The sequence below is a fragment of the Diospyros lotus genome, chromosome 13 (genome assembly GCF_014633365.1).
Source record: "Diospyros lotus cultivar Yz01 chromosome 13, ASM1463336v1, whole genome shotgun sequence".
NCBI lineage: Eukaryota > Viridiplantae > Streptophyta > Magnoliopsida > Ericales > Ebenaceae > Diospyros > Diospyros lotus.
Genome location: NC_068350.1, coordinates 838,097 through 899,044, shown reverse-complemented (window position 1 = coordinate 899,044; position 60,948 = coordinate 838,097). Strand labels below are relative to the sequence as shown.

Sequence of the window (60,948 nt, the reverse complement as noted above, 5' to 3'; positions counted from 1 at the left end):
ATTATTCTAATTGAGGAATCTAAAGCATACTTGCTTTGTTAATCCCCCTTTTCATTTGTTAAATCCAATTTCTCTTCACACCTTTTTGATCTTGTAGGGATCACCAAAGATCTGTCAACCCTTAATTAATTAACAAAATATTTAAAAAAATTACATTTTTTAAGTTACTCGTATATATAAAAAGATCAAAATTCGTTGATAATGCATCTTAATTTTACTAAATGAAATCAATTGTATGAATTATAAACTTTTAATTTATCCAAAATTTAATTTTCTAACACAACCCTTCTCTTTTATTTAAATTTAATAAAGAACATCTCCTGTTTAAGATAAGAAATTTTCTACTATTTATGTTAGATGTTAGTAAATATAATTTGCTAATGGGTGGCATCATCATTCATTTCTGGCTCAGTGTTGGATCCACTTTAGCAAAGAGAAAAGGACATCATGATCTACATAAGAAATTTCAGAAAGATATATATATATACACACACATATATATGTCATAAATAACAATACAAATATATAATTTGTGTTAAATTTGGATGATCTATACATTAAAAAAGAAAAAAAAAAAAAAAAAACTTCACTGTTGGAATGAAAAGGGTAGCTATGAAGATGAGAAATCATAATTCATCCCCCTTTCATGCCATTGTTAGACCATTGGAATCATTTTGTCCACTTTGTTGGGAAGCCCTGGCGCTCCCACCCTCATAGCACAAAAGGAAATGAAGGGGTCATTCTCAAGGTGAGTAGCCCTTTTGGAAGACATTTGTCAAACAAAGACAAAAAGTAGAGCGTAAATAGGATTAATGGAGACCCATTTACATCTATACTCTACGTACCGTCTTAAACTTTAAGCCAAACCTTACCGCCCTCTTCACGAAACGACAAAAAAAGGTCTGGATCAAATTCTAGAACCAATGTACTCACAACTATGTACAATATTCACCCTAGAACATTCTGGAACCTAGAAAGGACTAGAACAATCCAGAACCACCCCTGGGCATGCCTGACAAACAGCTATGATAAAAGCTTGGCATACATTTAGAGCTAGCTCCTTGCTGCTGGATCCTTCCAAATTTAGTACCCTTCAACCACACATTCATCATACAAACATTTTGCAGAAACAGCATACATGCTGCATATACAATCCTAACAATGAAGCTCAGAGGGTCCTCTTTAGCTCTTTATCACCTAGAATCAATAGAACCATTGCAGACTCAGTAGTCAATACAAGACAGTTCAGAATGCCGTTGGGAATGAGAGCTAAAGAGGACCCTCTTCCAGGAGGATTAAGCTCGGTCCTTATTTTCGTGCTCCTCGACATCAGACATCAAACAGGAAACTGGTTTTCGCCATCGTAGAGGTTAACCATAGCAGTCAGCCTCCACCTATCATGCTTGGACCTCAAACTCAAAGCAGTAAAGCACCATAAACATTTTGCTAATATAGGTACAAACGTTAAGGAATTGTGATCAAACAGCTTGAGGTCCAGTTATTTCGCTACCGACCACCAGCAGTAACAGACCAGTCCGCGGCTGAGATGAAAAACGGTGGCTCCGTGACACGTGTTCCTTAAAACTGAGCCAATTGCATCTAAGACCACATTTTGTAAATAGATAAAACTATTTATATCTCCAGTGCCACAATTTTACAGGCCATGCTTGCTACATTTTATCAAAAAGTTGCAGTTTTGGTAACTACATGAAGATAGTTCAAAGCCAACAAAATTCCAACTTACTGATTATTGCGCAACAAAGGATCAGTGCTCCATCTGCCCAAACCAACTTTACGCTCTGCTCTCTTTCTTTTGGATTTGGGAAAATGGATCTCTGAAGCTAAGCATGACGTTAGACTTGATGGATTCAGAGGTGTCTCAGTTTTGGCACCGAGGTCAGGCTCTATATCTGGGACAGAACGATTGCCGCTTTCTTGCATGCATTCCTCTTGTTCCTGGAGCTTCCCTGTGGTGTTCTTTTGTGTACTTCTGGAAGTGTGCCTCTCTACTTCAGCTGCTTGATCATATGCTAGGACATTATCCATACTCTGTAGATGTCATTATTGCCAAAACAAATAAATAAATCGATAAAAATGATTCTTATGGTTCCATCTACATCAATAAAACAAAGCATCCTTCAAGAACCAAATCATTGCAAAGTGAAAAAATCTCTATTTGTACCATTTACAATATAGGAATGTGTACATATGTGAAAATTGTATGCATGCATCCGTGTATTTACGATAATGAGCTAAATAATTATGTTCAAGTGCAGTCCTAACAACAAAAGAGGCCAAGTTGGACCAATATGAGAGCCTTTTATAATAACCTATTTATCTAAAAGCAAAATAAGAAGTGACCAAAAAATGCTCTTTTTTGTGACAAGGTCACAGGTTTAAGTTGTGGAAACAGCTGCTTTGCCAAAAAGTAAGGGGATGGCTGTATATGAGTACAACCCTCACCAACCATCACAAAGCAGGGAGCCTTGTGCACTAGGGATGCCCTTTTAGCAGGTAAAACAAATGCGTCCAAAACTGGAGATAGTCTACAATACATGTCAGATTTCCTCCGCTAGTGTCCCTGGATGTGTTTTGACTGATCAGTCAGAAAATTACACACTGCAGTGATCACTTTCTCTAAGTTCTAGCCTGGAATCACACAAAAAAGCTGTGTTTATACCAATATGCAAAAGAGTAAGAATTCAGGGAAAACACTTAACAAACAGAGGAGTTTGGGGAAAAAAATGATTTGCATGAAAAAAGAAATAGGTTCTATGATTTGCATTAGAAAATTAGAGTTCAGATAAACATTAATATAGAAAGTGCATTTAATGGAAAAGAAATTTATATTAATACAGAAAACATTCTGTTTGCAGTTGTGCAAATCTTACATGTACTTGAACTCCTTTGATTACCAAGCCAAAGAAATTTTAAACTCCTTTGATTTTATGAGTGAAAATGGCACTAAAGATACAAAAAGGAGCTCATTTATGCCTGATAAGCTAATTCCATAAAACCAAAACCAAGGTTTTCTTGCACTTTTCAATATGCCAAACTTCCTGCGGATTTATAGTTACTTTCGGTACACAAAATTTAACTGTGATCACTAGATTGAAGCTTAACAAATTGAGTTCTAACTAATTTATTTGATAAAGAAAACTTACAGCTTCACCAAAGTCTCCAATCTGTGGCTGATTCATGGTGACATCAGCTGAGGACAACGGACTAACTGTACTTTCAATAATATCCGGAACAGAAACAGCTTCTTTATAGCTTTGAGCCATGAATTCAGGAATAATAAAATCCGCAATATCATGCAGATTGGCAACATCAAATCCGACTAATTCCATGTCCTCATGGCCAGCAGAAAAAGTAGGACTGTGATTAGAACTGGCCTGTCCATCATAGGGCACAAGAACAGGCAGATCCCCAAAGGAAAAGAACTGCATGTCATTTTCAGCGAACACCTCCACAAGTCGAGACTTAAGTTTCTCAACATGTGTCTGTGCTCTTTCAATCTTCCAAAGCATCTGCTCTAATGAGTCATTTTCATCATTGTAGTCATGAAATACACAGTCATCTCCAAAGTCAAACTCATCATGATCGTCGGCATTTTGCTGTGCGGAGACTAATTACAACAAAGAAATACAAAGACAAAAGTTCAGAGTTCAGTGTCATTGCTTGAAAGTACAACCACCAAGATGTTTATTATGATGTACCTGTGTGAAAACCGTGAAAACACATGAAAACAATCCAGGAATGTTTGCGCAACATCATTTGCTTCTCTTTTTTGCATATTTAAATAGCTATATCAATATGAATGGTTTCAAATTATGCATTGTGGCAGCAGCAGCAGCAATAGCAATGGTGTTAGTGGAAGGTGTAAGAACTGCCCAGGTAGTTCGCAGTTTCCTTTTTAACAAAATAAGTCTGCGTGGGACTGATTTATATCAAATCCAGTGCCTAAAAACGTAATAAAAATAAAAAAAATCCCAAATCAAGTGCCTCTTCTAAAAACATGATTCCAGGCCACAATTTCATGCTAAATTGCAGTAGAGAACCACAAGTTCCTTCTGTCTGAGATTAAAATTCTTGATCAAATGAATTGGTTCAAGCGAACAACACCTGAAAGTTATTGGTTGACGTGTTGCCCCCCAAGGAAACAACCCTTTCATATTCCCAAAAGTTTGCAGCAATAGAGGGCTTTGATAAAATTGGTTCAAATAGGACAGATTTTGCTTTGAAAAAAAAAAATCCACAATTTCCACAGCTGAGGTGGTTGCACAATTACTTAAAAGATATAATAGACAAAGCTGCTGGTTATTTAAAAGGATCACTACATATGTGGTTGTCCATGTATGAAAATGGCAAACTTATGAACTTATCCTAATTGTATTCATCTGAGCCACTACTACTACAATCCCAAGCCTGAAAACATGAACCACATAATTATATTCCCAATACCCATGACAATCCTAACAGGTACATGCAATCATTAAGTAGTGTGCACACAAAAGCACTCCAATACCAGGGAGGCTAGGTGCTCACATACTAGACAGGCATTGGCACGCAGGAAATGCCCACCACAACCAGGCAGACAACCCAAAGCCTGTCAGGCCTTGCGGCTAGGGTATATAGGGTATTGTACATAGGCACATATGTCCCACATTAATTGTTCAGCAGCATGCTAAGGGGCCAATGCCTATAAATAAACATTGGCCCCATCCAGTTGTAACCAATCTATGTCTACCACCACATAAAAGATAAAACAACTATATTCCAACCAACTTTTATGTATGCACCCGTGAACAAAGGATTGAAAATTTTGTTACAAAATTCTATGAAATTCAAGCCTAACCCGTTTCTCAAATTAACCCAAGAATTAGCAATCAGAACAAGTCCCAACTACACAAAGAACACTGGGCCAAACTGGCAGTTTAGGGCCAAGAATATGTGGTGACCCAGTTAATGACAAAGGCATCCCTAGTTTATCTCAGTGGTGAGCACTAGTGTTGTTTGTGAAGAAGAATGGTGGCAAGTTCAAGGATGTGCAATTAAGGATGCAGATAGCAATTTTGCATATACAACGTGAAGGTTAAGTATTCAGCAAAGAAATGGAAGGTTAAGTCTATCCAGTCTTAACCAACTCCCCTGTCCCCCCCCCCCCCCCCCCCCCCCCCCAAAAAAAAAAAAAAAAAAAAAAAAAAACATTTAGCTTTATTTTCTTTCATAATAGAATTAAAGCATAACATAAATTTTTACCTGGATTACCAATATCTTCTACCATAGAAGTGCCATCTGGATCAGACCTCTTATCTGCTGCAATACATCAATTGCTAGAGTGTCACAATAGTTAGAGAAGAAAGACCAGAAACGACATTATTCTACAGAAAAATTACAGAGAAGAAAACTTTTACCAAAATAGGAGAAAAGGTTATGTTGGGACATATAAGATGCTATATCAGTTGTATCTTCCACCCTCTTTCTCCTCCTCCTCTCCATCACCTTTTTTCCAGGACTTTGGAAAGAAAATGGCAACAACTTTGAGCAAAAACTTTCTAGTGTACACTGATCTCTTTCCAACTGTTTTCTCTGATCATATGCGGCAAGTTCTCTGGCATACTTGGAAACCAGTGACTGAAATTCCTTAATTCTCAGTTCTGTCCATCTGCATCGCCACATCAATGGACGTATGAAGCTCCTCCAGTGGGTGGTCAACTTCTTCCTGGAAATTGTGAAGCACAGGTAGTTAGAATTTTTAATGTGAATCATGTATAAATTCATGGATGTTTAAATGACCTGTATCAAGTCAAATACACAACTGCCTCATCTGTCTTTGCAAAAGGAAGGGATAAACTTCTGGTATTTGTCTTTAACCATTTGACCTTTATTCACCTAGAAAAAGACAGAACTATTCCAGAACGATTCATAAATAGGATTGTACCACTATATTTCTAATTTTATATCCTCTGAAATTATAAGTATGCAAGATCACATATTTCCCTAGTTGAAACCACAATTGCCTTCAGAAAATGGCCTCAGAGACTTTTACGGTCCAGGATGTAAAGATATCCAAGGACTGACACATCATTCTTACGAGAAGCCAGCAATGATTATTGCAGTCATGCAATAAGGCAAGAGTTAAATCTACAACAAAATCAACCTACTCATCTCACCAAGTAGATGTGACTGACATTATGAGGAGTAGGTTACACCAGAAGTATGGGGCATCCTTGGCATTGCCTCAGGCCAGGGGGTCAACTCATCCTGCCCTGCCTCTTGAGGACTTTGGCCCACCTACATAACAACCCACCCAACTCCCCATCCTTAAAAAAAAAGAAAAAGAAACCAATAGCTCTCAATTCCAAAGATGTAACCTCTTCTTGCAAAAATGAAAACATGTCTCAGCCGCTTTACAGGCCCAAGGATCATCAAAGCACACAAGCTAAAAAACACTTACATAATGAGGAAATGCAGCCAATATGTAAGACTCCAAAATTGAAGCAGATGTCCTAGAATCTGACATCAACTTCAGAAAGTAGTTTCCTCGAGCAACTTCTTATAATATCATAACTTATCATAACTTCACTGAATAATGATAAGACTCTCACGTCCAAGCATTATGATTGACAGATTATCCCAAAAGCATTAGCTTTTGATAAAAATGGATAAACATAAAATTGACTCATGGAAAACTGTTTATATGGTACTTCAGAGAGGAAATAAAACCGAATTTGGAAAGCACATCTAATGTTTAGAACCCTTCTTGGTATCTTATTTATCAGTTACATTGCACTACTTCTGACACAGATGAGAAGACTTTTAATCCTCCTTGATATGCTTAGTTCACCTTGAATTCCACCTTCATTGAGAAGCCAGTGAAGAAATGAATAACTAGACTAAATGAAGCCTTAGTTCTTTGCTCTTTTCTCTGTTCTAAAAAGGGTGATTCCAGTTCTCTCCCCTTTCCCTACTTAAATTTTGTTGATGTTAACTTCAAAGCCCTCATCAAACATATAGCCTTTTAGAGCATTGCAAATAAGATAACATTTTGTCACTTTACATATGTAAGAATTGCCATATAGAAACTTAATGTATAATGAAAGGAGACAAAAGAGTAGGATTTGAGCAAAACAAAACAAACAAAGACAAAAAAACAGGCAAAAAAATAGAAAGACAGACACATAGTAACTAAAACACTTATGCCAAGAAGGTTGGGAAAGATAAGGGTCCATTGGTCAAATACTCTTGCCTTGATGAGCTTGACCTTAAAAGAAAAAAATTATTAGAACTTTGTTCTCTTAGAAAAGAGAAAAACTTAAGCTGCATTGTATTTTAATTTTTTAGGAAGAAAAAACAATATAAAAAGATAGGGGAAATTGATGAATCATATATACCCCCTTTTTATTTTCATAATTTAAGTAAAAGGTGGAAAAGAAAAAACAGGAAGAAAGATATTTAATCTAATACAGGATAATTTCTTAGTTTTAAGGAGTTTTTCTATCCCAAGAGGCTAGTTTTATGAAGATAACATGAAAAGGTGGGGGGGGGGGGGGGGGGGTGTGAGAGAGAGAGAGAGAGAGAGTATTATTTCTGAATTGTATATCAGCCAATTAAGGAAAACATTGAATGACAAAAGTCACAAAACCTTCAGTTGTAACATTATTTCCAAACATTGAGGCTAAGACTAATTTTTATGCTCATAATCAACTTTAATAGAAATAGAGGCATCTTTCTCGAGAGGCTTAGTCAAAAAATGATCCAACCATCTGACAGGAGAAATTCTCAGCCTATTGAGAATGAATTAGGCAGGAAAATGAGGGAAGAAGGTGTAGAATTAGAGAATTGAGAGGGAAGATTCGAGAGAGAAAAAGAAAGAGAGAGAGAGAGAGAGAGAATTGAGGAGGGAATTTGAATTTCTTTGATTGATTTTTCCTGTCTTTGCAATGGCTGGGTCAGACCTTTTTATACTGATCCTCAGCAACAGATTGGGCGCCAAAACGGTAACCAATCTAATACAAGTTGTACTACTTGCCATGCTGGAACACTCCTCCAGCTATGCAATCTACTTGTTATTCATAAAGGCGTAATAGCCTAAGTACGTGACAAACCACTACAAAATCCCAAGCAAACTGTAACTGGATAAAAAATCAGGGAATCAAAAATGGAAAAACATCTTGCCAGCCATATGGGAAGAAGTAGCATAAGCCTGGGGAGCAGAAGCTTTTACGGAAGGACTATGTGTACAAGTTGCTTTATCAAAATATATTCGTAGCAAATAATACGACAAGGTAGCTTAGTTTTCAAGCAGGAAGAAATGATCTTTGGAGAACACTGTATGCCACATGTGTAGGCACTGACTTCCATGCCAAAGGTAGTAGAATGCTTGGGGCTTAAATCAGAATGTTATTCCCACTTAACCTAATTGTTTTAGAGACATAACTGGGTGATTCAAATTATCACCTGTTCAAATATGTAATTAATTAGAATTTCTATTAGGTTCATGCAAATTTTGATGTAATTTTGCTGATCTGTGTGGAGATGTGAACTACTTTTGAGGTTCATGTAAACTTGAGCATTATGTAGAAGCACAGAGATGATTTTACGAACTACTGTTTCTGCAAATACACCCAAGTGAACTACCATCCAACAGCCAGAAGCTCATAAACATCAAAGTTTTATGTTAGAACTAAGGAGATGGAAAATAGTGAAATTAACTCTTGAGACATTGAGGCGTATAAATGCTCCTTGAAGATAGTCAGAGCTCCCAATGTGCAAGGGATCTAGTATTTAATGACAATAACGACTACATTCCAATGTGTAAATTATTGGGCACATGTACGAGAATAATGACTAAATGCATACGTGATGACTCATCAAGATGCATGAAGGCTAACTATGCAATGAATGCATGCTTCAACAAAATCAAGGTCAGGAGTCACGAATGCATACTGATTCATGATTGTTGCTTTAATGCTTAAAACAGGTTCAAGTAATCTTAATATCAATAATTTCCAACAGTTTATGTCGGTGATAAATAAAAAATCTTATGCACATTAATGAGAAAACATACCTTATTGGAAAGATGCTATTAAAGCCATCATATGCGAAACCATTGTCATCATAAAAGCATGATTCAACTTCAGCATCGCTCAATCCAGAACCATTCTCTGTCCCAGACATTGTGCCCTCAAATGAGCTTGAATAATCAGTTGCATCTGGGTCCTCTTTCGCAGCCACCCTATGGTTACCAACACACTCTGGACTCTTAATTTCCTCATCAAATTGACCTTCCACTTCAATGATAGAGTCCTCAGAGTTATGTATGTGTGACAAACTCTTGGTCACCATACCACTGTTTGCAGCATGTGCTGCAGCTTCTGTAAAGGAATGCACTTTATTTTGAAGATCATTTTCCACTTTTGGTTGAGCAGGAAGCATGATGCAATGTCTTAAGAATTTGGCTCACTTTTTCAATGTCCTCTGATAAAAAATAAAGCTCCCTTCATAACAAACCTAAAGCCACATTCAACCAATTCATGTTACTGATTGGATGGAGCAAATTATGTAAGCAGTAAACAAATGACTGTCCAAGGTGACTCTAACAGCAAAGCAGACACAGTACACATTGCAGATGTGAGAATCTCTTTGGTTGTGGTCATCTTGTCCTATTTTATTTTTGGCTCTGGGAGGGGATTGGATATCATCAGTTTTAATAGTTTCCTAAAGATTAGATGAGGGGAAAACCTAAAAAACGACAAAACAAAAATAAAAAAGGGGCAGCTTTTATTAAATAGGTCCTTGTGCTAAGAAGAGTATATCCAAATACATGACATCAGATGAGAGGGAAATCTAAAAACAACAAAACAAAAATAAAAAGGGGCAGCTTTTATTAAATTGTTCCTTGTGCTAAGAAAAGTATATTCAAATACATGGCGTAAGTTCAACCAAGCCTAGAATATGCATAATCATTTATGAAGCTATCTGCAATACAATTTTATGGAACTTATGGATGTTCTTGCAAAATTGACACAATTAGGGAAAGAGAAAAATAGAAGACGAGAAGAAAGAAGGAACAAAATAGAAGAACTATTCCACAGTCCACGAGGCATCTAATTCACCCTTAGACAATTACAGGATGCCAAATTATCTCCTCATAGTGATAACCGATGGGAATTAAGAATACAACTGAAACAAACCCCAATTTAACCAGATTTTAGGGCAAATCATCATCCACAAGTTCACAGACAATCAAATACACAAACATAAAACAATTTTTTTCTTTTGTCCATCAAGAAGAGATAATTTCTTCTGGAAGTAATTATCCTCAGTGATCAAAGAGAATCCAAGTAAATGTCAAAACAAGTACTGGGAAACAACAGTCTAAATTTAAAATCCATTGGTTTTTTATATATACAGAAGAGAGATTGCGTGCCTCTTACTATGCCTATATGTGCAGATACATGCATACCTACAGATATACAATTTAGCAGTGTACATAAACACACATATAGATATATTTTTACATACACACTAATCTAATACAGAAACCAAAAAAAATACCCAATAAATATGTCGACAACAGGTTTGCAAAAAAACAAGCAGGAACGAACCACATGCAGGATAATTAAGCAGCATATATACAGTTATATATGCCCACATATCCAGCACATTGTAAAAAGAAGAGAAGGAAAGAACAGCATTAGCATCCAAACAATTTAAGCAAGAGAACGAAGAGTAAAAATTCCCAACAAACAAACACAAATTCTGGAAACAAACAGAAACCCACGATTCAGCATGCAACAGTGTAGCCACAGCGACAGAGCCCGGAAAAAAGAACAGAAAAGGAAGCAAACATTGATATGCCCAGAAATGAGCGAGTTGAGATGAAGCAAGTTCAGTGGGAATTTTAGATAGAGAGACTGAGGCGGCGGCGGCGGCGGACCCGCGCCGATACCTTAGAAGAAGAGCCCAGAAAGCAGGCAGGGCGGCGAGTTGAGGGATGCCGCGAGAGAACGAGAGCGTGCGCTTAGTGTAGAGAGAATGGGGAAGTTAAACGTTATATATATATATAAATATATATATATACACACAAACATGTGTGTGTATATATAACCTAGAAATAAAGAACTCCCCTTCAATACTGTCTTTTTCTTTTTTATTTTATTTTTATTTTTTTATCTTTCCCTACGTATTCTTTTAAATTTAGATTTAAAAATTTCTTATCTCAAATTAGTTTAACGTCTACATAGTTTGACTCTTATCCATTTTCTACGTCTCTCTTTATCGACCTAAGATCTAAAGTTCCGTTTAGAGTTAGATTTGAATGTCATTCGATTAATTAAACACATCATATATGTAGATTGAAACTTGATCTATTTATTATATTTTATATGACTGACATAATTAACTTGTTTAATAAAATAAAACATATTAATTTTAAACAGATTTATTTATGAAAAATATAAATTATTAAATCTAACTGCATGTTTAATAAATATAATTAAGGAATTACAAAACATTAAAAATTATAAATGTAATATAATAATATTCCCTCAAATGAAAAATATTTTTAAAGTATTAATACCTTTTATAATACTTTTTAATTATTTAATTTATTTTCAACACGAGTTACTTGGGTCAATTTTGTGCTAGTTATATAAACTCAAAATAAGACGTGGCTAATTTTACAAATTATGTTGCATTAACTTATTTATCATTACTGAATTAAATTTTTTAAAATGATAAAATACCTTAATTTTTCTACTTTTTACATATTTATATTTTTCTCACATTTTCTCTCATATCCTCTTGTGATAGTAGAGGCGACACATGCGGTAAAGATGATTTCCTCCTTTTTGTTTCTCTCTTTCTTTTTCTCAGTCACTATCTCCATAAAATATAATATATCAAAAGTATCAAGTATTGTTTAAAATATAATAAGGGGACTCAAATTAATAACTTGGACATGGAGGATTAGATAGACTAGATTCTATAATTAAAATCATGTAAAAAAATATCGAATTTTATTACCTTTTAGACGACAGAGCTCAAGAATGAAAACAACACTCCAAACGATACAAAAAAATTAGAGTTGCATAAGAAATTAAAGAATAAAGGTTTAGGTTTTAATGAGTAAATTTAGGATTTCGAGATTTGACACACAACTGAGAACATAAAAACTAAATCTCAAATTATGTCAAGAATTCTATAGGTTAAAACTAGAACCCAACAAAAGGTTATTTTATGGAAACCAAATTCCAAAAAGAAAAGTATTATCGTCTTTAATAATTGAAACATGGACAATCTAGAAGCATGCCCTTGCCTCCTTTCCAAATAAATAATAAAGGATCCTGAAAATACCAAGTATTGTCCAAAACAGTTTAGAGGAATTCAAAATTCAAAATCTCGATTTCAACGATCAAATAGGCTAGATCATATAGTTAAAATAATATAAAAAGAATGTAGATGTATAAAGTAGCACCCTAATCAACACCAAAAAATCAAAGTTGATAGAGAAATTGAGAAAAAAATGTGTTCACACGTATATGTGTAGTATATGTGCTTAATTTGTCTTTTTTGATGGAGATATAATTATTAAATACAAGAAAAATTCATATTATACACGTACAAATAAAAAAAAAAAGCGAATAAAGGCTAACTTATTAACTTGTTTACATCTTTAGTACTAAAGTAATGGGTTTGATTTACTAAACATAAGAAAAAATAAAAGAAAAACATAGATTTGTTACCTTTTAAAAGATGGAAAGCTCAAGGATAAAAGTAGCACCCAAATTGACACTAATCCACACTAAGCAACGGAAGATGATAACGACATTGAGAAAACAGGTATAGATATATATATATATATTTATGCTCGATATGTCTTATTTTTTATTTTTTTATAACATAAAGTATTCAAATCTTCATCTCAACTAATTTTCATAATCCCATGGAAACACTCAGCCCACATGAGCTAAACAAAGTTTCATCATGTGGCGTATAAATAAAGTGTATTTATTATATCTTAGTTTTAGCATTAAAACAATTTGATTGATTGATTAAACGTTTCAAAATATAGTATTTATCATTAATCAATCATATTGTTTAAATACTAAAAATAAGAAGGTATAATAATAAAAAATACATATTATTTGAAAATAATATACACTTATTATCACTTAGCCATTGAGCTTATGGCCTTCATGTGAGAGTGATAAAAGGAGAGAGAGAGAGAGAGAGAGAGAGAGAGATGGCAAATGTGATAAAGATAACCCAAACTCAATGAAGATAACTTAGATTCAATAAAGTTAAATATGAATATGATGAAATAAAACAAACGCAATAAAAAACAACACACTTAAGTTGAAAATAGAACAAGGAAAGCCCACTTTTTGCTTGCCTTCCCTGAACAACACACTAATAGCACGTGAGTGAAGTTCAATCGATCAACATTCTGAGAGCCCTGTAGCAATAGTAGAGCTGCCAGAAAGCCATGTGTTGACAATATGGGGGGGGGGGGGGGGGGGGGGGGGGGGAACTCTACTATAACAACCCATCGTTTTATCAGTTCTTGATGGTAAAATGAGAATCTCGTGTACTTAAAATGTTCCTTACAGAATGTATGAGCAATGTAGCCCATCTTTCGTGTATGGTAACCAAACTACAGACAGCACCAAATTGAGAAATGAACCCCACCAGTTTGGACACCCAACTGATTGAAATGATGCGAGTCATTTCGAACCAAAAAACTAGCATCTAAGTTGAGGTTAACAATATCCTCCTCCTCCTCCTCTACCCTTCTTTTTCCTTCTACTTAGTCTGTACAACGTACTACTATACATACATACATACATACACACACACACATACAGGACAAAAGAACGTTTATAGACTAGTAAAAATGATACAGAGCTTCACACACGTACGAGACATCGTGCATTGCTTCTCTAAGTTTCCAGTCACGTCGAATTTCCCACCATCAGGATCCTGCTTGGCTGTTCCCCGGCACAGGGTGCAAGATACGTAATTTTCCTCCTGGGATTGATGGATGCAATAACACGTAAAATGATTGCCGTATAAGCAATGGCTATCGCTACAGGTAAACTCTTTAAGAGCTCAATCTATGTCGATGATATGGATGAATCCAACAAATATTACTGCGCCGAGCTTTATTCAGTGGTTACCGGGTCTTGAAAATTGAGCAAAGCGCGCTCGCCGCGCATTCTAAATGCGGCCCGGTCATAAGCCAGCGCTGCCTCCTCAGCTGTCTCATAGGTCCCAAGCCACACTCTACAGCCTTTCTTGCCGGGCTCCCGTATCTCTGCCGCAAACTTCCCCCACGGCCGCCTCCTCACACCCCTAAACCGCCGCCAGTACTCCTGCCCGTCATTACCACCACGTGTATCCAGAGATTCCTTTGTTCCACCCCCAAGTCCAGTCTTAAGGAGTGAATCCAGTGGCCCATCAGCGTTGGAAGACATTTTCTGGGAGCTCTCAGCTGCAAAAAAGAAGCCGTTAATGGCTGCGAGAATGTCTGAATCATAAAAAACATGGAGCTTGATTGATTCAAGAACAGCCTGATCAAGCTTAGCATGTTGTTATTAGGGAAAATAATAGTGCTTAGGAGAAACTTCATAAAACATATTAATTCTTTATTTTTCTTCTTTATTACACAAATAATAAGACTTCATAAAAGTCAATAAATATTAGATGCTAAAAAATAAAAGGTTTTAAACAATTAATGAGGCAAATAAGCTCCTAGAAAGTATTAGATTCAAGCAAGTAGGAACGGAGAAACAGAATGCACCCATTAATAGTATTAAAGAAGACATTTATAGTATCAAAGCAAGAACATAATTTCACAAGTGTGTTAGCTCTACAACACCTTGCCTTGTTATCTCTCATTTGAAATAAACTAACTTTAGATTTCATTTCTTATTCTAATATTTTCTTTTTATAGAAAAGGTCAACATCATCATACCAATTTTTTATCCCACTACATGGGGTTGGATACATAAATTCTAGTTTATCATTCACTTCTATTTATAGAAAAGGTAAAGAGAAATAAATGATGTTAAATATCCAAGACTTGTGAAACAACTCATTGTCTGGAATGTTCAAGTAGAGTATCATGAATTTCACCAAGTTCCATTGTGCTTCCCTAGAAATATTGGAATTTAGAGTATCATGAATTTCACCAAGTTCCATTGTGTTTCTCCAGAAATATTGGAATTTGTTTTTTCACTACTGTTTTGTGTCAATCTCTAAGTAATGGACATGTTTGGTAATTTGTGGGAGAAGCAGGTTTAAGTTACATAGAATCGCTGGTCACATGAGCAATTCTACGTTCAATACTTAAAAAAAAAAGAAAAAGATTTTAAAGAACAAAAAAATCTTCGAACACGGGATGCAGGTTGAACCGCTTCCATCTTCCACATTGAGAAAACCCAAAAGAGAAACACAAGAGAAACAAAATGCAACCAAGTATAGCACTCACTATCTATGTTAAAGATTAGTGGCTTCCAGCGGGGTATATAAACACTAGAGCTTTAGATAGATAGATAGAGAGAGAGAGAGAGAGAGAGAGAGAGAGAGAGAGAGGCACACAGAGAGTGGGAAGAAAGGACAGGAAACCCCACAGCTTTACAGGTGAGTTACTAACTGCTACTAAGTGGAGCTCAAGAGCCACACGCCAGTCACACCAGCGGCTCATAAAATCCTAACAGTTTTTAATATTTTTTTAAAGTGCTGGATAGAACTGATTGTCACGCAATTGGTCCTATGTCCACTTAAAACCACTCGTGACAAGTAGTTTTTTATGCCCAACAACCTACATCTGTCCTGGTAGGAAAAGTGGAATTTCCATAATCATTTTGCAAGTAGTGGTGGTGTTGTCACTTTTTAAAATGGAAAATTAGTAAAGAATTCCATGTTCTGACCATTTGAACAGAAAATAAATTATAGGGTAAATTATATGAAATCTCCGTGCACTTAGGGTCATGTGCAACTTACCCCCTTGTGTTTTCGATTGCATCAAAAAACCCCCCTTACACTTTTCAAAATGTTGTAATTAGCCACAATTTGTTGTTATTTTACATAATTTTGTATAATAATCAACATACAAAATACATAATTCTACATACATAATTTCAATACATCAAAAAAATACAAAATTTTGCATTAATTAACTAGTAAATTGCATAAAATTATGTAAAATAACAACAAAATGTGACTGATTGCAACATTTTGAAAGTGTAAGGGGTTTTTTTAATGCAATCGAAAGCACAGAGGGATAAGTTGCACATGACCCTAAGTGTAGGGGGGGTTTCATATAATTTACCCTAAATTATATTCATTCCTTAATTACTGTTTGCTGGAAATAATGGCCTTTCTTAACAAATAGTCTTGAAATTATGTTTTTCATATCTAAGCAAGCCCTTAAGCTTTACTGTCCATTTACAATAATACAAACCCTAGAACCCTTTTGAGGATTGCAAATGATTGTCCATAGCATTAAAAATCATCTTTTCCCCAACATAGATACCATATGAGGGATTTTGGAAGTCTTAGCAACTAGGTTCCCCCAACGCTTAAGCTGCAAGCCTATTAGGGAATGGGTGAACACCATACTTTACCTCACAAACCCTTCCTCATATGGAACCACTCAAATGGAGCAGCAACCATAAAAAAGAGATGCACATAGAAACTAACACCTTTTGCTGTAACCTATTCAACGCCAGTAAAGAACAAAAAGGGAAAAAAAAAGACACAGAACAAGCATTAAATAACTTATATTGGCAAAATATGAAGTAGATTGTCACAGAAATAAACCACTAATAGGGGCTAAGTCTTATGAGAAGAAACAGTTCTCCTCTGCCTAATCAAACATATTTGCTGTTTTCTGTCTAGTAGAATGTATCTAGATGCTAGTTATTTCTCTACTAAAAGTAGTAATCATTTGGTCAAGCAAGCCTACCTATCAGTTTTCCTGTTCTCAATTAAAGCATAGTTTTGGATTACTGGCTATTATACATTCCATCATTTCGCCTCCTTCAACTAGGAATGGACTCAACATGCACAAACAGTTCAACTGCCCTTTTTTGCCCACTTGGAACAGTCCAGTGACCAGTCAAGTCTGATTTTCAGAGCCCAGCAATATATGGACATGAACAATAAATACATGGACATAGATTGTAATGACTAGTCCCATACTGTAACATCATGCCAGCAAATATTAGTAGTGTGATGCCCCACCCAGTATGACAAGCCTAGCCTTAGCATGCAGATGCCATATGCTACTAACTTAATTAATATGCCCTCACCTTTCTTGAAGCAGAATGATCAACCAAGAGATAGCTCTGATACTAATTGATGAAAAACCAAGAGAGAGAACACAAGAATAAACTAAGAACTAAAAACACCATCAATATCAATAATCAAGGCTACCTTCAATTACATTCTAAACTACTATATATAGGTAATTAATAAACATAACCCTACTCTAATTAGGTTTCTAAAAGTCATAGTCCCAATCTGATTAGGATTTTATGGAACCTACTAACTAAAAGATTAACAAAAGAAAAAGGGAAATAAAGAAAAGAAATAATTCTAATTCCTATTCCCACTTCTCTATCCTGCATCCCTTTCTCTCATCCTTTTCAATGTCATCAAATAATCACACTACTCTTATAGGTTTCAAAATACCATTTATTATGTACGGAGTATTCCATTCTATGCCACAGCCATGCGTTGCTTCCATATGACATAATTGCAATTCTCAAATAATCACTTGAAATATTTCACAATGAATAACCAGAAACCAAGCAATTAGGAAAAACATGAATTTTCAAAGACCTATTTTAGACCTCTATAAATGGGTAAGCCTCGTTACAATGGTAAGATTGCTTTTCTAAGACTGATTGACGAAGTCACGGTTTCAAGTTGGGGAAACAGCCACTTCACAGAAATGAACCTGCACAACAACACCCCCCCCCCCCCCCAAAAAAAAAAAAAAAAAGTAGGGAGCTTCGTGCACTAAGGACACCATTTTTTATTTTAAACCTATACAAATAGTATCTTTTCAAGTTAAAAACAACCATCTTTCCTGCCATTCGAGAATTAGACTGCCCCATTGACCTCCCATTATCCACATGATGCATACTATGATATTAAGAAGAAGAAAATCTCAATCAGAAATGAACAAAAGCATTGAAGGATGCAGATGGCAATTTGCATATATAACATGAAGGGTTGAGTTTATCCAATCTTAACATCCTCCCCCCGCCCCCACAGGGGGGGAAAAAATTAGCTCTATACTTTTCTCACTAATCATTTGATGGCAAAAGAAATTTGGTGTTTCTTTTTCATATACTGGTTATCAGTTGGTCCTATCAGCTTCGGTTCTGGATTCACTTGGCTGAGAAAAAGTTTAGGTTTCTTGTTCCAATTTCAGGAACGTGGCTCGCATCTATGGTATGAAGGGAATACGAGAACCTTTGAAAGAGAGGAACATCCCATTCATTTCCTCAAGGGCTCTATCTCCTCTGTCATTGTGAACGTCCAGCTCTGTCCCTCTTTTCTATTTCTTCTTTTGCTTGTCTTCTGGATGAGTTGATTTAGTTTTAGCCTGTGAAATTTCTGTTTTGTACATAGTTCATCTTTAAGGCAGTGCTTTTGATATATATTTTAACTATCAGAAAAAGAATTCACACCCCACCTGCATTCTGCACTTGTCTGGTAATCCACATCAGTTAAAGAAGGAATATAATTAAAGCATAACAGAAACTTTTACCTGGATCACCAATTTCTTCTTCAACAGAAGTGCCATCTGGATCTGCAGCAACACATGGATTGCTAGAGTCACAATACAATTGTTGGAAAAAAAAAAAAAGGACCAAAAACCACATTACTCTACTGCAGTTGCAGATAAGAAAATTCTCACCAAAATAGGAGAAAAGGTTATGTTGGGACATATATGATGTTGCATCAGTTGCATCTTCAACCCTCTTTCTCTTCCTCCTCTCCATCACCTTTTTCCCAGGACTTTGGAAAGAAAATTGTAACGACTTTGAACAAGAAATTTCTTGTGTAGATTGATCTTTTTCCAACTTTTTTCTCTGATCATATGCAGCAAGTTCTCCTGCATACTTTGAAGCAAGAGACTGGAACTCCTTAATTCTCAGTTCTGTCCATTTGCATCGCCACATCAATGGACGTATGAAGCTCCTCCAGTGGCTTGTTAACTGCCTCCTGAGAATTGTGAAGCACAAATAGTTTGAATTTTTAATGCAACCTTGATGTGAATCATGTATAAATTCATGGATGTGCAAATGACCCGAATCAAGTCTAAATGCACAACTGCCTCATCTGTGATTGCAAAAGAAAAGGATAAACCTCTGGTATTTTACTTCAAGCAGTTTAACTTTCTTCACCTGGAAAAAGCGGTGAAGAAACCAAAACTGTTGCATAATGATTCAGAGATAGCATGGGTACCACTCTATTCCTAATTTTATGTTCACTACACTTTCAAGTATGAAAAGTCACAGATTTCCCCACTTGAGACCATCAATTGTCTTCAGAAATTGGTATCACACTTTAACTCCCCAACATTGTCAAGATATCTAATGACTGACACTCATTCTGATGAGAAGCCAGCAATTGTAAATTATTGCAGTCAAACAGTCACAGACCCCCGAAATTCCCACCTTGGAATTAGGACCATTGAAATTTGGTTCATGACAGATACAATAAGGCCAGAATTAAAAAGATACAACAAAACCCACCTCCTTATCTCACCAGGTAGATGCAACTGACATTATGAGTAGGATAGACCAGTATAAGGGCCATCCTTGGCAGTCAGGGCTCTAATTCATCCTCCCCCTCCTCTTGAGGACTTTAGCTATCCTAATAACACCCCAACCCACTCCCCACCCTAAAAAAGACACATAAATGCAAACCCCAATAGCTCTCAACTCCAAACATTATCATCTTCGTGTAAAAATCAAAACATGTCTCAGCCACTTTCAGGCCTAAGGATCGTCAAAGTACACCAGCTTAAAAAAGACCTACATAAATAGAAAATGCAGTTAATGTGTAAGACTCCAACATTGGAGCAGATGTCCTAGAATCTAGGACTCAACGTCAGAAAGTAGTTTCCTCATGCAACTTCTTGGTGATATCATAGCTTAAATGAATAATGATAAAACTCTCATGTCCAAGCATTATGATTGACAGATAATCTCAATAGTATCAGCTTTGATAAAAATGAATAAACATAAAAAGCAGTGACCCATGGCCAATACTGTATTTTGGGGAGGAAATTACACCAAATTTGGAAAGCACAAGTAATATTTAGAACCCTACTCAGTGTTATTTACCAGTTACAGTTGCACTACTTCCAACAGCAGACTTTTAGTCCAACTCGATACGCTTGGTTGACCTGAAATCCACTTTCATTGGGAAGTGGGAAGCCATTGAAAAAAAATGAATAGCCAGACTGATAAAACTCTTAGTGCTTTTTAATTGTTTTCAAGAACCCATAACCTAATTGGTTCTTTGTTGCAACCTTCTTTCCTCTGGTCTAGAAAGGGTGGTTCCAGTTCTTTCCTGTTTCCCTACTTAAATTTTGTTGATGTCAAAACTTCAAAGCCCTCATCAAACAAATAACCTTTTGGAGCAATGAAAATAAAATAAAACATTATTGTCACTCTACAGATACAAGAATTTCCATTAGAGAAACTTCATATGTAAGGAAAGGAGACAAAAGAGAATGATCTGAACAAAACAAAACAAAACAAAACCAAACCAAAATAAAGGAAAAAATAGAAAGAAAGAATCTTCATAATTTGTGTAAAAGGTGGGCAAAGAAAAAGTGGAAGGTAAGATATTTAATCTAATACATGATAACTTCTTAGTTATAAAGAGTTTTTCTATCCCAACTCCCAAGAGGCTAGTTTTATGGAGATAACATGAGAAAAGCATATGAGAGAGAGAGAGAGAGAGAGTACTATTTTTTAATTGTATATGAGCCAATTAAGGAAAATATTGTACAACAAAACCTTCAGACCACATTATTTCCAAACATTGAGGCTGAGAGTAATTTTTATGCTCATAACTAACTCTAATAGAAACAGCATCTTTCTCCAGAGACTTGCCAAAATATGATCCAACCAATGCAAAATCCCAGGGCAAACTGGAATTGGTTAAGAATCAGGGGATCAAGAAAGCAAAAATATCTTTGCCCATTACTAACCATATGGGAAGAAGTAGCCTATGCCTAGGAAGTATAACCTTCTAAGGAAGGACTGCAGGATTATGTGTACAAGTTGGGTTATCAAATATATTCCTAGCAAAGGATATGAAGAGGTAGCATAGTTTTTTAGCAGAAAGAAATGGTCCATGAAGAACATTGTATGTCAGAATACATGTGTTCCAAAGGCAGTAGCTTGGGGAATAAATCAGAATGCTCATCATCAACATCCATGAACTGCACCTTATCTTACCCAAGTTAGGGTCAATGGAATGACATTCATAATGTTGATTGGCTTTTAAAAGACACACATAAAACTGCATGCAGACAAACAATGTGACAAAATTTTATGCTGGATGGCAGATGCCCTTCCTGACACAACTTCTAGCAAAGGGAAAGGATGAGATAAAGTTCCAACACCATCTTCACAAGGAAAAGTTTCATGAGATGGCAACGAATGAAGATAATTGATATGTTTTTGACTTAAATCAGAATGCTAGTCCAACTTACCCTGATTGTTTTAGAGACCTGATTGTTTTAGAGACATAACTGGGTGATTCAAATTATCACCTGTGCAAAGATGTAATGAATTAGAATTTCTATGAGGTTCATGTAAATTGCACTAGCACTTAATTCATGCACACCATCAGCTAACAAAAGAATGTCAAGCATTATGTACAAGTGCATTGATGATTCTACGCACTACTGTTTCTGAAAATACATCCAAATGAAGTACCATCCAACAGCCAGAAGTTCATAAACGTTGAAGTTTATGTTAGAACTGAAGAGACAGAAAATAATGAAATTAACTCTTTAGGCCTAGAGGGCATAAATGCTTCTTAAAGATAGTCAAAGCCTCCCAATGTGCAAGGGATCTAACAATTAATGACAATAAATATATTCCAATGTGTAAATTATTAGATGCATGTACTGAATAATGAGTATATGCAATGATGGATGAATGTGACTCCATCCAGATGCATGAATGCTATATGCAAGGAATGCATGCTTTAATTAATCGTGGTCATGATTCATGAATACATACTAATTCACAAATGTTGCTTCTCAAACAGGTTCAAGTAATCTTAATTTAAATAATTTCCAATAGTTACTGCAGTGAAAAATGAAAATCTTATTCATAGTAACAAGAATCACCTTATAGCAAAGATGCTATTAGAGCCACCATATGCACAGCCATTGTCGTCATAAAAGCATGATTCAACTTCAGCATCACTCAATCCAGAACCATTTTCTGTCCCAGACACTGTGCCCTCAAATGAGCTTGAACAATCAGTTGCATCTGGGTCCTCTTCCTCAGCCACACTGCTATCACCAACACACTCTGGACTCTTAATTTGTTCGTCAAATTGATCTTCCACTTCAATGATAGTGTCCTCAGAGTTATGTGTGTGTGCCAAACCTTTGGTCACTATACTACTGTTTGCAGTGTGTGCTGCAGCTTCTGGACTGGACTGCACCTTACTTTCTGGATCAATCTCCACTGGCGGTTGAACAGGAAGCATGGTGTAATATCTTTAGAATTTGGCTCACTTTTTCAATGTCTTGCAATAAGAAATAAAGTTCCTTCATAACAAGCCTAGAACCATATTTAACCAATTCATTAGGAAATTTTTCAAGCTGATGATAAAAAACAAGAAAACAAAAATAAAAAGGGGCAGCTTTTATTAAATTGTTCATTGTGCAAAGATTCAAAGAAGAGTATGATTCAAACACATAAGTTCAACCAAAACTAGAAAATGTACAATCATTTGCAAAGTTATTTGCAATACAATTTTATGGAAATTATTAATACTAACAAAAATGACATCTAAAGGAAATAAAGCAAGAACTGAAACGAAAAGAAAGCAAGAAATGAGGAAATAAGGAACTATTATTTTGCAAGGTATCTAATTCATCTTAAGATAAATTACACGATGCCAAATTAGCTCCTTATTTTGATAACTGATAGGAATTAAGAATGCAGCTGAAACAAACCCCAATTTGACGAGATTTTTGGGCAAATCACTACCAAGAAGGTTGCAGACAATCAAAAACAGAAAAATAAAACAAGGTTAAGTTTTGCTTTTGTCAATCAAAAGCTAATTATTTCTGGAAGTAATTATCCTCAGTGACCTATGGGAATCCAAGTATGTGTGCAAGAAGGTACTGGTAAGTAATAGTCTAAATTTCAATGCATTGCCAGCATCAAATCCATTAAATTTTTACACGCACAGATATAAGTTTTGTGTGCCTCTTTACTGTGTCTACAGATATACAATTTAGCTGTGTACATACACACAAAAATATAGAGAAATATATATCCATATATTTAGAGATAAAGAGAATAAAAAATGATAACCTAAAGCAGAAAAAAACCAATAAAAATGTCAACCTATATGCATATGAAATTAGATAATAGATTTGCATAAAATCAAACAGGAAGTAACTATATGCAGGATAATTAAACAGTATATATATATATATATGCCAACTCATACATGTACATTGTAAAAAGAAAAGAAGGAAAGTACAACATTAGCATCCAAACAATTTTTGAGAAAGAATAGTAAATTCTCAAGAAACAAGCACAAATTTTAGAAAGAAACAGAAACCTACAGACAGGCATTAGTCAATCTCACTATATGCTCCTGAGCACGTAAATATAATAGGTCAAAGAATACAAGAATTGAAATATACACATAATTACATAAATGTCCTCATACTCTACACTATATGGTAACACTCCCTCCCAAGCTGGGGCATATACGTCATATGCACCCAGCTTGTTGCAAATATAACTCACTCTTGGACTCTGAGGCATTTGGTAAACATGTCAGCTAATTGATCATTTGAGTTAACAAACTCAGTAGCTATATTTTCCTGAGTGTCATTTTTCCCTAATAGAAGAGGAAAATAAACAAACAGAACAAGAAAAGCAGACGCACCAGGCTCCTCCATTGTTCACCTGATAGTTGTGGAAAATGATTTCTAGTTTTCTACAGAAAATTTGTTCGAGTCCTAGAAATGGAGAAACTAATTTTCAATCTAGAAAATTTGAACATATGTCTAAAAAAGGAGATGTTTTAATTTCTTTCGTGTGAATTGTGTTAGAGAAGGAGATGAAGATGAAGATGAATTGTGGAAAAATTTTAGAAAATGGCATTTGTCAGATCTCCAAATTAACAAGGAAAGCTTAAAAAACTCATTTTAGTAGTTTTCCATTTGGAAAGTTTTTGTGTTTGAACAATTTTTCGAATTTTCTATTTTCTGTGGAGTAACTTTCTGGAAAATTGGGGCTGTTTTCCACAGCTAAACAGTCCCTTAATCGGCCTAAGCATCAGTAACTTCTTAGATTTTCATGGTGTCTAAAACTCGAAGGGACGGTCAATTCCCCCAAAAACAGTTGGGTTCCGTAATCCGTTCCCTGGCAATCCGGAAGTTCATTCAAGAATTCCCAATACCAAACTATGTGAATCGGTATCAACTTGCATACGAAAATATCTACTGCCCAAACCGAAATCCGAATGATCGCACCACGTAAATTTGCAATGTATACAAGAAACATAGAACCTAGAGATCCCCAAATCAAAATCCATGAATGAACCCGAACAACAAAACTCGGTTAAATCGAACGCATATTCAGTGAAAAACCAACCGATATGAATGGAATCGAGGGACAGTGGTTATACCTGATGGCGGTGAACGAACCCTATCCGACAGTGTTCGGTTTGCCCCTCCAACGACACCAACACCGCCGTGTAGCCATAGAAAACACAGCCGAATCCGTTCAAACAAGCATATCAAATGAGAGAAAATAAGAAGAGAGTGAGAGATCGGTGAAGGGGGAGAGACGAGCTTGACGGAGATTGGATGTGGCGGCTGGAGTGGAAACTGGGGTGAACCCTAGGGTTCCCTTTCATTTTATACCCAGGGCCCTAGGCCCATTTTAGGACTCCTCCTTTCCTGTAAGCCTTTTGGGCCGGCCCTTACTTTATTGGGCAGTGTTATTTTGGAGCAAATATGGTCCAATGAGGTTTTAATCCCTTTCGGCCATGACTTTTTGGTTCCAATTTAGATTAAAAATTATTTTATTATTATTAAATATACATATATATATAAATATGTGTGTGTGTGAATCTTAATTTTGGTAATTAAGGTTTAGGGCATTAATTACCTTTCAATCTTAATTAAAAAAATATTTTAAGATATTATTAGAATTATATTTGCAGGAAGAGAAACTCATAAACGAATAAAACTAAAATTAAGATACTTATGAATTGAATTGGTTTCGATTTTATAATATTTGAACTTGAATAGATGTTAATCGGGTCAATAAAATTAGACCCAACAACTAAATCAATCACTAAGTAATATGTTCATATTATGTATAAATACTTAGGGCATGATAATATGAATGCGAGCCACTCCATTTAGATCCATTTGCTCCTAGGATAACTATGAACATTGGAGGGAAAAAGTATGTTTTTTAAATATTTTTTTATAAATAATGCTATTACTTTCTAAAATATAAAATCTTAGTTGTGAATTTAAAATTGATGCTTTTGTGAAGAAAATTATTAAAGTTAATTTTATTGATACTACGATTATAACTCTTCAATAAAATGAAATGTTCGTCACAAGTCAAATTTTGAAAATCTAAACACAATTAATTGTATATTTTCGCACAAAAACAAAATCAAACTCACAATCTCATAAACATCCAAATGCATGAGAGATAAACAATATATGCTATCTCAAGGTGTTAGGCTAAGAATGTTATGCTCAGTTGGAATGATATTATATTTCTTGAATGCTTGTCGAATTGATGTAAGTTTTTTTTTTTTTTTTCATTTTTATTAGTTTGGGAACACCGAACAAGTTTTCCTAATCCATTACGCAGTGTCCATGTACCTAGAAACCAATATAATATTATATTGGTTTCATTTACATTTTTATTAGTTTGTAAAGTTTGGCTTTTCAATTTTCATTAGTTTTGGTTGGTCAAAATAGGTTTTTTATTTTTTTAGTTATCTTTATTATTTTTAAATGACTTTGTTAAAAAAAATTATATTATTGTTCCTATTTTTTTTTCAAAAATAGTTAAAACTGTTAAAAGTTACAATTTGAGTAATTTTTACTTTTATAACATTGGATCTTTGAATTTTTGTCCAACTAATCTCATGTAGTAGATGAAACCCTTACAACAACTACAAAAAGCTGACAATACATGCACAAATCCCATCACATAACGTGATGAATGGAGTGCATCAACCACACAATGCGCAAGTCACACAAACCCCACCATACATAATGTGGGCATCTCTAAAGAATTTAGTCGAAAAATACATCTCGCATCTTGTTAATAAGACTCAAATTTATATCAAATAATTTTAAAATCTTAACAAGAATCAGCTTAGATAACCTTGTGGGGTTATTATTTGAGTAATTTGAACTATATGATGAGTTAATTATAATTTAAATGATAGGCAAACGCACAAACTACCTCATTTGCATACCATTACGCGCAACCTTCGAAATCAACAATCACTTGGATGAGCATTTGGTTAGTTCAATTAGCAAATCGATTAAATTCCTCAAATTAAATAAATCAAACCTTTTACAAAATCAAATTGAATTAATCGAATAGTTGCTCAAATTGATAAAATAGAAAAAACAAAAAAAAAAACAATAAAACCAAAAATTAATCAAGTAAAAAGAATAGTATTCGATTAAAAATAAATTTTACTCAATTAACATTTATAAGCATATTTCAATTCAAAAATATTACTCAATTAAAAAAATTTGTTACTTGAGTAAAAAAGATATTACTCGATTAAAAAAATTTATTACTCGAGTAAAAATAAATATTATTTAAATAAAAAAATATTACTAAATTAAGAACAATTTTTACTTGATTAACTTTTGTGAATAGATTTTAATTTAAAAATATTACTTGATTAAAAAGATTTATTACTAGAGTAAAAATCACATTGCAAGCGGTTTGGTTGTTTCGATTTTTTCCAATAAGGAGACTGAACCGAATCAAAATAATCAAAAAGTTCAAATTTAAAAACCGAATCAAACCGAACTACAAATCGAACTAAACTGAACCACCAATTTTGGACGATCCAGTTCGGTTAATTCAATTTAACCAAAATTTTGCTTACTCCTAATCACTTCAACTGGAAAAGGACCCTAGAATGCCAGGAGAGAAATTTTGTAGAAGAAAATGTTATCTTGTGTCATGGTAAACCCAAACTAGGGGACTGTAGGACTTAATTAAGAAATGAATCCCATCTCTTTGGACACCCAACTGATGATGATAGTCGTTTCAAACCAAAAACCTAGCATCTAAGTTGGGGTTAGTAGTAGCCTCCTCTACCCACCCTCTTCTTCCTTCTACTTAGTCTGTACAACGGACTACTAACATACACGCGCACACATGGGGGAATGTAAGAACGTTTATAAACTGATGAAGAGTTTCACTCACAAATGAGACGGTCATGTATTGAGAGCCTCTCTCTACGTTTCCAGCCATGTCAAGTCTCCCATTATCAGGATTCTGCTAGGGAGTTCCCCGGCACAGGGCGCAAGATACGTAATTTTCCTCCTGGAAATGACAGAATACAATTACGCGTAAACTGATTGTCGAATAATTAGCAGTGGGTATGGCTATCGGATGAAGAAGCAGCGGGGTAAAAGGTCAAACCTCTGAATATCTACGTCCATGATATGGATGAATCCAGCAACATTGCTGTAATCAGAGGAAGAAGAAGAGACATGCGATCAGCACACACATGTATCTACATTGCAAATTGGAACATAAGTTTATGAAGATTACGGGGGGGATTACAGCCCAAGAAAATGAATTTCGCTACATATCTCAAAACAATCATATTTTTCAATTCAAACACCAACGAAAATGAATTTCCTGTCTTGTTAAAAATCTAATATGCCTTCAGACCCCAAAGGGCAAAGGAAATGAATTTCCACCTAAAGGTCCAGTTGGCATTAGCCTGGTAAGAGTCATGTTCAGCGCAAGACTAAGGATTTTACTCTCATATGATAATCTTCATGCTGGATAGTGGATACCAATGCAAAGAATCTAGCATGAACACATATTACACCATGACCAATGTTTTCTTTATATTGTTTGGAAGAAAACCAATGTTATTTGTCCACAAGAGGTCAGCATTGTATTTGGGGTCATCATATTAGATGTAACTTGGGTAGGTTGTTGAAGCAAGAATCTATCAAGGCTTGCCAGCAAGCAATATGCCTGGATTGAGGTGGCTGATTGACGCAACGTGTAACGTATGTGTAAAGAAAACACACAAAGAAACCCTTAAAACAATAAATTTCAAGTATCATTGAGAGAACAAACTTCAACGACCAAAGCTGGACTCTCAGCTAGGCACAAGAACCGAAGCTGCTTGCTGGAAAAAACCGAACTGGTTGCTAAAATTTATTGAATAATAAAACTGATTACAACCCCTAACTTCTAGGTATAATTATAGAGTTTGGCTAATCCATCTAATACTTGTAAATAAAATTCAACTAGAATCATAATAGAAATAAAACCCCAACAAACATGAAATAGAATTAACATATGAAGTATTAAAATATTGTTTCGCTACTGTTCCGGCGCTACTGTTCCAGCGCTGCTGTTTCGGTTTGGTCAGGTCGACCTTGGGTCGAGTCTTGATTGGTGACCGCATCACTAATTTAGGTGCTTCCACAAACTAGTAAAACATGGATAATGCAACCCAAGGGATGGACCAAAAAACCAAAAGAAAAGAGAAATAATGAAAATATTTAGGGAAATGAATTCCCTCATACCTCGAAATAATTTGATCTGGTTCTTTGGCAAATGAAACAGCAAGAACTGAATGGAGCAATTCCTGGCTGATATTCACAGGAACCAATCTTGTAGGGTCTGCAGCAGGCTCCGCACCAATTGGCAGGGCCGAGCGTGGGGCCTGTGGTCCACCACCAATTCTATAAACAGCGAAATCGCTGAAGTTTGCAATATTGGAATGCGGGGAAAGATTATTGGCAAGGCCATAAAAGTATTCCTGGAAAATAAAACACCAGCAAAGATCAGCTCATCTGCGTCAAGCTAACAAGATATGTTGTGGCCAGATATAAGTTTGTGACTAAGCAGTTAAACAACAAAAGAATTATTGGCCGCCAGTTTACTATTACAAAATAAAAACTCATTATTCACCCTTATCCTGTAGCTCCTATCTTTTAGACGGAGTTTTTGATCCCTGGATACAACCCCGCCAGATTTCTGAAGTTTCACAACATCAATATTACGCTTGCTTTTCAGAACATCTTTCTTGAGCATGCTGCAGAGTTTCTCCTGCAAAGAATCATAGAAGCTTAAAAATAGAGAATCCACGGTGATGGTTAAGTCAGGAGTATTAAATTACTAAAGTAGTAAGATGGATTAAGATAATTCCATTCATGGTTGGCTCAGCAAACAATGATAAAACTGCAGTAAGCTACCAAATGCATAAAGACACATCAGAATTCAAGACACATCATGAAATGAACAAATATTTTTACCAGATTTGTATATTATCTCTAGAAACTAAGAGTAACAAATAAACTACGGCAACACCTAAAACAAGGGTGATCCAGTACATGAGGCTCTCACAACCGTGGTCCAGCAAGAGTCAGGTATATTAAGCCTTGTCCCATGTGGCAGAGTAATTATTTCCATGTTTCACAACACATCACTAACAGGTAGAAACAAAGCAATCATACTGTTGCACCAATGAACAGAAATTCCAATTTTTATGATTAACTAAACAAGGGCATCCTTGGTGCACGAGATTCCCCGCTTTGTAAAGATCAGAGATGGATCATTTTCTGCATTTTCAAAGAAACTGCTTCAACAAACATGGACCTGTGACCTTCCAGTCGCAAATGAGAAACATTACTTTTGCTACAGGGTTGTCCTCATTTTCTATAACTATTCAGAAAAAAAACAAATAAAATAAAAGGACAGTCCCATGCACAAGGCTCCCTCCCCTCATATGTACATGGAATTGATTAAAATTCTATTTTTTCATTTAGAATATTGAATCACCAGAATTATAATTTCCCAATAAATTATTACGCAGGATAAAATCTGGAAAATATGGCTGATTTTGGCTGAAAGAAAACTGGCATGAACAAATAATGGAAGCATCAATTTTTATTTTATCAATGTATCTCATTATCAGCTGATCTTGATAGTTGACACAAGCTAAAAGAGATCCGGGTTACACATTGTTATATGACCACTATCTGCTAATACAAGTGTTTTGAGTGCCTCAAAATACAAACTGAAGCTTAAGTTTGAACACAAACTTATACTGGTAAGTATTTAAGCAACAGCAACAAGGATGTGCCAGACAAAAATGATAACAAAACAACATTTTCAATTAGACCAAAACAGTACATAAAATAATGCACTCAAAGAAAGGAAAAAGCTTTTACCTGGCCCAAAACCAGGACAACATTGGCATTGAATGTCTCAATTGAGTACAGAAGCAACTACAACAAAAACATAAAATCAAACAATGATACCCCAAACATCCAAACTGGCAAACCAAAATTATTTTAACCAATCAGGATGACTGAACAAGCTTGGAGCTTAATTACCTCATAACCAACTCCTTCTATCCACCCTATGGTATTGATTACCATGCCTGCAGCTCGATATTCACTATTAACAGCAAATTGTCTCTCAAGAGTCCGAGCAAGCTCCTTCACAAGGATCTTATACAAATCTGAGTTGACACTGTGAAACACCAGTTCTAAAAGGCATCCATGAGTGTTGGACACTCAAAATACTATAACTTAAAATCAACATCAAAATGTGGAAGATTTCATGGTCATGTGAAATCAATGTAAGAAGTGAAAGGTAACTATTGAAAAAACAGTCAAAACTGAAAAATAAGAGAAAGAAAATCTGTTACTTAGGGTTTGTGTGTCCATGGAAATAAACAAGCGGCATTTCAAGAGTGAATCCTTCCACTGGATCAATTGGCAATTCCATTGGAGTAGCTGCAACGCATCCAGGAATGGTTACAGACCCCTGGCCAATGTCCAGATCCACAAAAGTCGGTTTCCATCCCTGCTTCACTGCCCAACTAAGAAGCATCCTTGACAAGGTACTTTTTCCAGAATCTGCAGGTCCCACCACAATTACTCTAGGACCCTGTGCAAGATAAGCCTGTTAAGATGTAGCATATCCCAAAAAAACACACAAGGGTACATATGAAATTTCAAATGAGGAATTTGGGCGCTGGTATCTGTTATGTGAATAAACTGTATGTATTCTACCACAAGTATACAGTACAAGCATATATATATATATACATACAAGTAGTTAAAAATAATTACACTAATACCCCCTTACTTATCTTATTTAATAGTCCCCCTCAAGCAGGAGCATATATATTGAGCATGCCCAGCTTGGTACAAATATAATTCACACGAGACCCTCTAAGCGACTTGGTGAGTAAATCAGCCAGTTGATCGTTGGAACCCACATATATTGTAACTATATCCCCAGAGAGCACATTTTCTCTAACAAAATGACAATCAATTTCAATATGCTTGGTTCTCTCATGAAACATAGGATTAGAAGCAATATGCATTGCAATCTGGTTGTCACAAACTAATTGCATAGACTTAACCTACATAACTCCTAACTCCTCAATTAATTGTTTCAACCACACTAGCTCACATGTTGTTACGGCCATTGCCCTATATTCAGCCTTTGCACTGGATCTGGCGACAACAGTTTGTTTCTTACTTTTCCAAGAGACTAGGTTTCCACCCACAAATACACAATATCCAGATATAGATCTCCTGTCACTAGGTGATCTTGCCCAATCAACATCTGTATATCTCACAATCTGACTATGCCAATGATTTTGATACAATACACCCCGACCAGGGGTAGCCTTAATATATTGAAGAATACGAATCACTGCATCCCAGTGACTGTCACAAGGTAAATCCAAGAATTGACTTACCAAACTCACAACAAAGGATATATCAGGACGAGTGACTATGAGGTAATTAAGTTTCCCAACTAGTCGACGGTAACGCCTAGGATCAGAAAAAGGCTCCCCCTGTCTCAGTAACAGCCTGATATTTGAATCCATAGGGGTATTTGTAGGTTTACATCCAAGCAATCTTGTCTCCTCTAGCATATCCAAGGCATACTTCCTTTGAGAAATATAGATGTCTTACATTGACCAAGCTACCTCAATACTTAAAAAATATCTCAAATGACTAAAATCCTTAGTCTAAAAATGTTGGTGAAGAAGTGTCTTCAATTCAATGATACCAACATCATCATCCTCTGTAAGTACTATATCATCAACATATACCACTAGAAGAATGTGGCGGTCAGACTGGGAACGATAAAAAATAGAATGATCAGCTTCACTCTGAATTAACCCAAACTCAAGAACAACTGAACTAAATCAACCAAACCAAGCTCGAAGAGATTGTTTTAAACTGTATAAAGATTTTCGAAGGCGACACACCAGCCCAAACTCCCCCTGAGCAACAAAGCCAGGAGGTTGCTCCATATACATCTCCTCCTGTAAATCTCCATGGAGAAAGGCATTTTTTATGTCCAGTTGATGAAGAGGCCAGTGAAACATAGCAGCAGGGGACAAGAAAAGGCAAACGGAGGAGATCTTAGCAATAGGAGAAAATGTATCGCCATAATCAAGACCAAAAACCTGAGTGTATCCTTTAGCAACAAGACGAGCCTTAAGATGATCAATCCGGCCATCAGGGCCAACTTTAATAATGTAAACCCAACAACAACCAACAGTAAACTTACCCTTGGAAAGAGGTACCAAGTACCAAGTCCCAAGTCCCGATGGAATGTAAGGCAGACATTTCTTCGACCATAGCAACCCGCCACCCTGGATGGGAAAGAGCTTCAGGAACAGATTTAGGAAAAGAAACAGAAGATAAAGAAGAAACAAAAACAAAATATCTAGGAGACAAAGAATCATAGCTAACAAAATGGGAAATGGGATGGCGAGTACCTTTACGAAGAGCAATATGTAAGTCAAGATCAAAAGTCGAAGTCGACGGACCAAAGGAGGAAGAACGAATTGACACAAGGTATGAGTCAGGAGACGGCTCCCTCGAACTAGCAACGACAGTCGGTGCTGGTTGGGCCACAAGTTGTGGATGCCGTTGATAGACTTGAAGATCGGAGCGATCAAGGCGAGAGGCAAAGGATGGTGGAGATGGTGAAGACGTTGGAGATGGAGATGATGTAAGGTCAAGAAAAGGGACAAGCAAAGGTAACCTAACAGACACAAACTCGGAGACCTTAGACGAATAAGAGAAATAAGGAGATGACTCAAATAAGGTAACATTCGTTGAAACAAAATATCGAGTTAATTGAGGAGAGTAGCAACGATACCCCTTCTGAAGGCGGGAATAACCTAAAAAAACACATTTAACGGAACAAGCGGATAACTTATCACGACCTGGGGCAAGATGGTGAACAAAGTATGTACTCCCAAAGATACGAGGAGGAAGAGAATATAAATCAACGCGAGGAAAAAGAATGGAATGAGGCAGAAGATGGCATGCGATTAATTAAGTAACATGCAGTTAAGACAACATCACCTCAGTATTGAAGCAAAACATGCATATGAAGAAGAAGTGTGTGGGCTGTTTCAATTAAATGACGATTCTTGCGTTCAGCTACCCCATTTTGTTGTGAGGTTCTAGGACACGAAATTTGGTGAAGAATCCCATTGGATGCCATATAAGATCTAACGGGGAGAGACAAATATTCAAGAGTATTATCACTACGAAGAACACGGATAGGCAAATTAAACTGTGTTCTAATTTCAGCACAAAATGTAATGAAGACTAAAAATAACTCTGAATGCGTTTTCATTAAATAGAGCCATGTAGTTCGAGAGAAATCATCAATAAATGTTACAAAATAATGAAAATTGTCTTTCGAACTGACACGACTAGGACCCCATACATCTGAATGGACTACTGAAAAAGAAGAACTAGCACGTTTATTGACTTTACTTGAGAAAGAACTACGATTATGTTTCCCAAGCTGACAAGACTCACATTCTAAGGAAGAAATACTAGAGAGACTGGGAACCATCTTCTTGAGATTGGGAAGAGATGGGTGCCCCAACCAACAATGGACTTGTAGTGGGAAAGTTGTTGTCATGCACACCACTGAAGAAGCAAGGAAAGACAGATAGTAGAGACTGTGAGACTCAAGCCTGGTGCCAATTGTCCGTCCGGTCCTCCAATCCTGCACAAGAACAGAATCAGACAAAAATGTGATAGAGCAATTAAGACTACAAGTGAGTTGAATGACAAAGAGCAAACTAAAGACACATTGTGGTAAATGTAAAACAGATGAAAATGGTAAAGTAGGAAGAGGTGATGCGGTGCCAATACCCATGACTGAGGCTTGAGAGCCATCAGTCAATGTAATAGGAGGTAGAGACTAGAAAGTTTGAACATGAGATAAGAGAGAACGATTACCAGACATGTGATTGGTGGCACCAGAGTGGAAGATCCATAGGCCAAGAGAAGATGAAGACTTAGTAAAGCAGGCAATAGGGTTACCAATGTCAGCAAAGGATGTGACAGGTGAAGTAGCCTGTTGTGCTGCCCGGAACTAAAGAAACTAGGCATACTCCCCCTCAGAGATAGTCACTAGTGAAAAATCATTGGGTGTGATAGATGTATGACCCTCTGAAGCACCCACAACCATGTTAGTAGTACTGGTTGCGTGAGGTGGACGACCATGTAGGCGATAGCAAGTCTCTCTAGTGTGACCAAGACGATTACAATAGGAACACTCGAGTCGAGGACGACCACAATCAGTCGAGGTCATAACAAGGGCAGAGTGATCTCCAGGTACAAACATGCCACAATTAGCAGTAATAGAAGAGGCTCTAAGTAGCCTGACAAATACCTCTGTCAGAGGAGGGAGAGAAGCACTGCTGAGAATCTGTGTCTTAACTGAGTCAAGCTCCAATCGAATTCCATGAAGATAGAGTATAGTAAACATTTGATCATGCTATTGCTGTTGTTTCTTAATATCGGTATCAAATGGCATAAACTTGTTAAAATCGGTAATAGAAGCTTGAAACTTACCCAAATACGTGGTCATATCCAAATCGGCATGTTGTAAATTGAACAAAGCACCAATCACATCATAAATATGAGTGATGTCACTAGTATACAACTCACAAGCCCGAGTCCATAGGGCGCTACACTCCCGAAGAGGTCGAAATATTGGAATCAAGGTTGGCTCAATAGTCTGCCACAATAAACTCAATAACTAAGCATCCACCTTCCGCCAAAGAGGTTGATCGCCCTCAGGAACAGTTAAAATAGTCTTTGATAAATGATCCTCAAGGCCATGACCAAGAAACCAAATTTCAACTGCAGATGACCAAGCGGAATAATTTTGTCCACTCAATTTCTCCGTGGTAATAACTGGTGTGCCCAAAAAATGGGGAATGGTTACAGGTGTGGACATGGTGGAGCGGCTTGTGGATGAAGAGTGAATTGGAGATGAAGACATGATGCGGAAAGAACAACAGATTTGGAGCAAGTTGGATTGCACGACCAAAGAAAAGGAAGAATAGATCTGGAACAATGGCATATCTAGGCGCACAAAAGCTGAAGCTGTGAGTCACCGGATTTGAAGACTGACGACCAGACCTGGGGTCGCCTGAGGATGGTCGGATCTGGACAGGTGCAGCGACAGCGAGATGGCCGGATCTGGACAGGCACAACAAAGGCGAGATCGGGGGGCGGCTGCCTGAGGATGGTCGGATTTGGACAGGCGCGGCGACGGCGAGATCTGGGGGCGACCGGAAAAAGATGGCCGAATCTAGAGAGGAAGAGGTTGCGACTAGCGAAACCAACGGCGGGCGAAGCGACTAGCGATGATGGCGACAGCGGGCGAAGCGACTGGCAGTGATGGTGTCGGTTAACGGCGACAACTAGGGTTAGGTTAGGTTAGGGTTTAGAGGGCTCTGATACCATGTTATGTGAATAAACTGTATGTATTCTACCACAAGTATACAGTACAAGCATATATATATACATACATATATTTAAAAATAATTACACTAATACCCCCTTACTTATTTTATTTAACAGTATCCACATTCATAATAGATATATATAACAAAAATAATTGACATGCAGAGAGATCAAAAAGATAAGAAGTTATAAACATAAATTTTGCAACAAACAGCCATAAATTTCAATGCATAACAAAATTTCCCACATTCAATAATCCACTAAATATCTAGATGGCTGGCAGAAACTACTAAAATCAAGATCCATGGGATAACTGGACACACATTGTCACTTGCCCCAGTGGATGGGCCTCAGGTCATTTGGATGGAAACTTTTTTCTGGCATTATTTTCTTTCAATTGTAAGCATCCTAATCTACTTCTTGCAACCAGCAAAAACTGATAATTTACTTAGTAGTCAACTAGAACATGGTAAATTGAGTATGGTAATGTTTCACATGCTCCATACATGTGTAATCTAAGTATTCTAACAGTTCAACAATCATAAGGCTGGTTTAACATTTCAGTCTTATCCAATATACATCAAGATGCAGTGTGGACACCCAACCAACATAAATTATGCTTTGTTCAGAGGGTCATAGCGCACGTTATAAGGCCACTTCTTCATATGTAAAAATGCATTTCCTTTGCCCAAATATCAGTAGAAAATGAATTGCATTAACATAAGATAACAACCAATGTCTATTTATATGTAATATGTAAGCACCTATCTTTATAGGTCCCAAAGCTGGAATTTTGTCAAAGTTGAGCCCGTGAATGCATTGCGTCCAAAGAGATAGCCTAAGAGGTATTTAAGCCGAAAGAACCTGGTGTAAAAATAAACGGGCAATCATTGTCATTTGACAATACCCATCCATCTCCATTGCAATAATTGGTTTCTTTCATGTTGAGCCAAAGGCGCAGTCAAAAAGAATTATAAAGAACCCACATATTAGATAATTACTAGAAATGAACAAACTTTCAATTTAATTTTTTCTTTTACCATAGAGAGCAAATATAGCTAAAGTAATACCTGAGAAGAATCAGAATCACTAGGTGATGCTTTTGCATGAAGTCTACGTCCCTCCAATATAGCATGCACATTTACATAGCTGACCATAGGTGTCTGAAATCAATAATTGAAAACTATTATTCTGTCATGTAAAGAAAAAAAAATGAAATTGTACTTTTAGTCATTTTCAAGCACAATACCAATGTCTAATAACAATTTACCATTTAAGGATGCAAAAATACATGAGAAACAGGCATACCTCATCTGCTGTATAATCAGTTTCAGTATTTCCATCCATTTCAATTGTGGCTCCATACCATGTAAAAACCTAACAAGTAATTTCTGTGCCATCAATGCAGGGCAAAGAGAGTATACCAACTTATGAAAATAAGCGTGAGCAATTTCCAGTTAATAGAATGACGTTCCTTCAGTGGGGTCCGGAAAATCTCCTAATGAATCTTCCAGAGGAACTGGGCTGACTGTACATCAATAATGTGCCTTACTGTTATTTCTGAAGTTTAAGAATGTAGCCTTACGTATACAAAGTTCAACTATGACACTCCACCTCTCTCTTGCGTATGTGCAAAAAATACATGTAAAATTTCTTATTCACACATGATCATGCATGCAACTAACATTTGAGTAGTAAAACACTTCATACTTAATACCTATCCTGTTTTAGCGTGTTAACTCGTCTAATCTATGTGAAAAAATGAAATAAGATCACATTGTATGTGCTATCTCACAACATCAAAGACATTTTAAGACAAAGATACCTTAAATAAGAAGTGCATGCAAACAACAAGCTTTTAGACATGGGAAGACGTTAATTACCAACAAATTATCCCAGGCTTATATTCCCCACATAGAAACAGTTGAACAAACTATGAATGCAAAGGCAGGTAAGAAAGGGGGCTTAGCTAAATTATTCCAGTCACCTGTGTGCATCCTTTTGAGGCAACATTTCTTGTGATAGGTCTAGATTTTTGTTCTTATATTACATTTCCAAAAAATTCAAACGCTTAACAAGTTCAGATATGCAAACATTAGAGGCATGTGATTGGGTCTCTTTAGATAGCCAAAAACCCTTGTTTGGCAAAGTTCTATTCTTAACAAGGTTAGATGCTGTGAAAGAATGCCCAGAAAAGACTTCATTGATGGAAAACACCCTAGATTTGTGAAATGCATAACAAAAAGAGGAAATAATGAGTTGTCTAATCTGATCATTAGAGCTGGGACACTTGTCCACATAAGTTACAATAACTAAAGTAGACAAATGAAAAAGAAAAGAAATATCCCAGGGCAAGGGGAAATTGACAAATTTTCATTAAACCACATTCCCTCCTTTGGGCTTCATGAAGGAGACATGATCCAAAAGTTCAATTTTTATAAGTTCGGGAAAAGGAAATATGTTGGTTTTCTTTCTAACATAGTTGCAAGCAATAAGGAGTAGTAACTCAAGGGCACTACCAATATTTGATGTTTTTTTTCATCTGCATGTTAACCAGAATACTAAAACAAAAAGTGCTTAAGCTATAGGACAAAATGGTATTTTAGCTGGGGGGGAGTATCTTATCTGCTAACGCATGTTTTATGGTACTAATTAAGACATACTGGCCATTTTAAAGTTTGACTCTCTTCAGTAGCAACCCGAATAACTAAGGATATCATCAACTTGGTGACTTTAAAAATCCCTTTTAAACCATACAAAGCATTTAAGTACCATGCTAGGCATGAGAAAATCATCATTAACATATAATAAACCACTTATCCCATGTGTTCAAAAATAGCAGTACTTAGCCAAAGTTTCTTATTTGTGAAAATGAAATTATCTAATTCCAGCATCTGTTAGTTTATAGTAGCTTTATTCAAATTTGTGTGTGTCTCTTCATCAGAAATAACAAATTTTGAATTGCATTTTCATTAACTAATTCTGTGATTGTCAATAAACAAACGGGTTTGAAATTTCATAAAGAAGTCAAAGTTCATAATCATTGCAGTGATCCAGCTCTCCTGCCAAACCCATCCAGTTTTCAATTTTGTGAATGAGCCAATTGTTAAAATCACCTAAGTTTTGGGACCACCAAACAGCTCATCTATATTACTACTATAGCTTAGAACACTCTTACCCTAGGCCCTAAGACTTTAGCCTTTGCTAGCTCCAGGTCCAAATCTGCCGCGCTGAAGTTGGTATGATGTGCCAGTGATTAAACAAATTGACGTCAGAAGTAGATTGTAAATAACTGTCTGTATTGTTCAGAATTCACATAATTCGTATCTAAAATTAGAGGTCTGCTTGTACACGGTACACCTATCCGTAGAAACACTTGAGTTCTAGCATAAAGAAATAAGGCATCTGTTCAGTATACCCCTCTTTTCGATCCTCTGTCACTATTTTTAATACCAAATCGACAGCCAGAAAGTATAAGTATTGACAATTCAAATCAACATTTGAATTCGTCCAGTTAGGGATGAACACGAAAAATCAAACACACGAGAAGTTTCTTTTCACAGAGAGAGATCAGTTGCTGCATGCAGCAGCAGCAGCCATAATTGAGCAGAGAATGGTGGAAAAGCTAGAGTGAGACTAGAGGTGGCTTAGCTTACAGCGAACTTGAGAGCGGGAGGAAAGGTCATCCAGATTTTGGGGGGAATTTCGGTGCCGAAGATCTCGGCGGAGCCGGCGAGGAGGCGGAGGCGGAGAGGCGATTCGGGGGCAACCTCGATCCTGAGCTCGCTCTCCTTGTCGAGCTTCACCTCTCGAATCTCTCCATCCGCCATTGTCGACCTGCTCGCGGTTTTTAAAAACCTAGCGCCAGTTTGGAGGAGTGAACGTGAATCCGGCTAGCTTGCAGATGCCCGTTATATAGCAGTTTGCAGGGCTAGCCGGGCCCGGTTTAACTATTTAGATCGAACTTTTGTGAACCGGGACGGTCCAGCCAGTTATGGTAGACATTCAGTCGGTTTGATTACCGAAGTGATCGAATTGATCGAATCGAATAGTTTAAATATGTGTCAAGAATCAAACTGACTGAATATATTCTTAAATTAAAATTTTTAAAAAAATCAAATTAATCAGAGAAAAAGGAAATAAAATAAAAATTTAAAAGAAAAAAAAACTCAAAAATCAAAATAACAGCGTACAAAAATGCCCTATTTTTAAAAATTTTAATCGGTTTGATTACTTTAATTTTTTTAAAATAAAGATATTGAATTAAATCAAAATAACCAAAATTGCTAAGTTTTGAAAATAAATATGTTTGATCTATGTGTTGAACCGAACTAACATCGATAAATTCGAGAAGTTCGATTCAATTATTTTAATTTAGTCAAAATGTTGTTTACCTCTAGTCAACTTTTAATAAATTGTGTATACTCAATAGATTTTGATCTTTGTTAATTTTTTTTTTTTTTTGGCAAATGATTTTGAAAATTATATTAATATATATCACGTATATTTTTATTAATAAAAATTAATAAAATTTAACAAAAAATAGTGGTTGTTATAACAAAAATTAAAATATAATAATTAATTTATTAAAGAGTATAAAATTCATAAACTAAATAATGTAATTTACTCTCAATTTTCACTTGACATCAAAATTAATAAATTATATATGATATTGTTGAAGTTTGACAAAAGAACACAAACCGAACTCCCTTAAATTATATAATTTTGGATCGATTTTCCTACATCCCTAAGAAATAATAATTATTTATTTTCAACGTTATCCATGGTTGATTGTCTATCGCTAGCTTTCTTTTAAATATAGATATGAGAATTGAGAGTAAATAAAAAAGTTATGCATTAAAAATGAATTGACATTAAAATTAATATAACTTGATTTTGAATAAAGTTTGTAACAAAACACACAATGTATAAAATTAAAGTAATTTAACATAAGATATCAACATAAATATAAATAGACAATCATTGTCGATGGGTACTTCCGAATATCATAATTGATGAAATTTTCAAAAAAATAAATAGAGGAAAAAAACAGACTCATTGCTATTGCAAGTAAATAAAATTGTGAAATCCTATTATTTTAATATTTTATTCTTTTATTTTTTCTTATAATTTTCCTTGATTTCAATTGACACTATAATAGGGAACAAATAACCCTAATGTTTAATATAAAGTAATTGATAATATTTTTAAATATTTAAAAAATATAAATATATTTTTATGTATAAAAAAATAAAATGAGATAACAAATTATGTAATGTTAAAATATAGAAATTAAATTAATTTAAAAATATAAGAGTTAAATTAATTTAAAAATTAAGTTTAAGAACATAATGGAAATGACAAAAAGTTTCGTTTAGTATTACAAAAATAACTTTTTAACCCTACAAGAGTTGCTAAATTGCAGTTCAACCCCTTTATAAGAATTGTCCAGCGTTTAATGGAGTCGTCGTCGAGCGTCGGGCGAGAGAGAGAGAGAGATGGGTGTGTTGTGGATCTTGTCGATGGTAGCGTTGTTGTTAATACCAGTGGCGTCAAGAGCAGAGCAACTGAGCGTCAAAGAGTGTGAGAGCTTGGGTTTCACGGGTCTGGCGCTCTGCTCCGACTGCAAAACATTCGCCGAATATGTCAAAAATCAAGGTATGTACTCTCTCTTGGATTCCAGGGTTTGTTGTGTTCAGAAAATTGCGGATTTTAGGTGGCTTTGTTCTATTGTTTGCGGTCGGGCTTATTTCGCTAGAGTACGAAATAACATGGTTAGACGGTTAGACCCGAAAATAGTTTGATGCAAGTATGAATCCGTGTGGAAAATGCTTCAAAACCTCTTTGGTGCTCGAGATATTGCTAAAAATAAAGAGATTTGGGGCTACTTATGGTTGGTTGATCATTTGCTGAACTCTTTCTGCACGTGAGAAATTAAAATTGTGTGTACTTAGAAGTGGGCTTTCTTTGATTTGCTTGGAATTTGTAAATGTTTAAGGTGTTAGCTTATTTTGGTAAAACTTGGTCTGAATTTCAGCAAGGCCTTTAATTTTTGATAATCCCGTGTAGGCAATGCATCTTACATTATCTGAACCTTTACTCAATTCTTAGAGGTTGGCATCTGTTTATCAAGAGAATTGTTATTATTTTTAATGAAATTGATTCAAAAAGTTGACATATGAGAGATTGGAGAAGAGGCTGGCTGCTGGCCGCTTGGAAGAGGCAATGTCTCCTTAAACAAGATGGGGTTACGGTTACTATTATTATTATATATTTATTTTGCTATGGGGTTACACTTAATAGGTTATTGAGACCATCTGATGCATCTCACATCTCTTTTCGCCAATTTATTTCATCATCCCATTCTTGTGGATGGGCTGTGATTGGTACGTGCAGGCTTCTTACCAAAAGCATATTGGATGAGTGATTGTGGATGTTCACTAATGAATGGTGAGGGTCCTTGGAAGAGGGTAGTGACAGGGGTTATAATGGGGAGGGTAGTCCATTTGCAGATTATGTTGCCTTATGGATCCAAGTTGTGAAAGGGATTGTTAGTGTCCTGGATTATTTTCTTTTCCCATGTCAGTAGTGGGTTGCTTTATAGGGAAAATGAAACATGAAAATTTAATCTCCTCTCCAACTCAGTTTTTTCCCCCATTTTTTTAACCTTTCTAAACCATGTTGCTGCCATTCTTCTTTGGCTTTGTTTGTTTCATTGAAAAATAAACCTTGGGAAGAAACAGAACTTTGTGAAAAAAAAAGTGGCAGTAGAAAGAATATTATCTCAAAACTTTTAATTGGTTTAAAATATTTGTAGTCAGTAAGTAATATTCCAATACGCCTTTTAATAATCGGAAATGATGTTTTATAGAAATTTGGTATAAATATGCTGTCATACTTAAGAAAGAGCAGATCTTAATATTAAAAACCACTTGTGATTATCATACAATGCAAGATGCATTGGATTAGATAGGGAAAGTGGAAACATTAAAAAATTAAAGTAAAAGAAATGTGTTGATTTGACATATTTTTCTTTCTAGATTTGTCAATCTATTTAGAAGATGCCATTTTTAAAATTTATGACGTTACTAATATCAGTAAATCTCTTTCAAACATTTGTTTCACTATCTCAAATTAGTCATATTAAAGAAAAGGGAGATTATTGAGGATGTCACACATAGAATTTGTTGGGCCATAGCCCATGCCCCAACAATTGCTTTGTGGGATTGCCTGTTTGTGAGGCCTGGGGTGAAGATTGCACCCACAGTGTGGATAGGGATAAAAAGTTGTGCCTCTGCCAATAGCTTAAGTTTTTTGGCACCGTGGTAGACGCTCAGTTCTAAAGGTTCTTGGTGGGGTCCAACTGGTATTAAAGCAGGTTGCAGATTTGAGTTTTCTCTGAGGTAGTTCTAGGGGAGTGAGGGCGATTTTGGTGATCCATAGCCCATGGCCTAGCCCAATTAATTTTTTTTTTTGGGGGGGGGGGGGATTGGTCCATAGCCCATGCCCCAACAACTGTTTCGCAGGACTGCCTATTTGTGATGCCTAGGGAGAAGGTTGCACCTACAATGTGGATAGGGATAAAGAGTTGCGCCTCTGCTAATAGCTTAAGTTTTTGACACGGTGGTAAGTGTTCAGTCCTGAAGGTTCCTAGTGGGGTCCAATAGAATCAAAGTCAATTGGTTAAAGTAGAGAAATGCGTATAACATTTCATACAATTGTAAAATCTCTTTAAAGCTAAAAGAAAAGTTTTATTGGATGGTTACAAGATAATTTTTGTTGCAAGGCTCAAAGTATTAGACAATTATCAACATGTGCAAAATATTAATGTAATTGTGATGAGAATGTTCCTTCAGATGTGTGCTGGTATACAAGAAAATATAGAATTAGAAATAAAATTATACTTAATAAGGTTGGAATGACACCTGCAAAAGATGAGACAGAAGAAGCACAATCAAGATGGTTTATACATATGAGAACAAGACCAATAGATGCTTATGTGAGATGTGGATGGAACAAAATGAAGTTTATAGTAGAATGAGGTAGAGGAAGACAAAAAAAAAAAACTTAATGTGAAATGGGAAACTCTTAAATATGACATCAGGTATTATGGATTTATAGAAGATGTGACCATGAATAGAGGAAGAATCAACAAAACATGTGTAGAATTTGAATAGAATGGTGTAAATAAAGTTGGAATGGTGATATGAAAATTTGGGTTTAAGAAAACAGTTGAATTAGAGTAAAAGCAGCTGCCAACAAAGTGTCTCAAAAGCCTATTTATAGTCATTAATCACAAATGAATCCTTCTAATATTAGCCATCAATCTACATTTAAAAGTCACATGCCAGTCACATGACTACTCATTAAAGCTAATAATAAATATTTACTAAAATCTAATAACATAAATACTACCCATAAGTTAAACTGTTCAGAAAAGAAAAACATTTTTAGATCAAGAATATGCTACTGCATTGGTTGGAAAGCTAGAATTCATGTAGCTGATCTTACCTAGTAGGGTAGTTGTTGTTGTTGTATATTATCTATATGTTTTCTTCATCTGGTTATATGCTAAACATTATCTATACTTGATTTATTGCAGAGTTGGTATCTGATTGTTTGAAGTGTTGCACAGAAGACTCGGATGATTCTATGAGCAAGGTATGGGTAGTATTAGATGCCTGCTTGTTCTTGAAGGTGCCAATTTTGGTTTGAATTCATTATTTTATGTTAATATCGGAGTCTGAGATGTTCACGCATTGCTTTGGCTTTTGCTTTTTTACTATAGACAATCTTCATCTTTTTGCGTCAGCATCAATATGGTAAATATAGATAAGTCTACAATTAACAAGCAGCACTTGTTATGCTTTTGACTTTAAATTCTTATGCTCCACCTTTTGGTAATATATATATGTGTGTGTGTGTGTGTGTGTGTAAAGGGAGGGAGGGAGGTTATTCAGGTGAGGCCCACCAAATGTGGAAAAGAGAAAAAAGGCTGCAAATACTTGAGGCTCTAGGATTAATCTAATTTTCCAGGACTATTTTTGCAGTCAGCTTCTCGTGGAAACAGTTGGCTGTTTGCTTGTTTTTGTGTGCATAGAATTTTAGTAAACTATCATCAATTTCGGCTTTTCTTGAACAATTACCTTGCCTAGAGAATTTTACAATATTTGCCCCAGATATAAATTTACATCCCTGTCCTTTCTGGAAGTTGAAACTTGAAATTATGTGGACATATCCTTGATAAAATATGTGCTTGCATGTGACTGCCATTCGTACTGGATATAAGATGTATAAGCTTTTGACAAGCATTTTTGTAAGTTATTAATAATTATTGAGGTCCATAAAATGTGAACTTGTATTTGATTGCCATCTTTAGGGATATAGAGTCCATTGTCCTCCTCTAGTTTCTCTGTCAAAAATGAATGACCACTAATGGTTTCTGTAGCTTGGCAGATTTCTCCTAGATGCATTTGTATCACTAGTGCTTGTGGACCTCTTAACAATGCAATTGACAGCAGGTCTGGGAAGAAATAGAATTGTGGATTTTGAAATCATCCCCTGGGGTGGATGAAAATATTGCTGCATCAATTATGTTTGAATGAATGCTTGCAGTGGTTCTGGATTAACTCTTCAGATAAGATGTCAATCTAAAAAACCTCAAATTCCAAAGAGTATGTGGTTACTATGTAGATTCTATCTAGTAACGATTTTCTAAGGGCAAATGGTGTTAATAGGGAAGGTGGAGTCCACTACTAGCAGGATAAACAATGAGTTGACTACTCAGCTTTGAGGTTTTATGTCTATAAGTGCCTAGGGTTTTGGGGTGGTATCTACCCATCTTAACACTCATCCTTTCAAACAGCTGGCTTTATAAGATAAAAAGTGAAACAACATTAGTGTAGTTAAAATTGTTCTGCTTCAGGAAGTTCAAGGGAAAGTTATAAGCTAGCTATGTTGTCTGACAAAAAGCACGGGATAGCTAACAAATATGTTTTAAAAATTGTTTTAGGGCAATAAAAATATCCAGATAGTTGCATGAAAAGACAAATAAGATATTTTCGTTGGAGTTAGGCAAGGCCAATCAAAGATGAAGTAATGCAAAATCATTGAGATGCTTTAGCAACATGCAACATGACCCACTAATGCATTGATATAGTTGAGGGATTGGATCAATTTGAAGGTGCAAAGGACAACCAGTAGACAAACTGGATGTTTTGGAGGCTATAATAAAGGATATTTTGGACTTATTAAGGGATGTGCATTTGCATGGAGCTGAGTGGAGAGTGAAGATGTGTATCTAAACCAATTAATGAAGGCTTACTGAATGGAGAAATGGAGCTTAGTTTTGAGGTTCCATGTTGTGGCACCTAGTATTACTGTAAAGGATACTGATGCTTGGCCAACTCTCACCTCTTAATTAGGATAAACATCAAGTAGTTAGATGGGGATAACAATAATAGAAAGAAACACTGCTAAACATCTAGTGCAAGCTATCAAAATTTATTTATCCCACCTATGTATGCTGAAGAGTGAAGAAACAAAGAAGTCAGTAAGGACATATTGTCCAGTATTGGTGTTGCTCCTCATTAATATTGAGGGTGTTGGGATTGCTATTATACGTAATTGAATAGGGAAAACACATGGACACACACATACACAGAGTTAGAACTAAAATCCTACTATGAAAGGTTTGTTGTTTGCAGGTCTTTGCGCCAACAAAGCTTTACCCTCAAAAGTGTAAGAAACGGCTATGGCAGACATTATGAACCCGCCTTGTTACGGAGAACAATAAACAAATAGAAGATTTAGGTTGTTTAAACATTTTCATGCCACAATAATGCCAGTTTTTTCGGTAGCGAGACAAAATTCCCAGTGGCATCCCTCCATGGTAAAACCAGGGAGCCAACTTTCCCTGGAGACTGCATTTACACTTACACTGGTTCTATTGCTATTCAAATGAACGTCTAGTTGGCATCTCCATTATTTATCAACAATGAACTGGAAAAATTATGTGAGTACTTGTTTTGGATTTGGAGTAACATGCGAACCTCTAATTGCAGATCTTTGTTTAGGTGTCAAATGGCACATATAAGTGGTAAATCAAGTCAAAACAAATATCGCCCTTCTGGTTTATTTTTTTGGTGTTTCTTTGGAAGGGTAGTTTCAAGTGAAAAAATTGAAGGAATGGTTCACCTCATATTGGAATGAACTAAGATTATCACATCTACAATCTGAAGGGCTATCTAAACTTCTCAACTATACTATTTTACTATGTATATTATACTTAGAGGTGCAAATGGGCAAAGCTCAAACTGGGTTACAGGTAAGAATGGCAAAACCTGAATCTGCGCAATTAGGGAGTGGGTGAGATGCAGATAAATCTGATATGAGTAAATATAAGTCTCAGACCCAAATTTGCCCTGGTTTACCCATGACCCAACTCCCAACTATTTATACTCGCTATTTCTTGGGTTGCTGTTGTATGGAATAGGCAAAGTATAGTAATGATGATGAATAAATCAAGGGCACATCCCAAGTGCATGAGGCTTCCTGCTTTCCAAGGACTGGGAGAGGGTCATGTAAAAGAGGCATCATCCCATGAAAAGAAATTAAAAAAATTGTAGACAAAATGCTTGGAAGTGCACAGAAATATTTGATTAATCTAATGAGGAGCGAATTAAATAATATATTTGAATTTGCAAAGTGATCTCATGCCATCATCAGTGTTAAGAGTGTGGAAGTGTGTATATGGAAAAAATTAGCTAGAATCACCTTCTCTTCTAACACCCAGTCTGGGCTTCCAATATGGAGCTCTCTGTCTCATTACTCATTGGAATCCTCAGACTTCTGACCATCTCAGCACAGCGAAATCATACAGGTTTCCACCTGAATTTCACAAACCTTATTGGCACTTTTGTCCTTCTATACTATTGAAATAGTCACCTAAAAAGATCATGAGATCTTACAACAAGAATCTTGTCTGCAGCCAATGATCCAGCTTCATCCAAGGGCTTGACAAGGATGACTCTTAAGTTGGTTTGCAATTTGACAGTTTCTATAAACCGTGAATAGCTTCTCTGGGTGTGTTAATGGGTTCCTGTCCAATTTGCCAACATGACTGTCTTGCTGATTCTCTGGTACATATGAACAGATAATATAAGGGCATTTGTCAGCTTACCAAAAATAGATTGGACCACCATCAATTAAATCAAAAACTTTCTTCTTCTTCTTCTTCTTCTTCCTTTTTTTGGTTTTCTACTTTTCAGCTAATTTCTAGTCATGGCTCTTTCTATCATTAGGTATAGGAAGGCTGCATCTAAATCTCAAACTCAATTGCAGATTACATATTCTGGTGCAATTCTGGAGGTCTGTATGAGGAAATTGGTTTTCTATCCAGAAATTGTTAATTTCATTGAAGAAGAGAAGGAAAAGTTCCCTTCAGTCAAAGTTCAGTATGTGTTCAATTCTCCACCAAAGTTGATCATGTTAGACGATGATGGGCAACGTAAGGAAACCATAAGGTAAGTGGTTTTTTTTTTTTTTTTTTATGTGTGTGCGTGTGCTGGTCTTCATGAAGCTTAGACACCTGTTATGATTGAACTGAATCTGGAAATGAAGATTGTGACCTGATTTTTAATATGTGGGTGATGACTGATAATGCTGAAACTTGAGCTACTAGGGCGGGCAATATCTTGCAGCCTAATACTGCTGACCTCAACCTGTCTGAACCAACTTTTGGCCTTGATGTGGAATTGGATTTGAAGGCATCTGCTGCATGTTGCACACCTTCTTGTGTTGAACCATATAATCTCCTTCCTTCTACCTGATGTTAAAGGAAACAAAAAACGACTCCAATGCACGTCAGTAATAAATCATAATGATAACATTATAAGTGATAGTTGGTATTGAACAATACCCCCACGCATCCCCAGGCAGGATGTCACACCCAACAAAAATAGTCTTTGTGAATTCAATCTATGAACAGAGACCAGGAGGGGGCTTTTTAGGGACCCTAAAAAGTATTGTCTGAGAAACCTGTACATTAGTAATCGAGCGATATTCCCTCCTTGTGGATGACTGACGAAAATGTGAATGATCTTTGTGAATCTAATCACTTAGCAAAGATGGATATGGGATTGTAATGTACCCATCCCAGCGGGTTGGGCGGTTCTGGGGTTTCCAGTATCATTTCATGAAATCGAGGCCCTGAAAGATGCTATTTTTAGGGGAGCATGTACACATTAGTCTCAGTATGAACTGTATGTATTTGTAAGAGTTGCCTCTCATCTTATTTGGATCTCATTCTTCTTGTTCTCTTCATTTCTCAGAGTTGACAACTGGAAACGTGAGCACATACTGCAGTTCCTGAGAGAGAAGCTTAAGCCAGCCACAGCAGCAATCTAATTGCAGACTGGTAAGTCAAATTGGGTTTTCTGAGCCCAAAACTTTCCAAATTCAGCTTCTGATACTATCCTGAAGTAGACGTAAAATGAATTTTTGGAACTGGGTTCTGATGAATTGCATACCACTTAGTTTTTCAGACCCCAAAGAGCTTCTGGGTACCTTCTTCGATGATGTAAAATCAAACATTGACATGGATCATGATCTTGTCGTAGAGTGTAGCATGTTGCATTTGGGAAAATTAAAGGTTCTTGATCGTATGTGAACTGTTAGATCTTTAACAGCCATCTCTATCACCCTTGTTTTATTTTGTTGAAACAGACATTAAATTTAAAATAAAGGACACTGGTGATGATTTCGATGGATTCTGCCTAATTAGTGTGAAAGAGGAGAGGGTTTATTTGTTATTTGTAAATAGCTTCAAAATTTGTTTGTTTTATTTGATTTGGATTATTTTTTTCAAACCCTTATTGCTTCAAAAATAACTTCAATTTGTCTTTGACTCACAAAAATAAATTAGTCTCGAATCATAGAAATAAAGTAATATCCAAAGTATTGATTTTTTTCCTTTTTTTTTTTTCCAGTAAATATGATTTTTTATTGAACTTTTAAACACACAATTCCTTAAGTTTTTTCAAAGTAAATATTATTTTTGATTTAATTTTCAAAAACAAATATGTTTCTAATTTTGAAAGTTGAAAAGTGTTTTATTTTTATGATTTAAAGATAAATTAGATATTATTTTGCTCTTAAAGATAAATTATTTGGAGATAATAAATTAAGATTTTGCTTTGATTTCGAGATTGATTAACGTTATTGGTTATAAATTTGGTATTTTTATTTTTAATTTATTATAATAAATAAAATTATATGCAATTATTTAAGATTAAATGAGGTATTATGATTTTTTTATCAGGTAAATTTAATTTTTTTGGCCAAAAATAATGTCAAGGTTGTTATGGATCAAAAATAAAATTATAAGGAATTAAATATACTAAATTATAAATTTAAGAGAATTTATTTAAATTAAAATTTTAAATACAAAAATTAAAATTTACTGTAGAATATACCTAGAGAGTAACAAATGTGGGGTATTAGTACTTGAATTTTGTATTTTGTAATAAATTAGTTATTATATTTTAATTTTTATGATTACGATCATTAAATTTTATTTTTTTTATAATTTAATACATCTTTTGATTTTTTTATCAAATTTCATTAACACAAACTTAGATTAAAAATAGTATTTTTTTTAAAAAAAATAAGAAATAAAAATGTAAAAAAATGTGTAAATAAAAAAATTATATTTTTTATGAATATGTTTTAATATAAAAAGTATAAAAAATAATTATTTAATTAAATATAAATATAAATTATATCATTTATTTTAAAAAATATAAAAACAAGTTAATTCTATTTCTAACATGATTGTGAGGATAATAAAAATGAAATTATTTTTGTTTTTAACGGGTCGTAAAACAGAAATACGTTTTTTAAATTATAAAAATAATTTAAAAATATTGTTTTTTGATATTTTAAAATAAAAATATTTTAAAAATAACAAAACGATACTATTTTAATATTTTTGTGCATAAAAAACACAAACTAACCTAATTAATATGCATGAATACAAGTTCAAAAATTGCTTAATTCGAAAATTAAAACAAATTTCACAATCCAATCATCTTGAGATTTATATCAATGCTTTAGTTTTCGTTAATAGAATTTGATGAAAATTTTAAAAAAAAAAAAAATTGTAACAAAAATTAAAGGTTAACGATTTTATTAACAAAAATTAATTAATTTAAACTTAAATTCAACTACTTCCAAGGAATTCCTGGTGGCGAGAATGCCAATGGAAGCCTCCTCGATCTCATCGTTGCCAACAACGTAGCATCATCTTCTTCCCTCTCCCCAACATCACAACTCCAATCCTATATATATATACACACACACACACATTCATATAGTCTGCAATCGATCAATCTATATTATATATCCTCTCTCTCTCTCTCTCTCTCTCTCTCTCTCTATATATATATATATAGATATGGCGAAGCAAGTGGGAATAGGCATCACCTTCGTCTTGGCCCTAATGATGGCACTACTATTTGCAAGCACGTCGGCAATGGCGGCCGTTGATCATCATCATCATCGTCGTTACGGTTACAATCGCATCCCTTGCTGCAGCGGCGACTTCACCGACTGCTGCCCGACAGAAGTGGCCAAAGCCAAGCCTAGTTCCGGCACGGCCTATCCGAGGGTAGGCACGCCCGGTGCTTCTCCGGCCACCGAGAAGCTGCTGCGCTTTTAGTTCATGATTCATCGTTGTCTCTACTCCCTTCTGCTGAATCTGCTTCCTTGATCTCTCCCTGTCTTGTCTACTTCTCAAATAATCATTATATATATATATATATATATGTTCGCTCGGGGCATGTTAAAGTAAATAATATTCAAGATCTTATATCAATAAGATCATATATATGACAGGGGTAGAATGGGTATTTCACTATTTTTTCCGTGTTCGATTGACCCACGATCTTAGAGTATGTATTATTGTTGTCTATATTTTGGGTTGCCCTCTCTTACGGGCATCGCTTCATCACATAATTTTGACAAGAAAAGTACATTTGACTCTAATCCACAATGATTATGCAAGGAGTGGATTCAAATTTGGAAACCCAAGCTGCCCATCACTCCTTGCTGACCACTGGAGCAACTCTAGGGGACTATTGTTTTATATATTTTGCTCCTTAAAGAATTGAGGTATCTTATATATATTTTTTATTTTATTCACCTAATGATAAATAAAAAGAAGAAGTCAATCGATACGTATTTTTCATACATTGATAATGAATTCTAGGTTAGATTGTACTAAAATGGATGCAATAAGAAACAAAAATAGAGAAATAATATTTAAAAAAAATTAAAAAATAGAAATGTGAAAAAAATGCATAAACAAAAAATATAGGAATTTTTTTTGTAAATATAATTTTAATATAAAAATTAGTTATTCAATACAAAAATAAACATAAATTTCATAATACATTCAAATAAATTTTTAAAAAAAATAAAATTTTTAAATTAAAGACAAAAAAAAATTATGTCTAACCTCTTTGTGACAGAAACACATTTTCAATTTATTTTTGATATTTTTCTAATATTATGAAATGGTCTCAAAATATTTTTAAAATTGCATAAACAACATGTAAAACATTTGTGGCATTTTTTGGTGTTTTGAAAACACCGAAACGATGCCTCCGAAATGTTTACATGCATCATTGGCTCTTAAAAATATGTAAATCGCACATTCTCCATTTTTAATTTTTCATTCATTCTTTGTTTATTTAATTTTTAATAAAAAAACTAAGACAGTAGTACAATTGGTAGTTTGAGAAATATTTCAAAATCAAATATTATAGCAATGTACCTATTTTCAAACCACAACTAATGTATTCATGTGCTTCAAACAACTCAAATCGTAACTTAGTGTTTTGAGTTTTTTGAGTGGTTTGATTTCGAGACTAAAAGTGTACTCAAGATACGTATCATCATATACAGAGTCTCTCACAAATTATCGAAATGTGAAAAAAAAAAAATTCGAGCAAGATAAAATAAATAAATAATCCAATTTTAGAGAAAATATATAACAAAAACTCATAGTATAGAGTCCCTTGCATGCCAAACTTAATTTCATAGTAAGCAAATGAGGTTAATGGCTCAATATTGAATATCTAAAATGTTAAATGGGCCAATGTTTTTATCAAAAAATATTAATTAATATAACTAGAATTTTTCGTATAAACTTAGAGGTGTTTGGCTTTACTTAAATTATAAGAGTTTTAAACTTATAAAACTTATAAATTCTTTAAATATCTTATAAGTTGTAAAAGATAACCACTTTTTTAGGTGCTATTTGGTATTTGAGGTGAGATGAGGTAAGATGAATTTAAGGTAAAATTATTTAATAAATTTGTTACGAGTTTCAATTATAACTATTTAGTAAAACACCTAAACTCATTTAAATAAATAAAAAACTTGAAATTGATTTTGGTCTACTTCACTCACCTAATCAATTGAGGCCAACACTCTCTTTATTGCACCCCTAATTGAATTGAGGCTAAAACACTCTCTTTTATCACATTTAGGGCCTGTTTAATTGGCCATTTTTTTTCATGAAAAATGGTTAATTTCTACCTAAATTTTAGCTTTTTGAGTGTTTGATTGACTAAATTTTCTATGAAAAATATTTTCTCACTTGGGTCACATGACCTCTTTTCCCACTTTTGATGAAAAATGAATTTTCATGGGAGAGCAAAGAAATCATTTTCCAGGCAAGCATCAAAGTATGTCTTGGAGGGAGGATGGACCAGAACTTGGTCTTTCCCTTGGCTTTGAGGGGCTGGCCGGCGACGGGAGGTGGAGGTGGGGCGGCAACCTCCTTGTAAGAGCGGAAGAGGCGCTGCATCAGGTGGAGGCGGAAGAAGATGAAGAGCAAATTACACGCAAAAATATAAATATATATATATATACATTGCAGTGAGAAAGATGGGTCTCTACTGCAATGTATGTATATATATATATATATACATTGCAGCGAGGAAGAGACCCAGATGGGCCAGATGGGGTCTCTGCTGCAACAAGGAAGAGACCCAGATGGGGTCTCTCCGACTCAGATGGGGTCTGTGCTGCAACGAGGAAGAGACCCAGATGGGGTCTCTCCTGCAATGTCTCTACTGATATTTTTATATGTATATATATATATATTGTAGCGAGGAAGATGGATGAATTGGGGGATGTATATTTGTGTTTGATTTATTTTTTTGAATATTTTATATATGTATATTTAATTTATTTTTATAATTAATTATTAATTTGTATATTATTGATTGGATCATGCTACATGTACACCATTTTTGTACATCTTGGGCTACACAAGGAGTATTATGATCAAAATACCCTGCGCCTTTCCATGAGCCTTACGCGCCTCTATGCGCCTCATGAGGGGTTTTTTGTCATAATACCCCATTTTATAGCCCAAGGTGTACAAAATGGGTGTACCAATAGCATTTTCCTTATTGATTAGTGTATATATGATTATTTTTATGAAAAATAATCACAATCAAATACCAAAAGTTAGAAAATTATAACAATTTCTAGGTAAAAATTTAAGCCAATCAAACACCTTCAATTTATATTTTCCCTAGAATATAATTCTAGGCAATTGAATTACCTAGAAAATATTTTCTTTTCATGTAAATTCCATGCTTGCAATCAAACGCACCCTTAGTGCTTAATTCAACTTATTACAAATTATAACTCAATGCTAAATCGAGTTATAATTTGTACGCTAGTAATTTGAAAAATAGTTTTATCAAAGATAAACTATTGATTAATTACAAATGATAAACTAAATTAATCAAAGACAAACACCTCATTTCATCAAGCTATCATACTTGTGTACGCTAGTAATTTGAAAAATAGTTTTATCTCCACAATATTTAACATTTTTTTTTGTATAAATAGTATTATTTCAAAAAAATACATTTCAATTCTTTATTAATTTAACTTATATTGAATTGAGTTGCAAATTTCCAGAATGAAAATATAATTTAAACACTCGAGTAACACTTTATATTAGTATTTTATACATTTATATTAACATAACATAAAAATCATGATATTAATATAAAATATGACCATAAATATCAAATTTAAATGTTTAAATAACATTTCGAAAATACACTTTTCTTTGTAGTTTTGACAAATTTCATACATTTGTTATGTAACTGAAAGAGCAAAAATAGACCATGTTTCAAGATTAGGTACCCATTTGAGCTTTAAACCCCTGAAGAGACCTGAAACATAGCAACAAAAGATCCATAAAATGGCAGCCGAGACAGCAAAAGAACTGTGACAATGCTTCTTCTTCTTCTTCTTCTTCTTCTTCTACTACTACTACTACTACTACTACTACGACTACTACTCATAACCTCTACTAATTATAACATCATTCAACTACTACTATTACTACTACTTGTACTGGTCCATCATATACATTTTGCAATCACAATAACTCATTCTACACTTGCATACATACTATACCATCTTCAAACCAATACCATGTGACCAGAGCTCATCACTAATCTTCGGTTACTTTATTTTTGCCTACCTACAATGGGCAGAGGTTAGCAGCTGCATGACTGTTCAGAAACCCTGGCGCATGAATGGTAAATAAGATCATGCTTTTCGAGGAGTCGGGAGCTGTCCAGTACTCCACCATACCCGGAGATGTTTTGTTGCTCTAACCATGGATTCTACATCATCGATCCATGTAAGGCTGCCGGCCTTCTAGAATTTGGGGGAACTGGTCTTGATGGGCGCCCAGATGTCTGCGCCATTGCTGCTGGGAACTCCGGAGGTGCAAGAAATTGGCACAAGGCACAAGCCTTTGCTTCTCAGGCTGTATGGCTCCAGTTCCTTCAGATTGGCATGGTACCAAGAAAAAGTTCAGGTACAGTTCAGTCATAGTCGATAACTCTAGTAAGTTTGTACTATCCAATGAGTGCAAGCGTAGTTTTCAACATTCATAAGAGTTGAATCATGAGCTGACAAGAAGTTAGTTATCACAGAGAATGCAGACGTCAATAGATATTATGGAAAACTGTAAATGGAACAGCTCAGCTCCACTTTCACTGAACTGATTTGCATCTCTAAATGTCATATGCTATTACCCTTGAATAATTTTAGCCCACTAATAAAAAAAAATAAAGGCACCCCTAGCGTACTAGGCTCCTTGCTTTTCAAGGGTTGGGAGAGAGTCAGTTTTCGACAGTTAATGATTGTGTAATTAAAAATATACTTGAAATTACATTATCAGAGAAAGAAAAGTTCCCTAACTAGACAATTAAATCCAAGCTGTCTGACTAGAACTGCTTACCTGCATTCTAGCAGCGGGGGTACTCTGGAGGTATGGAGCACTCAATACCTGCAAACCATGCACTAAAACATCAGCAGCAATTTCAATTGCCGAATATACAGATTTATTCAAGAGGTTGAGTGCATGGTTGGACATTCCTAGTCTGACCTAGAAGAATCAATTTAGAGAATGGACAAAAAAAGGGCAATGCAGATGATCACAACCCAAAAAGTGCCAAGAGGTCAACAATAACTATGACAAGATTCTTAGTAACTGAAGCACGATCAAGTCTAAAACTATAATTGTTCAAGGAAATGCCAATCATGAACTCTGATTGATCACAGGATAAAAAGAACTAGGACCTTTTTTAGTTGGTGGAACAATTCCACTTGACTAACTATAAAATTTTCCATGGGTTTGGTTAAATTCTGAGTAAGCATGCTATGGTAAGATTTTTACTAACTGAAGCACAATCAAGCTAAACAAGAACCTTTTCACTGGCCAAGGAGATGCAACCAATCAATCACTCTGATTAATCATGAGAAGGAAACAAATAGGACCTCTTTTAGTTGATGGACATTCCATTAACTAGTTAAAACTTTTGCAGTGAGTTTGATTAGATTTTTTGTAACTACTAATGAAGGCGATCTAATGCCTCTCAATTTTAGTTTAGGTAATTTTATGCTTCAAAATAACTACTCAAATCTAGGTGTTAAGCAAAACAGCAAATCAGGTATTTGACGCATTTCACATTATAACCAAACAACAAGCCAACTTATCAAATTTTCAAAGGGATAATTTTAGAACATTCCAAGCCATAATTTTGTTGCCAATCATCCCATGAAGTACTATCCAACATCTTATGATTTTAACTGACCGAAAAACAAAAGAGAACATGAGCAGGATATAGAATCATGCCCCTCCTCAAGGAACTTTTCCTATATGTCGCATATTAGAAAGTACAAAATAAAAAGACAAGCAATTAGTAACCTGGAAATCTTTTGCATTTAACCACCTAAGTAACTATCTGTTTCAGCAAAGATCACTTACAGATACAGGTCTATAGGCTTTTCAACCTTTGCAATTAGAGAAAAAGGGCATATTTGTAAACAAATAGGGGTGAGGAATATCCTGCACAATGATTTAGAATGACCTTTTAAATCAGCAACAATAAAACTTTGTCACTCGCAACATAAGCACAAACTCTGCAGATTATAACTTCCGTCATATCTGAAATAATAGAGGAATATGGGCCCTTTCCTACAGGCAGTCGACATTAGGGGGGAAAAATCATTGAGCAAGAAGATGTGCAAGAAAGAAAAAACAATCTTGTGCGTGCGTGTATATGTAACATGAGACTGTTGCAATTGAGACATACGTAGAAGAGAGACCAAACTGGGAGACTCTCCAAGATGGCAGCATAATTTGGAAATAGATTAATGATGGCAGCATGTTCTTTCAAAGACATCCAAGACAACCTAAGTAAGCTACTTCAAAATGAGAGGGGGGAAGAGGTCAAACCTTAACTTGTTCATGCAGAAACTGAATATATTCCATTGCCTCCAAGAGGACTGAAGCTGTATCCGTCTGCAGCAAATCCAAAGTTCACAAGGTACTTCTAACATCAAAAAATTTCTGGGCAAGTCCTAAGATAAAATTTTCTTGATTAAAAGAGAAAAAATGTCAAACAGAACCACCATGTAAATCTCAATATTAGTTCACTTATAGATCATTACTGAAGTTTACAGCAATCTACATATCATCAACTGCTCTCCCCCTATAAGAATTCTTTGCTATAATTCCAATGACCTTTTTTTTTTCTTTTGTGAGATGTAGCAATTATTTAAGTTTCAATAGATATTCTTTTTGCTTTTATGCTTTGCTTAGAATATTCAAATTGTCATACCTTTCCAAATGGTGAAACAAGCTGTTGAAGAGCTGCAATTTTTTCACCAAGCTTCTCTTTCCCCTCCTATCATCACAAAAAGTACATATCAATGATGACAAAGCAAGAATCACACGAAGAATAGAGATTCTCAAAAAAACGAATGTCTTAAAATATGCTCCCTAACTGCATATTCCTACTGGCTTGCAAAAGAAAATATTTAGTGTTTAATTAAGTATACTGAGCTTAAATTTATGGGATTACAGGTATTAAGCCACTGAAGGGGGAGAGAGGTACAGTAACAACAACAAGAATCACAAGTCTTAATCCCACAAGTTGGGGGCAAGAACAACTGATTTGAGAGGTGCATGTGAAAATATGAAAATAACAATTCAAGGGAACAATAAAACCAAAAGTAAATTCAAAGTTTTGAAAGAAGGTAAATTACAGATACCATCCATGAGATTCAACTAAAGTACACAATTACACATGCTTAGCTCAGTTTTGAAGAATTGCACTGATCTTCCCTATGTCTAGGATTCTGTAACAGATTGCACTATCCCAATACAAAAACCATAAGTAAAATACCAGATTTGTGTAAAGTCAATAGGACTACAGGTTTAGTTTTATTGGAAAATTCATGTGATAAACCAAGTTATTGTTAGCCAAAGCATTGTCAGCACGCATGAAACTAGTCAGGTAATTCTACTAGTTTTGACTAATCAAGATTTTTGTGATTTTTTTCTTTTTTTATTGGGTTTTCCCAAATAAAGAATTTCTTGTGCCCTGTTCTTTACTATAGAAATTGTTATTTTTGTTTTCTGGATGCTGTATTCTTTTAACTCTTGAATCCAATCCCTATAGTTGAGTCGTGGTTTATTGAGTTATAAATCAATTTTAAAAGCTTCCACATGCAACTCTTTGCACCTTGCACTTAACAAAAAAGTGTGCGCTTTTAGTGCTTAAGCTGCACTTCACTTTGACAAGAAAAAGGCACTAGAATTGCACTTTGCATTTTATTTATGCTTAAGAGCACTTTTGAAAACATTGAAGAACACACTATGCGCTGGTAGAACTTTTACATTTTTTATATCTTAAATATAGATTAACACTAAAATAATTTGTTAATTATCACTTGAATGGTAACTAATACATCTTTTTAGATTATTAGTTCTTTCAGATGGGTGCTAGATTATTAACTAAAATGATAAATTATTTCCAAAGTGTAATTCAAATGAATTTATGCCCTAATATTCTTGTGGTATAATAAGTTGATATTACCATACTCAGTAACATATTTTAAGGAAAAGTTAAATAATTTGATTATTTAATTTGCTTTTTTTTTTGTTGTATTTTTTGGCTTTTCTTTATTTTTCTTGACCTTTTTCATGACATTTTTTAACCCCAGTTTTATACACAAACTTTGTAACTAGAACACATATTCAGAAAATACAGATACAGTCATTAACACTCAAATAACTCAGTCATCTGACAAATAAGACAACAGATAAAATTTTAATAAAGGAAGTCAGTATTACTTTTCAAAACCTAAAACTAACTCATGTATAAAGCACCACTAACAATAATTTAGAGGGAGAATTCAACGAGAGAATTGTACAAAGAAAAGAGATTAGAAGAAACCTTGGAGGAGATGGAAAAATCGGCCTTATTTCGTTTTGGTGCAAGAGAAGTAAGACTGCCTTGATCAACTGAGACAGGGCTTCTCTTGTGTTCCATCATTTTTCCTTCCCCTATTTCTCCTCACTATATAAAAGCCACACACGTCATCAGTAAAATCAACCGAGGTGGAAATAATGTGCAGGCAAGTAATAGTCCACAAGGTAGTTTTACGAGCCCCGAGACAGAACTCCAATGACACTCTTTAAAACAATTGGCAAATAGTAATCTGACTTTATCCAGTTCCCCTGGACCACAAGAAAAAAACAGGAGAAAGCTGAACGGGAAACAAATGAGATCTTCTGCCCAGGGTCATTTACAGCAGAAGATATCTTAAACAAAAGCTGAAGAAACATGAACACGAACCATAGAAACATAAATACCTTTATAGATACAATTTACTATCATGTTACAAAAGAAAAACCGGATCCATGCCAGTAATACTTGCTCAACATATATCTAATACCACACAGTGAGCCTCTCAGTTTTGTCAACGAGCCTAATTGATTCCTCTTACATCCCATATGACTATAGTACCAAGCTTTCTCAGTAATTTTTAGAAGCCAATATTCTTGATACTTCTTTAATAAAGAGAATGATCCTAGGAAGGGAGACGGGGATGGAATCAAGAGACTATATGATATGCCTAGTTAATTGTTGTTATCAATATCTTAAAAATTAGTTACAACATTTATTTTTTCTAGGTATTTTGCATCTTTGCATCATTTTTTATAC

General features: G+C 35.2%; 4 protein-coding genes across 11 annotated transcripts in view; 1 reads left to right on the top strand and 3 right to left on the bottom strand.

The window, feature by feature from the left end:
• Positions 1 to 553: 553 nt before the first annotated feature.
• LOC127788301 (uncharacterized) lies at positions 554 to 25,208 on the bottom strand. 5 transcript variants are annotated; one of them, XM_052316434.1, is made up of 6 exons: positions 24,940 to 25,208; positions 22,406 to 22,847; positions 18,944 to 19,251; positions 5,263 to 5,319; positions 3,165 to 3,628; positions 554 to 2,049 (listed from the first exon to the last, which is right to left on the bottom strand). In XM_052316434.1, the coding sequence occupies exons 2-6, from the start codon at positions 22,771 to 22,773 to the stop codon at positions 1,741 to 1,743; spliced, it is 1,506 nt and encodes a 501-aa protein (XP_052172394.1). In that variant the 5' UTR covers positions 22,774 to 22,847; positions 24,940 to 25,208; the 3' UTR covers positions 554 to 1,740. The 5 variants fall into 5 exon arrangements, with proteins under 5 accessions (XP_052172394.1, XP_052172396.1, XP_052172395.1 ...); XM_052316436.1 differs by having other exon boundaries at positions 5,263 to 5,316; XM_052316435.1 differs by lacking the exons at positions 18,944 to 19,251; positions 22,406 to 22,847; positions 24,940 to 25,208 and adding exons at positions 5,418 to 5,725; positions 9,074 to 9,516; positions 10,790 to 10,951 and having other exon boundaries at positions 566 to 2,049; positions 5,263 to 5,316.
• Positions 25,209 to 27,310: 2,102 nt separating this feature from the next.
• Positions 27,311 to 40,216, bottom strand: LOC127788302 (protein CLP1 homolog). 2 transcript variants are annotated; one of them, XM_052316437.1, is made up of 10 exons: positions 39,985 to 40,216; positions 37,637 to 37,705; positions 37,399 to 37,491; positions 31,222 to 31,463; positions 30,905 to 31,043; positions 30,740 to 30,796; positions 29,478 to 29,615; positions 29,090 to 29,325; positions 27,960 to 28,004; positions 27,311 to 27,860 (listed from the first exon to the last, which is right to left on the bottom strand). In XM_052316437.1, the coding sequence occupies exons 1-10, from the start codon at positions 40,156 to 40,158 to the stop codon at positions 27,773 to 27,775; spliced, it is 1,281 nt and encodes a 426-aa protein (XP_052172397.1). In that variant the 5' UTR covers positions 40,159 to 40,216; the 3' UTR covers positions 27,311 to 27,772. The 2 variants fall into 2 exon arrangements, 1 of the variants encoding a protein (XP_052172397.1); XR_008020314.1 differs by having other exon boundaries at positions 27,817 to 27,860; positions 27,960 to 28,053.
• Positions 40,217 to 41,787: 1,571 nt separating this feature from the next.
• On the top strand, positions 41,788 to 50,093 carry LOC127787960 (uncharacterized). Of its 3 annotated transcripts, none has more exons than XM_052316065.1 (5): positions 41,788 to 41,986; positions 44,931 to 44,989; positions 48,671 to 48,852; positions 49,660 to 49,745; positions 49,873 to 50,093. In XM_052316065.1, exons 1-4 carry the CDS (start codon positions 41,827 to 41,829, stop codon positions 49,733 to 49,735), a joined length of 477 nt encoding a protein of 158 aa, XP_052172025.1. In that variant the 5' UTR covers positions 41,788 to 41,826; the 3' UTR covers positions 49,736 to 49,745; positions 49,873 to 50,093. The 3 variants fall into 3 exon arrangements, with proteins under 3 accessions (XP_052172025.1, XP_052172024.1, XP_052172023.1); XM_052316064.1 differs by having other exon boundaries at positions 49,865 to 50,093; XM_052316063.1 differs by having other exon boundaries at positions 49,660 to 50,093.
• Positions 50,094 to 55,586: 5,493 nt separating this feature from the next.
• Positions 55,587 to 60,948, bottom strand: part of LOC127788998 (transcription factor bHLH153) — a 6,849-nt gene continuing 1,487 nt past the window's right edge. The window contains exons 2-6 of the mRNA XM_052317723.1: positions 60,178 to 60,300; positions 58,558 to 58,623; positions 58,173 to 58,238; positions 56,673 to 56,720; positions 55,587 to 56,212 (exon numbers count right to left, since the gene is read on the bottom strand). Coding sequence (XP_052173683.1) covers positions 56,084 to 56,212; positions 56,673 to 56,720; positions 58,173 to 58,238; positions 58,558 to 58,623; positions 60,178 to 60,276 — 408 coding nt within the window. The 5' untranslated portion in view covers positions 60,277 to 60,300 and the 3' untranslated portion in view covers positions 55,587 to 56,083. The remainder of the gene's footprint in view (positions 56,213 to 56,672; positions 56,721 to 58,172; positions 58,239 to 58,557; positions 58,624 to 60,177; positions 60,301 to 60,948) is intronic.

Bases quoted from the DNA above. Each gene is read 5' to 3' on its own strand.
- LOC127787960 (XM_052316065.1), top strand. From the start codon at position 41,827: ATGGGTGTGTTGTGGATCTTGTCGATGGTAGCGTTGTTGTTAATACCA. The intron at 41,987-44,930 runs GTATGTACTCTC...GATTTATTGCAG, and splicing joins CGAATATGTCAAAAATCAAG to AGTTGGTATCTGATTGTTTG. The intron at 44,990-48,670 runs GTATGGGTAGTA...ACTCAATTGCAG, and splicing joins CGGATGATTCTATGAGCAAG to ATTACATATTCTGGTGCAAT.
- LOC127788302 (XM_052316437.1), bottom strand. From the start codon at position 40,158: ATGGCGGATGGAGAGATTCGAGAGGTGAAGCTCGACAAGGAGAGCGAG. The intron at 28,005-29,089 runs GTATGAGGGAAT...CTCTGATTACAG, and splicing joins CCAGATCAAATTATTTCGAG to CAATGTTGCTGGATTCATCC. The intron at 27,861-27,959 runs GTTTGACCTTTT...TGTCATTTCCAG, and splicing joins ATGGACGTAGATATTCAGAG to GAGGAAAATTACGTATCTTG.
- LOC127788301 (XM_052316434.1), bottom strand. From the start codon at position 22,773: ATGCTTCCTGTTCAACCGCCAGTGGAGATTGATCCAGAAAGTAAGGTG. The intron at 5,320-18,943 runs GTGAGAATTTTC...GATGTATTGCAG, and splicing joins TAACCTTTTCTCCTATTTTG to CAGATAAGAGGTCTGATCCA. The intron at 2,050-3,164 runs GTAAGTTTTCTT...TGACATCTACAG, and splicing joins TTGGAGACTTTGGTGAAGCT to AGTATGGATAATGTCCTAGC.